Source organism: Hyperoodon ampullatus, assembly GCF_949752795.1.
Source record: "Hyperoodon ampullatus genome assembly, chromosome: 19".
In the NCBI taxonomy this organism is placed as follows: Eukaryota; Metazoa; Chordata; class Mammalia; order Artiodactyla; family Ziphiidae; genus Hyperoodon; species Hyperoodon ampullatus.
Window position 1 is genome coordinate 33,118,421 of NC_136932.1, and position 71,653 is coordinate 33,190,073.

Consider the following 71,653-nt stretch of genomic DNA (forward strand, 5'->3'; position numbering starts at 1 on the left):
GTTCAGATTCTGCCCCGTGTCTGGGAGATGGTCACTGACCAGCCTGGGGTCAGGGAGCTGGTCTTGCACGCTTGACCCTCTGGGTCCCAAGGTCACAGTCTTCCTCCAGGCCTCCACCAGCACTTCGCTCCCTCCTTTTCAGCTGACATTATTTCAGGGGTGTCTTCTGAGCGCTCACAGCTGGGACTTGTGCAGGGTATAAAGATGCTTTCTCCCCAGTTGTGGATGGTCAGGCCCATATGGCCTGGGTCTGCCTGCAGGGCAGCGATTCCAGCGGCCTCTCTTTGCGCTCTTGGTGCTTCCATGAGGGGTCTGGAGCCTTCAGGCTGAGCAAGAGATGGCCCCGGGGGTCCCTCCTCCTCTCTCTGGTCAGAGTGCGGGCCCTTGGCTGTCGTATTGGAATGGATTAGTGTGTGTGTGTCTTTGTGCCTGTGTGTCTTTGTGTCTGTGTGTGTCTTTGTGTCTGTATGTGTGTGACTGTGAGTATCTGTGTATGTGCCTGTGTGTTTACATGTTTGTGTGTGTGTTTCTTTGTGTGTCTTTGTGCCTGTGTATTTGTGTCTGTATTTCTGTGTGCCTCTATGCGCTTGTGTGTGTATGTGTATGTCTCTGTGTGTGTATGTGTGTCTCTGTGTATGTGTATGCATGTGTTTGTGTGTGTACATCTGTATTTCTGTGTGCATGCCTGTGTGTACATGTTTGTGTGCATCTTTGTGTGCGTGTGTGCATGTGTGTGTGCGCCTGTGTGTGCATCCCTGTATGGGTGTGTGCCCACCCTCCCACTTTCGAGCCCCTCCGAGGCTGTGCATTCTTTTTTTTTTTTTTTTTTTTTTTTTGCGGTACGCGTGCCTCTCACTGCTGCGGCCCTTCCCGCTGCAGAGCACAGGCTCTGGACGCGCAGGCCCAGCGGCCATGGCTCACGGGCCTAGCCGCTCCACGGCATGTGGGATCTTCCCGGACTGGGGCACGAACCCGTGTCCCCTGCATCGGCAGGCGGGCTCCCAACCACTGCGCCACCAGGGAAGCCCCGAGGCTGTGCATTCTGTCCTTCCCGCCCGGAGGCTGTCAGTGGGCGCCAGGCTGCTGGGCCTTGGGGCGTGAGGAAGGAGTGGCAGCTGGTACAGGCTGCTCCCTGGGGAGTTTTGGCAGAGAAAAGGAGGAAAATAGAAGTCAGGGAAGCTTGGGGTCAAGAGAAGAATTCTCTAGGGGAGGGGAGACTTGGGGATGTTTGAAAGCAGAAAGGGAGGGACATTTGGAAAATGCTGGTGATGAGAGCAGGGAGTAGGGCCAATGGGCGGGGCGTGCGGAGGGGACGGACCGTGGAAAGTGGACGTCAGCACAGCTGCTCTCCGTCCCGGGCTGGTCACCAAGCACCCAGATTGCTCACACGCCCAGCCGCTGTGCTGGTGCTGTTGGGAATGAGCCCTGACCAGCAAAAGGGGCAGGTAGAAGGTGCCAAGCACCAAGCCCAGGCCAGGAGCTGCTCTCTGCCTTTAACAGGCTCAGCATCTCATGCGACAAAGATGTATCAGCCTCTCACACCTGAAGGCTTGCCTGGCATATGGATCTTCACCCCTCCCCTCCCCACCTCCACCCCTCCCCCTCCCCACCTCCATCCCCACCCCTCCCCTCCCCACCCCATCCCACCCCTCCCCCTCCCCCTCCATCCCCACCCCTCCCCCATCCCCCTCCCCTCCCCACCTCCATCCTCACCCCATCCTCACCTCTGTACCCCTCCCCCACCCCACCCCATCCCCATCTCCATCCCCACCCCAGTCCCCACCCCCATCCCCATCCCTGTCTCCATCCCCATCCACATCCCCATCCCCATGCCCATCCACATCCTCACTTCACTAGAGAAAAATGAGGCCAAGAGAGGTTGGTAACTTGCCCAAAGTTACACAGCTGGTAAATGACAGAACCAGGACTGGAGCCCAGCGCCATCTGACTCCAGTGTTCAAGCTCTGGATGCCTCTGTAGCATTGGGTTCCTGGTTCCTGGTCCCTGGTTCCCCTCTGACCTCTGGCTCTGTTGCCTGCTTGATCTTCTAATATTGCTTTGCCTGCTCCTGAGTTGGCCCTTCACTGCTGAAACCTCAGCCAGCCTGTGTGCCAGTTCAGATTTTCCCACCAGCTAGTGGCTCCTGTTTCTTCCCCAGGACCTCATGCGGGAAGACAGGGGGGTGCTGATGACAAGGCATTTCCAGTTGGATCGGGCCAGTGTCATGCGTCATGGCCCCTGGTAAATGAGTGGTGGGGAGTGGGCTGCAGAGAGAGAAAATGGGGAGCCGAACCCAGAGCTCACAGGGCTTGGCGCTGTGGGGAATGTGCCGGTAAATCAAGGAGAAAGGAAGGACGGGTTGCCAAGTGGCGGGGAGCACGTGGTTGAAACCAGACATCAGGAATGTGTAGCAGGTCAGGCCGGCTGCCTGGCAAATACTTGGCCCACTTTGATTTTCAATTTTCATTGTTTATTTCTAGCATAAATGTTTATTTCACCTTTGTAATTCTCAAGGTTTTTAGGAACATGGGAAAGAATGACTTTGTTCTGGTTTTTGACACTTAGTTTTGGCTGTGGAGAGACAAGACCTAATTAGCTAATTACAGCCTAAAAGTCACTGGCTGGTGGCCAGGGCTTCTCTGAGGGGGAGGCTGCCTACAGGACGTCTCCAGGCTCTGCGTTCTTCTCCAGCCGCCCCGGCTCACCGAGACCCTGACCCTCCCCGACCCCGTGGCCCTCTGGTTTTTCGACCACACCTGATCCTTTCTTTCTTCATCCCACACCCTTCTTCCCAAGTCTCCTCTCTGATGCTAAAGAGACTCCCTCCCCCACATCCAGACCCACCCCAGACTGGTGGCCCTACCACCAGTGGCGGGGTTGTGGGTGACACCCAGTTAGCCTCCACAATCCTCCGTTTCCCCTTTCCCTTCCAACTTTTGCTCCAGTCCTGCCCACCCTCCCTACTCCTTTTTCTAGCCCTGCCATCCTTATATCTTTAAAGCATTTTTTAAAAATTGAGATATATCAATACATCAAGTGCACTGAGGCATACATTTTATATCTTTGTGATTTTTCAAAAGTGGACGCCTGACAACAACCATCCACGTCAGGAAGTAGGACAGTGCTACCCCCAGGAGCTCCCCTCCAGCCCCCTCCCATCACTTCCCTCTTCTTTAATCCTTAGAGGTAACTGCTCTCTTGAATTTATGGTAATCAATTATACCCGTGCTTTACGCTGAGGAAATGTATTCCTAAACACTATTTTGCCTGCTTTTTTTAAAAAATTGAAGTATAGTTCATTTATAATGTTGTGTTAATTTCTGCTGTACAGCGAAGTGATTCAGTTATACACATATAGACATTCTTTTTCATATTCATTTTTTTTTTTGCATGTACAAAGCTGTTGGTTTATTCAGCTGGGAAGCGGAGGAAAGGCTTCTTTTGGGAATGAACAGCAAAAATGTGTCATGAACAAGGCACTTTTACACACACACACACACACACACACAGGAACATATTATCGTTACATAACGATCAACATATTTTAATTTTTAGACCCCTCTACCTCTTCCCACCTTCCCCTAAAAAAAAGAAAGAAAGAAAGAAAGAAAGAAAGAAAAAGAAAGAAAGAGGTTTTTGTAACATTTTAAAAACTAACTTCATAGGACATCTACAAAGGAACAGTTACTGATACATTCAGTTACACTAACATTATATGGTTTCAGTTCAGTAACAATTTTCCATTAACAAATAGTTTTTTCTACCTACTACAATTCCCTCCTTTTTCCTCAAGAGGAGACCACTAAGGTTCAGCAGAAACTACTCATTAGGTTATAAACATTCTTCTCTCTCCTTAAAGTTGCTATACATTTATAGAATTTGTGATTCCATTAATGCTTCCATTTTTTGATGCCACAGTGTATACAGCACTTAATTATGGAGAATAGGAAAAAGCAAAACTAAAATAAGGAAGGATATATGATATATCTTTAACAATCTGTTTTCTGATTCCCTTTAGATGCCCAGTTAACCAGGATCACACAAAGGTTCACTCTTTGTTGTAGGTGTGTGAAAAGACTTACTGGTCTCATGCATTTTATGTATGTTGATCTCTATGTTTTGACTCATCCAAATAAACACAGCAAGACTCACTTACAAGGATACATATGCTTTCTATTCAGCCAGAAAAAAAATCTACAGCTAGATGTAGAAAAACAATGATGCTAAAAAAACTCTTCAACTTCAGACTGTATTAGGCTGAGATTTTCTGTAGTAAGTTTCTTTAAAGTTAGAAGTGTTCCTGAAAAGTTTGCAATAGATGTGGAAAGTGCATGAAGTACTGCTCCAGGAAACATCATACAGATGAAATACTTTAATCCACTAGCATAAATGCTCTCTTAGTTTTTTCCCATTGGTATTTGGAATGGGTTTTATTTGCTCTTGACTAAGGTCTGGATGCCAAGATGCAGGAAATATATTCCCTACAGAACAGGTGTCTGTTTAATCCCCAGGTATGATCTTATAAACCAGGTTAGCTAGAGACAGCCTGGTGGGAGCCTATAAAATGTTTATGCTATAACTGCAGGTCCCATAATAGGTCTGGGGCAGTGTAGGCTACTACTGCACTACTGCACTCCCTCCCCCCAAAATAGGAACTCCTAAAAGGTGCCTGCCATATGTAGGTCTACCAATATAAAAACTGGGAGATAAATCCATATTCCCACCATTTTTTAAATCTAGTTATTCAATTTAATTCAACTACCTCCCTAGAAATGAATATCAGAGAAAAGTATGCTCAGAAAGGTATTACTGGGAGTAGCTAACTTATCACTTTCCACAATGGCTGTTCTGAAGGTTGGGTAACAAATAGGGTAGTGGCCTCCTTTTCCTTCCCATTAATAATTAGGTATCTAGTTAAGTCCATTAGATAGGCAGAGTAAATTGTGGGGAGAACTGAGCGTGGAGAATAGTCAACTTATCTCTTGTAATAAGGTCCCTTTTGACTAATTCTCTACTGAAGTTCTCATTTTAGGTCTTTCAAAGGGAATTCTCACAATGCACATCTTCTGTAGTTGAATTACAGGACTCTTGGGTATTACATTCAGTACTTGATCGTATTTTCGCCTATCAGGACAGGGCATAGTTTGGTGGAGAAGACGTTAGTTTCTCGACTGTGGGCTGTGGAACTGTATTCCTTTCTCAACTGGCAACACGAAAGATATGAGAAGGAACGGTGGATCTTTATAGTGATGCAGTTAGGAGTTTGTTAACTGCCTTTTGGAAGTCAGTGTAGGAGTGAGTAGTGTTGATGGGTTCAGTGCGGGTTGTTTCCTTAACTGTTTTAGTTAACCAGCCACAGCAACAACCAGAAACACACGAATTAGGAATTTGTTTTAGGTACTCAGGTATGGGAGTGACTCTACTCAATGTTCGGCTTAACTGTTTGGTGGCAAAGTGCAGTGCTCCGTTTAGAGTGGCATGATCTCTAGAAAGCCGGCTGGGACTCAGAAGGGGCTTTTGAAAAGGTGGGACTCCACAAGAGTCTAGAGGAGGCCATTCAGGAACTGGTTCCATTTTGGGTACACAATGTCTTAGTCCGGTCTCTCGAAGTATATGGACTGGTGTGCTAGCATCCAAGAGTTTAGTTTAGCATGATACAACCAGGAATTAGGATTTAAAGGTTTCCAAGTTGTAGAATATTTTAAAAGGCACTTAACCTTCCAGGCAAGACTCTCAACAGGTGTTAGATTGGGCACCACAGGGTCCTCTTCTTCAGAGGAATCCCACTCTTCCCCAGAACTCTCATTTAGGTAGTTAGCGTTTTCTTCTTCCTCACTTTCTGATTCTGATAAGGGTTCAGGAGAGGGATTTCTAGGACCTGTTAGAATAGAACAATGGTATAGGAAAAAAAGTACCAGAAAAAGTTACCAGTATAAGCCAGTAAAACTCTAACACTGGCAAACAGAAGCAGAAGATGAGAAATCCTTTCAATAGGATTCATTTGTCTGTTTCTCAGTCTGTTACACACACACAGTATGCCTGTGGCTCGCACCACTGTGCAGTTCTTCAAGATTATGTTGTATGTTCTTCACTTACAAAGAAGACAGCTTAGTTCTCAGGACCAGTTCAGTGTGTAAAAGTTAGTCACTTACCAGTGGCACAGGTCAGAGTCTCTCCTTCAAATCCTGGCTACCCAAGAAGAGAAGGGCTCCTCATCTAGGCAAGCTGATTTTCTTAGCATGGTCTCAACTGGTTGTGAAATTATGAAGAGACACTTTGTGTACTCTTTTTTGTTGGCAGGGATATTATATCTATTTGGTAATGGAAAGAAACTCAGTGGCCGCCTTCTTTGTCTGCTGGTGCAGCAACTTTTGTGCAGGGGGATGGTGGGACGAGTTGTCAAGGATCTGTCTGGTGTGCACAGATCCAGTGTTTTCCATAGGTAGTACAAATGCCCTTGGAAACTGGTGACTTAATTGTTGGACTATCTGGAAAGGTAGGCTTAACCTGTGAATGAGAAGACCAAGGAGGATCCTTTCTTCTTCCTTGCCTCATTCCCAGCTGCAAGACCTGACTAAGCCTAGCGCCACCAGCTCTGTTCCAACAGTCACTCCTCCGCAAGGCTCGCATTCCCCATATTCTTTTCCACTGTGGTTTATCACAGGATATTGAATATAGTTCTCTGTGCTATACAGTAAGACCTCGTTGTTTATCCATCCTATATATAATAGTTTGCATCTGCTAATCCCATACTCCTGATCCATCCCTCCCCACCCTGTCCTCCCCCTTGGCAACCACAGGTCTGTTCTCTATGTCTGTGAGTCTGTTTCCATTCTGTAGATAAGCTCATTTGTGTCATATTTTAGATTCCACATATAAGTGATATCATATGGTATTTGCCTTTCTCTTTCTGGCTTACTTCGCTTTGTATGATAATCTGGGTCCATCCATGTTGCTGCAAAGGACATTATTTCATTCTTTTTTATGGCTGAGTAGTATTCCATTATATATATATATATATACACACCACATTGTCTTTATCCATTCTTCTGTCGATGCACATTTAGGTTGCTTCCATGTCTTGGCTATTGTAAATAGTGCTGCAATAAACATTGGGGTGTATGTATCTTTTTGAATTAGAGTCTTCTCCAGGTTTATGCCCAGGAGTGGGATTGCTGGATCATATGTATTTTGCCTGCTTTTTGAACTGGATGTAAATGGACTTATACTACGTATACTCATTGGTGCCTGGCTTCTTTCAGTATTTTGTTTGTGAGATTCTGTCGTGTGGTTGCACACAGGTGTAGCGTATTTATTTCCATCGCTACGCAGTGTTCCATTGAATGAATGCACTGCTGTGTACTTTATCCATTTCACCCTAGATGGATATTTGGTTTATTTCCAGTTTTGGGGTATATTATAAGTAATGCAGTTATAAATCTTCTTGACTGTGTGTTTTCATGTTACACAGTTCTGAACTTGGGTGTGGAATTGCCGGGTCAAAGAGTGGGTGTATGTTTGTGTTCAGTAGATGAGGTCCAACTGTTTTCAAATTCATTCCCACTGGCAGTTATGAGCTTTTTCATTGTGCTACGTCTTCTTTCTACTTGTCAGCTTAAAAAGTTTTAGCCATTCATATGGTGGGGTATAGAGCTATCTCATTGTGGTTTTAATGTGAATTTACCAGAGGTTGAGTACCTTTTTCTTTGTTTATTTTGCCATTTGGAATATCATCTTTTGTGATATACCTAAAGTCTCTTGACCAATTTTCTATTTTTTTGTCTTTTTTTGGGGGTTGATTATAGGGATTTAAAAATTTTTTAAATACTCTGTGTATAAACCCTCTTCTGTCATATGGACTACAAAAGTCTTCTTCCACACCGAGGTTTGCCTTTTTATTTTCTTAATGGTATCTTTCAGTGAACAGAAATTCTTAACTTTAAGAAATCTTTTCCTACATTGAGGGCATGAAGATAGCTTCCCATTTTACCTTCTAGAAGTTTTATGTCTTACTTCTAACATACAGATGGACAACCCACCCGGGACTGATTTTTGGGTACTGGGAGAGGGTAGGAGTTAAATGTAATGATTTTTCCACATGATTATTCAAGTGATCTAGCAGCATTTTTGAAAATAATGTTCTTCACTGGCTGCTCTGCAGAGCCATAGAGAAGTGGGTCTTTTCTGAGCTTTCTATTCTATGCCATTTGTCTATTTATCAATTGTGTACCAGTTCTAAACTGTCCTAATTATTTTGGCTTTATAAGTTTTGAAACTCAAGCATAATGCATTCTTCAGGTTTGTCCACCTTTAAGATTACCTTCTCTATTCTTAGCTTGCCCTATGTCCATATATTCAACACATTTTAGAATCAGCTTGTGAGTTTCTGCAGATACTCTTAGATGGGTTGAGATGACATCAAATCTACAGCCCAATTTAGGAGAACTGTCATTTTTACAGTGAACATCACATATCCCTCTATTTATTTAGATGTCTAAACATGTTTTTTCAATAATGTATAATTTTCTACAGAGAGGACTTGCACATCTTTTGTTGGATTTATTCCTGGATTTGGCATTTCTGAAGCAATTGTAAACAGTATCCTTTTAGTCATTTGTTTCTGGCTGGTATATAGAAACGCAGATGATTTTGGTATGTTGTCCTTGCCTCCAACAAGCTTGCTAAACTCACTAATTCTAATAGTTTATTTGTAGATTCACCCGGGTGTCTACACGTGCAGTCAGAGTCTTCCCTCCGTGTGTGCGGGGGATTATTCTAGGACCCCTCGTGGTTATCAAAATCCATGGATGCTCAAGTTCCCTATGGTTGGCCCGGTGTCTGCGGGTTCAGCATCCATGGAGAGTGGGTGGGAGGCAACCGTACACCAGTTAAGAGCACTGGCTTTAGAGTCAGATTGAATCCTAACCTCAGCATTTGACAAATGTAGGGCTTTGAGAGGGTTGCTTGATGTTTCTGAGGCTCATTTCTCCCTCTACAGAACAGGGACACTATGTCATAGGTGTACAGCAATGAGGAATGAATGACATGGAGCATGTCCCTCTGGCGGCAGTGCTGGCACTCACGGGCCTCCCTTTCCATTTGTTACTCCAGTCCTTGTCCCCATGCCCACCTTTCCCATGAGCTCCACAGCTCTCAAAATTCTGGCTTTCACCCTGTCCTCTTATGGAATTGCCCTCAAACTTGCTCCTAGGGTCAACGTCAACAGGCTTATTTGGTCCTTGAGTTTCTTTTTTTTTGCGATACGTGGGCCTCTCACTGTTGTGACCTCTCCCGTTGCGGAGCACAGGCTCCGGATGCGCAGGCTCAGCGGCCATGGCTCACGGGCCCAGCTGCTCCGCGGCACGTGGGATCTTCCCGGACTGGGGCACAAACCCGTGTCCCCTGCATCGGCAGGCGGACTCTCAACCACTGCACCACCAGGGAAGCCCCCTTGAGTTTCTTGACGTTTCTGTGGCCTTGACATGTCCATCTCTGTGATGTCTTTTTTCTGACACCAAGTGTGTGAGGTTTTGCACACCAAACAATTCTTCCATCCTCCACCCCCAGCTGGGTGTCCTACAAGTGAATTCAATTCAGATGCTATCTACCTGGAGAGCATCACATCCCACAGGTTGAGGGCTCAGCCCCACAAAACTGCTCCCACTTCAGTTCAAGGGGCTGCCTGTACTTCTGACTAACTGGCTATAAATTTGGGGGTTCCGATCACCTCTTCCTTAGGTTTGCTCACAGAACTCGGGAAATGCTTTACTGATGTTCATCAGTTTATTGTAAAGCAGAGGTCCCCAACCCCTGGGCTGTGGACCGGTACCGGTTGGTGCCTTGTTAGGAACTGGCCCGCACATCAGGAGGTGAGCAGTGGGCGAGCGAGCAAAGCTTCATCTGCCACTCCCCACCGCTCCCCACCGCTCTCCACTGCTCCCCATCGCTCCCCACCACTCCCCATCACTTACCATCGCTTGCATTACCGCCTGAACCTTCCATCCGCCCCTGCCCCCGCCTCTGGTGGAAAAATGATCTTCCACGAAACCGGTCCCCAGTGCCAAAAAGGTTGGGGACCGCTGTTGTAAAGGATACAAGTCAGATACAGCCAAATGGAAGAGATGGGGGTGACACAGGGTTTCCATGCCCTCTCCAGGGGTGCCATCCCCAGCACATGGATTGTTCACAAACCTGGACACTCCCTGAACCCCATCGTTGAGGGATTTTTATGGTTTTCTTTATGTAGCCACCATTGATTAGCTCATTGGCCATTGGTGATTGAACTCAATCTCCAGCCCCTCTCCCTGCTCCAGGGGCTGGCGGGAGGGGGGGTACCAAAAGTCCTAACCTTCTAATGACCACCTTTCTTGCCACCAGCCCCCATCCCGAAGCTATCAAGGGCTCCCCCACTGGCAATCGTATTAGCACACAAAAGGCAATAAGCTCCAAAGGTTTTAGGATCTCTGTGCCAGGAACAGGGGACAAAGACCACATATTTTTTTATTTTACCACAGTCTCCTTGGCAGGTAATTTCTCTTGACTTCCTGAGACGGCTCCTCCAGTTCTTCTGCCTGGTCCCCTCTCAGGCTCCTCTTCACCTCTCATGACTTAAATGCTGATTTTTTTCATGGTTCCGTTCTCATGCCTCTTCTCAACTCACCCTATGAAAATGAGACATATGACAATCTTTGGCCTCATCTTTTACCAAATCTCTGTGCCTATAACCATGGCTGCCATCTTGGATTCCAGGGTCATCTGGACAACCGTCCAGTGGGCACGACTACCTGCTTTTTCTATGATGCCCCCAATAAAGATAAGCACCCTTTCCCCAAACCTGCTCTCTTTCTCTTTTGCTTGTCTCCATCACCCAAGTCAGAGGCCCGAGCATCTTCCTAGACTCCACTCTCTCCTTCATCCTTATAGTTAGTTGTGGTCACCTTCTGTCCCCTTCTGTTCATTCTCACTGCCACTAACTTGCTTCAGTTTCTCATAATTTTTCCCCCAGTTGCTAAACAGCTTATTTACTGATCTCCCTCTGCCAGTCCTGTTGGCCTCCAGTTCATTATCATAGCAAAGCCATAGGAATCTATCATGATATCCCGAGATGTTATATGTGTATAACTCTCCACGTATCAGGGACTTAACACAATAGATGTTCATTTCTCATTCCTGTAGAATTCAGTTGGGTGTTTTGTGGTCAACTGCCATGTGGTGGTCCAAGGATTCCTTCTATCTTGTGGATACAAGGTGGGGGAAATAGAGTTCTTGGCTGGGCAACTGATTCCCAGCATCCATGCCCTGAGCTGTTATCCTCCTCCTCCTCATCACCGGGAGGGACAGAAGCAGCAGCAGCTGCAGCAGCACCTATCATCAGAGTAGAAAGGAGAGGAAGTGACGGATTCAGGATACTTCTACGGGCTGAGTTAACATGACTTGATAAATTGAATCTTGAGGATGAAGGAAAGAGAAAAAAAAGACTCATTTTCTGTGAAAATGGTTTGTGGGTGGTGCCCTTAAATGAAATGGGGAAGACCAATGAAGGAGCAGGTTTTGGTGTGTGTGTGTGTGTGTGTGTGTATCAGGGCAGGGTAGCTCTGAGCAGTTTTGAACAGGGTAGTTGTGAGGCACCTATAAAACATCTGGGAAGGGTGGGGTAGGACGTCTGAGCCTGGCATTCAGGGAAGAGCCCAGGGCTGGAGACACACAGGTGGGAGCCACAGCACAGTGATGGGGTCACCCTGGGAGAGGGTGCCGACGGGGAAAGGAAGGGGAGCCCAGGACAGAGCCCCGGGCCTCTCGCTTTAAAGGTGGAGCAGGGGGACGGGATCTGACGAGGAGCCGGTGAAACTGGGAGAGAGTGGAGGGATGGGGCTGAGGGAAGAGGAAGTTTCAGGAGAGGCCGCGGGTTCCATTGCTGCCAGCAGACAAGCCAAGCACCAAATTACAGCGTAGATGATGGAGTTTGGCCGCATGGAGGTCATTTGCCAGCGGGACGAATGAAATTTTACTCTATCCGTTGGTAATTCAATGTACAGATCAGCTCAGTTAGAGAATCTGGTTGTATCCTCTCCTTGCTGCCCGTCAAGCATTGGGTGAGGTGGGAGCCCCGGGGGCAGCAGGGCCTCCAGCCCCTCAGAGTGGCCTCCAGAGGGAGCAGCTATGGCCCAGGGCTGGTGGTTGCTCCAAGTGAGAAGAAATCCCATTGTTTTCTTGCTCTTGCCTCAGCTTCAGAATAAAGTTTTAGAAACCACCCGTAAAGGGGGATCAAACTGAGGTGGAAAGAGTGTTTCTAAAACCGGAATCAGAATTTCCACTGACCCCAGAGTTTGGTGCAGCAGTTTTGAATCTAGACACACATTCACACACCATTTCTCCGACTTCCCGGAAGCAAATATTAACCTTTCGGTCTATCTCTGTTACCCAGCGGGAGGGAGGTGGCAGATGAGCACTTTCTTGTGTGCCAGCATCACCAGGCAGGCTTGTTGAACTACAGGTCCCCGGGCCCCATGCCAGAGGTTCCAATGCGCCTGGCCAGGGTGGACCAGGAACATGCATTTCTAACAAGCTTCCAGGTGCTGCTGCTGCTGGTGCTTGGACCACCCTTGGTGACCTCTGGGCTGGGTCATACACTCATTGAGAGCCGGGAAGGCATCAGTGGGAGGCATCAGTAAGTACATTTAAGTATGCCTTCTGTGGATCCCTCGGGGCTGAAGAGTGGGGTGAGGGCTGTGGTGAGGCTCAGGGACGCGCAGGGCGGCCGTCACTAGCTTTGCTGCCGCCCCTGAGCTCCCTGGCAGCCCCACCAGAGCTTCCTGCGACAAAGCAGCCGTCCTCGGACTCTGCACCACCTTCTTGAAGCCTTCCCGACTCGCAGCTTTCCTCCTTCACCTTGACTGTCAGAAACGTTAGCAGTTCAGGTGAGGCCTGCATGTTCGTGGGTGGACTTTAGGCAGAATTTTAGGCAGAGGGACGTGGTGACACAGTGCCCTCTTCCTGGGACCCCCATGTAGCCCTGGGGAAAGCCAGTCCCTCGTCTCCCCACTCCAGGGCCAGAGGAAATGGGGTGGGGCCCGGCCTGTGGCTTTTGAGAGATGGAGTCCGTCAAGGCTCCATCAAAGCCGGATGGATACCGGCGTCCACAGCCCGCCCGGCACACGCGGCTCCAGGTTGCGGGCATTGCGCCCTCGCCGTGCACACAGAGCCTCCTTTCTTCCTCGAGGAAAAGTGACTCTTTCACGGCCTGCGCAGCTGAAGGAAATGGAAAGTCCCAGAGCATCCTGAGCCCCTCTGGGTTCCACGAGGTCCCCCCTTTGCCTCTTCCAGCCTCCTCCCAAATTCACAGACGTGCAGGCCTCTGCAGGCAGGCAGGGTCCTGCCGGCAAACGGGGGTTCTGGAACTGAGGCCCAGGTTGGAGAGAGGGAAGGGAGAAGCCCCCCAGCCCGGGCTCCAGGCTGGACCACAGCCCCTCCTGGCCCGCCCGCCGTGGCAGCCCTAGCAGAGCCGCGCTGAGAAGCTGCTGATCCCTCCCCACTGGCTCTGCATTCCTGGGTGATGAGGGAGGGATTCCAGTGTTTACTCTGAACAATGTTTTCCTCTGTCTGAACCGACTGGGTGTTAAATTCTTCCAGATTTCTGGCTTCATGTCGCAACTCCAATGGGACAGAAACAGGTTTACGGCAGTTGGCAAGGGCGTGAAAGCAAGCTCGTCCGCGGCACCTTCTGCATCTAGAATTTCCATGGGCGGATGGAAAGACCGCCAGCCACCCTGTGGGCGCTGCGCCTGCCTGCGAGGGGCTGGTGGCGGCCTCGCCCCAGCTTTGCGCCCTGCCTTTTGCATTTCCCGCCCTAGAGGGCAAAGTGAGCTTTCTCTTCTGAAACGCGGCGGGAAGGGAGAACCAGCTGGGTATTGAAGGCCAGGGCTTGCTGTGTCTTCTCAGCTAAGATAAACCCAGAAGTTGGGCTCATAAGGAATTCATCTGGTAGGATGTTGGGAAACTGGCCTGCTGTGTGGGGAAGAGGTCAGCACTCGGTGGTGGGGGAGGCAGGGAACCCTTATTTTCACAGAGAAGTCTAGTGAGGTGAGGCCTAGAGAGCTGGGCTGGAAAGACCCCAACACAGCTGGTTGGGTCTCAGGACCGAGCTGGTAAGTGCCTGTGATAACCTGTGGCTATTACGGTCGTTTATTACCGAGCAGGACGACCACACAACTACACAGGGCCGTGGAGACGCTCTTCTCTTTAGTCAAGATACAAGAGACTTTCGGGAAACCAATGGGGTCAATTCAGAGGTAAAGGCACTCTTCCCTCCGAGCACAGTGACCCGTTCCTTCATTCTTCATCGACGATGACTTGCTCTCTGTGGGGTCCTGGGTGAAGCTCCTGCCTCGGGGCAGCTGCCCTTCAGCCTCTTGACCTGGAACAGCCCAAATCCACGTCAGGCAGGGGGCAGGTAGTAGCCTTGAAGCCCCCGGCATTCTCACCCTGCGCTCTCAAACCCTGGAATCCTACTCTTGAATCCCTTTTATGGTGTGTGTACGTGTGTGTGTGTGTATGTGAGTGGGTGGGTGCGTGCGTGCACACACATGCGCTCATGCACGCACAAGTAGGAGAGAAAGATGGGTGGCCATCCACCCAGGTCCAGGGCCCAAAGAGTATTTATGTAGGGGTGGATAAAATAGTTGCTTGATAGAACTTGACTTTATAATCTGGCTGCTTTCACAAAGCCATTTTGATGCCAAAGTCATTTTTCCTTGGTCTTAAAAACAAACCACTAAAAGCTCTGCTTCCTGAACCTCTCAAGAATGTGCGGGAAAAGCACCTTGGCACCATCTCTGAGCCCCCGCTTCCCAGCCTGCCCCGTCCCTCACTCCGACCCTGATCCGTCCGGCCTCGGCAGTGTGTCCACAGTATTGAGGTGGCCTTGTTGAAACTGGCTTTGTTGGAGGATGGCTTCATTTCCGTGGTGTTTGATAGCCATGAATCCTTGACGTGCATGTGTTCCCTTGTAGCAGGAATTGCACTCTCCCCCCCGAGACGGGGGCAGAGCGGAAGAGGGAACCATGCAGAGGAATTGCTCCCACGGCTGGCAGATTCCACGTCTCTGTTCAGTCTCAGGACTAGGATCCTTCCTGGAAAGTCTGATAAGGGCCTTGTACTGGTTACCTCTTGCTGTGTAACAAATTACCCCCAAACGTAGTTCCTTAAAACAGACGTGTTATCTCACAGTGTCTGTGGGTTGAGAATCTGAGTGAGACTTAACTGCGCCTGTATCTCCAGGTCTCTCCATAGGGGTGGGCGCAGTCGTGGTTTTGCCCAGGGCTGTGGTCCCATCCAAAGGGCTAACTTGGGAGGGTCCCCACCCAAGCTCACTCGTGTGGTTATTGGAGAGATTAAGTTCCTCACAGGTTGTTGAACTAAGGGCCTCAGTTCTTTGCTGGCTGTTGGCTGGAAATGCCCCTAACTTCCTTGCCTCTGGCTTCTCTGTAGGGCAGCTCATAATAGGGCAGCTGGCTTCCCTCAGATGAACAGAGACAGAGAAACAGAGACACAGAGACAGAGACAGAAAGAGAGAGAGAGAGAGAGAGAGAGCAAGCTCAAGATGGAAGCCAAGGTTTTTGTGTAACCTCATCTGCGATGTGATGTCCCATCACTTGACCACATTCTATTTGTTAAGTGAGTCGCTAGATGCAGGGGGAGGGCGTTTCAGAGGATGTGAATTCCAGGAGGGGGGATCCTTGGGGGCCATCTGGGAGGCTGCCTACCGAGGCCTGTGGGCCCAGTTGCGGTTGAGTCTGTTCAGCCCATGGGCTCTGCCACCCCACACTTATTCTGATAAGCCCGTGGCTGTGAGGGGCAGGGGGAAACGAGTTCCATGGTCACCCTTGCTCCTCCTGGGGGTAAGACACAGCATTCTAAAGACTTCTCAGGGGCCAGTGATTCTGCACTTCTAAACTGGCTACACTTACACTCCACTCTCCCCTCCCATCCCACCTCCACCCCAAGGAAAGCGAATGAGCCTCAGGCAGCATCCACAACAGCGACCCCTGCTGTGGTCTCTTCCACTCTCTGGATAAAGCTCTGCGACACTGCTACTCTCTCTGGAACTTATCTAGTTCTTGCCTTGGGTTCGAATGTTACATCATATTCTTGTTACCAACACGAGAATGTTACATCGTATTCTCGTTACCAACACGAGCCCGGGTCACACGCCCGAGAGGGAAGTTTATACCATTAGTTCAGGATTCCTGGTCTTCTCTACAAAAGCAGATGGTTAGAGAGAGCTTACTAGTCATGAAATCCTTCCACCTGAATTAATTGGATCTGAGTAACATCCCCTGAGGCAGGGTGTTTCTCACAGAGAAACGGAAGTTCGGAAGAATCAAGTAACCTGCTCAAGATTGGACAGAAGAAGTGAAGTTGGTATTTGTTGTTCTCTTTCTGGCTTACTTTGCTTAGTATGATAATCTCTAGGTCCATTCAATATTCCGTGAATGGACAACCATAATGGAAAAGAATATGAAAAAGAATATATATGTATAACTGAGTCACTTTTCTGTTCAGAAGAAATTAACACCACACTGTAAATCAACTATACTCCAGTAAAATTAAAACAAACACTCCACGTCCCCTTTAAGCTGCTTGCATACCCAGTTCTCTAGATTCTTCCCAACAGGAATCTGGCGAGACTCCTTGGCCCCGGTTTGCTCATTAAGTCATTCTAGGCCGGAGCTGCGGTGGCCCGAGAAGAGAAACGAGGCTCTGCTGGGACCAAGGGTGTCAAAGCTGAGGGTCACCCGGCGGGCACACCCAGGGATGTCACAGACTTAACATGGGGCATGTGTGTGTGTAGGTCATAGACCCCTCCTTGCCCCCGGGGCTCAGGACCGTGCACCTGAACACACGTGGCTGCAGGTGGACCCCGATGCCTCAGAGCTGCCGGCCTCAGGGGTCACCTCCAGAGGGTGTCCTTTCCGTCAGCAGATGGTATAAGCGGAGCTGATGGGAGTGGGGCGGATATGGGGGTTGAGTGAGACTTTGGGACAGAAGTGTGGCAGCAGCTGTGTTGGGCACCCCCCACCCTGAGCCCATTCTGCCCCCTCTCCCTGCTCCAGCCTCTTCGCGGATGTCACAGTCCTGCGTGTTAACGAGGGTGAGAACAGTCCAACCAGTCACCCTCACATGCGCCCGGGCCCCGGGCACTGTGCTTTACATGACACACCTCATGACAGCGTCCTTGTGGCAGGAGAGTTCCTGTCATTGACCCTATTTTACGGATGAGATCGTTGAGTCTTAGGAAGTTTAGGTATCCCGTTTCGGGTCACACAGCTGAGCAGCAGCTGCCTGTCCTGCACTCGTGCTCTTAATTCTATGCTTTACTCCAAACAATGATTTCATAGGCAGCCTTGTCCCGTTAGGAACTTTGGCTAATTCTTGTATGTCGCCTTCCGGAGATTTTGAAATACATACACAATAAGATCACAGAAACACGAAAGCAGCAAGGAGAGAGCTGGTTTTCCTGCAAGGCTGCACGAGGGCGGGTTGGCAGGGCCAGGCCTTCACTGGGAGAGAGCGTCCACCCAGCACACGCCGTGGAGGACCCGTTCCCGGATTGTAAAAGTATTCCATGCATCCCTCCGCTGTGCCAAAGACACACATTAAAGCCCTTGTTTAACTGGATTTCTGACTCAACAAAAACTCCTTTTGTCAGTACCTCAGAATTTCCTGGCATGTTACCCACACATATTTTCTATGTGGATGGCAGTTACGGGTCGCTGTGCTCTATTTGTGTATATTTGTGCCTAGAAAGATTCATTTGAAACTAGTAGCACAATATTTCTCCCTGATTTCAAAAGACCTCTTTCTCGATCTCTGGGGAACTGATCATTGCTATTTTCTCTTTTAACCATAGGCAACAGTTTCCTGTGTATTCAACTGTCCATGTTCCCTCAAACCATCCACGGTAGTTACATGATAGTATATTTTGCCAGTTTGCCTTCCTCAAACTGTTTATCCAGAAACCTTGTGAAATGAGCCACGCCAGGGACTTTCAGAAGCTTCCATGCGGGAGAAGTGGGGACCAGAGGCAATCAGAACGACGTGAGCAAGCCCAGGGAGAGAGACCCCTATACCAAGTCACGCACAATGGGATAAATGGCTCTGGTAGATGAGGCGCAGATAGGACACTTGGGAGGACAGAGGAGGAGCAGGTGTAAGCCCACCTAGGGGGCTGGTCGGCCTCCCAAAAGAAGTGTCATTGGAACAGTCCCGGAAGGAGAGACAAAGGGACTAGAGAGGGGGGCCACACGTCTAAATGCATAATCATTCTGAGGGAAGAAAAGGCCATTTCACCCACTAAGAGAAGATGGCCGACCCCCCAGTTGCCGCGTCTGGCGGTGGTGACATCTGACATGTCTGGTAGGTGCACAGGGGTTGGAGCACGTGTTGGACCAGGTGGGAAAGGAAATGGAGGTTCTGAGGAAAATCGGAGAAGGGCTTGAGTTGGAATTTGGTCCGTTCAGGCCCTGTGGACTTTCCGTGTTAGACAGGGTTTCAGTGAAGCCTGAATCCTGGCCTTGGTGGCCCCAAGCTACTGCCTTGCTGCTCTTTTCTGGGCACTTCCCATGCAGTGTCTCATTCAGTCTTCACAATAATCCTACAAAGGAGAGGGATGTCACTCCCACTTTGCCTATGGAAAAACCTAAAGCTCCAAGAGAGGGGGGGAAGTGATTTGCCCAGTTAAAGGCAGTAAGTGACAGAGCTGGGAGGTAAACCGAGGCCTTTCCATGCACCATGTCTGTTCCTCATATTTATTAGGTCATGTTCCATGTTTTGCCATCTGACCTCTTGTCGTGGCTGTTATCAAGTCAGCCAGCTCATGCTTTCCTCTGGGTCCTGTACAAGGGGAGCTGCCTGGTGTTTGGATTCCTAATAATCCTTAGAGATTCTGGGGAAATTGCTGTGGCAACTGCAGTGACATCCTTTAATTTAATGATCCAAGTGCCTGGGGACAGAGCAGTGGATGCGATGGGTGAGATCCCTGTTCTGTGGAAATTGCCTTCTAGTTGGTTCAGAGAAAATAAACAAATGAGTAAATCATGAGACATGCCGGTCAGGGGTAGAGCTACACAGAGGATTAGAATGGGAGCCAGAGTTGTGACTGCGGGCTGTTTCATGCTGTCCTGAAGTCCTCACTGAAGAATTCACACTTAGCTGCGTCCTGACTCCTAGGAAGGAAAAACCATGCGAAAATCAGGGAAAGTGCCTCCCAGGCAGGGCGAGCAGCTGGAGAAGGACCTCGACATGGGAAGCTTGGTGGTGTGTCTGAGGCGAGAAGGAGGCCCCTGTGGTCGGGGGCAGTGAAGGCTGTCAGGGTGGGCGGGGCTAGACCAAAGGGAGCTTTGTAGGTCAAGGGAAGGGATTTGCCTTGTGCCCTAAATGGGACAGGAAGCCATTGGAGTGTTGGCAGCGGGATAATCTAATCTGATTTATGTTTACAAGTGATCACTCTGTGTCCCCCGGGGAGAAGGCCTAGCAGGGAACAAGAGTAGAAGAGAAGCAGGGAGACCAGTCAGCCGGTAGGCAGCTGTTGATTCTTGGCTAAGGATGGAGAGGTCGGGAAGTCAGGTAATGGGAGAGGGTGATGGTGGGGGCAGTGGGTAGGGGGCAGGATGATGGATTGCATGTATTCAGTGAAGCAGCAAGAGGAATCAGGCAACCCTGATTTTTTTTTTTTGGCCGCACCCTGCAGCACGTGGGATCTTATTTCCCCGACCAGGGATCGAACCCGCACCCCTTGTGTTGGAAGTGTGGAATCTTACCACTGGACCCCAGGGGAGTCCCAACCCCAATTTTTGAACTGGGCAATTCGGTGAATGGTGGTGCCTCTCTCTGAGATGGAAAAGACCAGAGAGGAATGTTTTTGCGGTACACGGGCCTCTCACTGCCGCGGCCTCTCCTGTTGCGGAGCACAGGCTCCGGACGTGCAGGCCCAGAGGCCACGGCCCACGGGCCCAGCCGCTCTGCGGCATGTGGGATCTTCCCGGACCGGGGCACGAACCCGCGTCCCCTGCATCGGCAGGAGGACTCTCAACCACTGCGCCACCAGGGAAGCCCGAGAGTTCCTTTTGAGCCATGAAAACGTTGAGATCCTATTAGACACACCAGTGAAAATGTAAAGACAGCAGCTAGGACGTTTAGGTGTGGACTTTGGGGAGGGGGTCAGGCTGGAGTGAAGACTCGGCAGATAGATGAGATGCCAAGCCACAGAACCGATGGATGTCACCTTGCACCTGAATTTGGGGTGAAAGAGGAAGGAGGAGTTGAGTTTCTACTCTGAGCATCGGGAAGGATGCTGATGCTATTGACAGAAACAGGGTGTGGAGACAGAGGAGGCGTCTGTGGACCTGTTGGGTGGTAACCGCTACTGACTTTGGTCTTGAACAACTTTGAATTTGATGGAAATACAAGTGCTTAGAGGAAGTTGTTTAATAAGCAGTTAGAGACAAGGGTCTAGTCTCAGGGAAGAGATGGGTCCCAGGAGCATGTTCTGGTTCATTGTCAAGGTCCCTGTGGATGTGAGGATACAGAGTGATAAGGCTCAGGTGGAAAGATTAATTTTGACCAAATTCAAAAGAAAATGAATCATCATTCAGGATGCCAACAGCTTAATTTATAATGGGACCTGTACCTGTGAGTTAGTTGGGTTATTGATTTTTAGAAGATTGCTGAGAGCACAAGAGCAAAAGGGGCCCCTTTAATCAACTCAGATAGCCAACGAGCCCCCCTTGTGTTCGATCACTTCTCAGAGAACCAGCCCTGCCTTCCCAAGTCCCTGCTCCCCCGCACAGCGTGGAGGAAACGTGCAAACTGTGGAAGGATCTGTCCCACACGTCCTTGCTTTCTTAATAGAAAATATGGGACACAATTCGACAACTTCTTGATGACTCAGGGACCTCACTGAGGACCTCTGTGCTTTTTATTGGCTGTGGTCGTGCTGGGACAGCCTCGTCACGGCGGGGGGCTGGGGCGGGGAGTTGAGGCTGGTGGCCCTTCACTAAGTGGCCTGCGCTCCTTGTGCTTTTATAGGAACTTGGTTTCCTTTTCGAAGTTCTTTCATTCCCTCCCTGATCGCACGGTGTCTGGACCATCGGCTGGAGTATTTCATCCCTCCTGGTTGGGAGAGGCTCCTATGCTTGGAGCCCTAGGGACCCACCCCTTGAAAGCTTAGACAGTATTTTTCATTGATCCCATTGCTGTTTCCCTGCTAGCACATCCAGTCTTAACAAAGCATCACACAGCACAGGAACTCAATATTTTGTAATAACGTGTGTGTGTGTGTGTGTGTGTGTGTGTACATACATACATACACATGAGTATACACATATACACATACATGTATACACACAGACATATATACATGCATGTATGCATATACATGTATACATATTTACACACATATACATATATGTATATACACGTACACATATACACATACATATATATTCTGTTATATATATAAAACTGTTATATTCAGTTGTATGCATATATACATATATATAAAACGGAATCACTTTGTTGTATACCTGAAACTAGCACAACATTGTAATTCAACTATACTTCAATTAAAGGAAAAACCTAAATATCTGTGCAAAAATAAAAACCCCCAAAACAAAGCCTCACAGAGCATAGCGTGCTTCTTGGGCGATATCCCTGTGCACAGCTGGTCTTGGCCTCAGGGAGCTGATTCTCTCTAACTTCTTCACTGACCTTCTGTGACGGTGGCATCTGGGGCTTTAGCTGTGGTTCTCCTGCCTGAAGTCAGCTTCACTTTGCCAGTTGCCCACAGACTCTGTTTTAGCTTCTGGCCTCATCAGTGTGGAATGTGCTGCAGTAAACGATGGGCCTTGGAGCTGGTAGGAACCCCAGAGACCGTGGTGGCAAATATCCTGCCGCTCAGGGAGGATAGGGGATCAGGGAGGACACTACCCACCTCCCAGGACTGAGAGGGGAGGGGCTCTGGTGGTACCGAGAACTCTGGGGGACCAGAAACCTTCAGTGGCCAACATTTTCTGAGCACCTTGCGACGCACAGGTTTATAAAAGCAGAAGGGCACCAGGGAGCGCTTCATCTTTCACAGTCACTGCTCAGCACTCATAGCGGCTAAAGTTAAAAACACGAACGGAGGAATGATTAATAATATGATTAATAATGGTTCATTCATTTGATGGATGACTAAGCAGAGGAATCTCTGAGACCACAAGGGTAGATAGTTTAATGTTAGAGCAAAAATGGTGGATTCAAAGACGAAAGTACGTTTCGTGCCCATAACCATGTTAGAGCTAGGTGAGGGCACAGAGGTCAGAGTCGTGTGATGGTAATGGGATTGTGAGATTAAAACATAACATTTCCAAACTTTCTCTAATGCTGATTTATAATGCCCGTTATGGGAAGACATGCAAATAGGGACTTCCTTAGTGGGCCAGTGGTTAGGACTTTGCTCCTCCACTGCAGGGGCCTGGGTGCCATCCCTGGCTGGGGAACTAAGATCCCGAAAACCTCTCGGCCAAAAAAAAAAGAAAAGAAATACAGCAAAATGCAGCTGACCGTCATTGACACGACATATGCCTTGAGTTGCTTTTCTGGGAAAGGGGATGATTTGCTCTATTTCCTGCTCACAATCTGCTAGTGAACGGGGGGCTGGTGACGTGGGAAGAAGTGTGGGACTCCAGTTATTGAACAGGGTCGTCTTTGCACAGCTTTGATTTCAGCCTCCTTCACTCCATCTTCCAACTTTAACGGTGCCGCGTATCTATCTACGCAGCTTTCCTTCCTTTGCTTCATCCCCAAACGTCGCATCTTCCTTTTGTTTCATTTCCATTTTGTAAGCTGTTTTAGGACTGAAATCATTGCTGAGTATGAATGAAGAGCTTCAGGGCAAGGTACAGCCAAAGTCAAACCCTTAATTTTCACAAGGGTGGTTTATCTCGATTGTGGTTCAGCCGCGGACAACTCACCCCAGACAGTTGGGAGTTTGATTTCATTGCAATTTGTGTTTACGGGTGACTCAAGAGTTGGGTGCTAAGTGTGATGCCTGGGATTGTCTCACATCCTGGCATGAACTGGAATAAAGCCTGACACTGAGGCCAAGCTGTCAGTGTGTTGATGGGATAATTGAACCCTGCAGAAGGCAGCCACTTTAGTACTTTGCTTCTAGGCAGAGTCTCAAATGAAAGTCACTTCTTTTTTTTTTTTAACACGATAAAGGATTTTAATATGTTTAAAGCAAAGTTTAAAAAAATAATCAGGTGGAACAAGGCCTTATGAAAAATTCCCCAATTATGAAAAATAAGTACAGGTTAACAGGCAGAAAAATCAAATTAATACAAGGATAAAAAATAATATTTTGCTCCTAATTATTACCTGCAATATTGTTTTGTAAAAGAAAGCATTGTTTCTAGGATTTGCTTGAGATTTCTTTTATATTTTTTCTTAAAGATATTTTAAATGTAAGTAATACATGCCATGTTAAAGATTCACACTTTTCATTAAGGGATAAAATGAAATTTGAATTCCCTCCTTCGCTCTCTGGTCCCCTGATCCCTGACCTGACGGTAACCAGTGTTAGCAGTTAGCAAGTCACCTTCTTCAAAGCAAACACTGGCCCGGGTTGCTAGTGCTTTGAGCATCATAAAAGGGGGTGGCGGGGCCCACTGGTTGCGGCCAGCCCTGGGAGATGCCTGTCTGTTTCCCTCATTGTTCCAGAGAAGCAGGACTTCCTCTTTCTGACTGATTACACATTGTGAAGCCACACATTTTCATGGTCCCTTTACTCCTGAGCCAGCTGTCCGGCAGAGACAGGGTCTCCGAGCACAAACTGCTTGAAGCCTTTCATGTCTGGTTTCCTGAGTACGAAAATGCAGGGCTAGTTCTTGCTGCCTGTTTTTTCATCTCTTTCCTAGCGGTCTAACCTATCAGTGTACCCGGCTGCCCCAAAACGGCCACGGAAGGAAAAGGCTGAAAAGCTCTCCTCTGATCAGGCCTGTTGGGCTTGTTTTGGAAATTACATTAAAAAATTTGAAACTTGATCTCTAGACACTTACGGCCATGGGTGCTTTTAGCCTAACGGGTCTTTGTATTACATCTTAAAGTGGGAATTTTTTTTTTTTATAAATTTATTTATTTAATTTATTTTTGGCTCTGTTGGGTCTTCATTTCTGTGCGAGGGCTTTCTCTAGTTGCGGCAAGCGGGGGCCACTCTTCATCGCGGTGCGCGGGCCTCTCACTGTCGCGGCCTCTCTTCTTGCGGAGTACAGGTTCCAGACGCGCAGGCTCAGTAGTTGTGGCTCACAGGCCCAGTTGCTCCGCGGCATGTGGGACCTTCCCGGACCAGGGCTCGAACCCGTGTCCCCTGCATTGGCAGGCAGATTCTCAACCACTGCGCCACCAGGGAAGCCCTGAAGTGGGAATTTTAATATTTATAATTGAACATTCCTCAGATAAATATAAAATTCAGATTCGTAGTTTTACCCAGTGCCCAGTGCTTCTTCCTGTAACGCGTTTGTCAAGCGTTTATTCAGCCAACTCAGCATCACGGTTCCTATGCAGAATCCATGCCGCTTGGAAACAGCCTGTGTGATCCTCACACAGAGAAGAAGAATGTGGGCTCCAAGCAGAGACACAGTTCACTTGGAATTTGAGACCCTTGAGGCCTGCCGTCCACCACGCGCCCTGCCCCCGGTCCTTCAAGACTCAGCAGGATCATCTTCTCTTCTTGAACCTGTTTCTTGCCATCCCTCCCCACCCAGGCTGAGTTAGGAAGCTTGTGGTCTGTCTCCTCACTGAGCAGGGAGCCCCTTGAACCAAGGCTCGGTCTTCTTCTGCTTTGGGCCTGGTACGTGCAGGCACTGGACACCCATCTGCAGAGTGGCCGAGGGGACTTGTTCTGGTCTGTACAGGAATTTCTCTGCTTTTGTTTCTGATGACTCAGATGGCATGGATTAGTCTTGTTTGATCTGTTATCAGCATGGGAAACGAACGTGCCTTGTGGACCCTTGACACTGAGAAGGGTAGACCCCCCAAGGCAAGAGGTGAGCATGGAGCATCCACAACGGGTGCTGGGTGAGCGCGGGACCCGCACCTCTTAGAAGTGCGGTGTTTGGAGCTCGGCGTAGATTTGCGGAACGCCTGCGTGCATGAGTGAACTGATGTTGCGTGGCCGTGGGTACTTGAACTCTGTTTCCGCTTTTGTGTCCCTCAAAGTCCGTGCATAATCACTAGAGAATATGGAGGGTACAGAAGGGCTCTCGAGAAGCGGCATGTCCCCTCCCTCCCGCCACAACGGTGAATCGGTGGTGCCAGGTCTGTGTTAGAAGACCGTCCCATCTCATGAGACTCCCATCTCCCACCGCCCCCCACCATGGTGTGCTTGGAGATCGTTGCCCCCCCCACCAGGAAGAGGCGTGGTCTGTATCAGCTACCAAAGCTGCCCGTCATGTGCAACTTGGCTTTTTAACAGAGCTCAGTAATGGGCTTGTTCCCCCCTCCCTGGAGTGTATGTGTTTGCGGAAGAGAAGGTGGCCAGCACGTTGTCCCATAGTGAGGGGTGAGGGGACACCAACTTGCCTCTCCCCATCCCACTTCCCTCCGTGTTAACAGCTCTGGAATTCTCAGGGCTCCCTAGCATCAAATCATATCTCGTGGAGGCCCCCTGGAGCCCATCAGTTCCATGGTCTTGGGGGGACGGGGCAGGGTGAAGAGGTGGAGAGAGTCGTGATGGGGGTGGCGCTCACGGGAGGTCTGTGGGGGACACTGGGCTTCCCCCGGTCTCAAGTGCGGGGAGGGGGTCAAAGCATACACTCGGCCTGTAAGATGGGGGCGCCGCGCGGGATGAAGATCAGCACAGACACCCCACGTGGCACCAAGTTGATTCATGCCCAGCTCTTAGAGATAAGCCTCCCAAGGCACTTCTGGCCTAAGTGGAAGCTTCCTCTTCACCCCAAATAAATGAGTAGTAGCCCGAGGGCAGATAAGGAAAGAGTGGGCAGGGGAGGAAACAGGAGGTTGAGGAGGGTAACACGCAGAGGTGAAAAGAAACTCTGCATCAGCTTCCTGTTGGGGAAAATGTGGTTCTCCCTCGGGGGCCAGACAAGCTCCCCGGATGGTTCAGGGAGAAAAGTGAGAGGAGACGCAAGCACGACAAGATGCCTGCAGGTTAGAGCAGAGCAGAGAGGACAGAGGGAAGTGGGTCTGGTTTCCAGGCAGTGCTGGGCCCTCGCATTGGCTTGGCTCTTCTGGGTATGGGCACCTTCGTGAGGCCAACCTTCTGAGGCTGATTCTGCAGGAAGTGAGTCATTAAAGACCCAGCTATACCCTGAGCAAGTTTGTCCCTCTGTCCACTTATGGCAGAACATTCTCTGATGCTCAGGGTTCCAAAACAAGGGCTGGCGAGGACATCGCTTCAGAGCTCTCTCAACCATTTCCCTGGTTACTAGTTCCCTGAGATGCCCTTCCCAGTGAGAGAATGAATGAATGATTCCCTGGTCACATGAGGTTAGGGGATGCTGCATCCCAGTCTCCCTTTGGAGAGTTACAGAACAGGTTAGCCTATCACAGGGTCTGAAATTCCTGCACTAAAGGAATTTAACACGTCATCTTTCAAGCCAACTGGACTGCGGACGGGCTTGCTGTATTTCTATTGCAAAACCACACAGACTATGTGGACGGGTCCCCCTGGATTAAACAGTATATGCAGCCCTTAGAGGGTGGTCTTTGCCATGGACCTTCCCCCTCCTTTAAGTAACACCTCTTAACATCTTGAGAGATGCCTGCATTCTCTGGGGGCACAGCTCAGGAGACACTGGAGTAAGATACTGTCCTGCCCATCAGGGGTGTGCAAACGGCACTACTTTCACAGCATTTTGGGGGGGAAACAGTCTGAGTGGGGTGGACTTGTGCCCACTCATCCAATCAGTCCTGCCTGGAACCCACAAAATCCTTTTGCAGGATGGTTTTCCAAGATAAGGATGCAGCTTGTGGCCACAGATAGAGCGTGAATTAGGTCTGCACCAAAGCACCATCCTCAGCCCCAGTGTTCTTAGCTCAGCACTTTAAAGACACTGGTTCTTTGGTCTTAGTGATTCCCGTATTGGCAGGTGGTGGTGGGAATGCTCCAGGGTCCTTTAAAATGTTTAAAGGCCACTGATATGCAGTCCCGAACATACCTAACAAAGAATCCTTGAATATACGTCTGAATTGAATGTGTAAATTCTTAAATCTGTGTCTCAGAACTTAAAAAGGACTGAAGTGACCTCCTGGACCTGTCTCCTATCTCTGAAGTACTTAAAACCCTATAAATCTTCAGTGTTTTTTGGGGGTTTAGACTCTACGATATTGGTTCCCAAACCTTGCTGCACATTAGTATCCAGCTTTTAATTCCGCCGCCTGTGTTGTATCCTATTCCAATTAGATCACAATGTGGTGGGGTGGGGGCAGGGCGGAGCCAGGTATTTGCATTTTTTTAAAGATCCCCAGTAATGCCAACATGCAACGAAACTGGGGGCACTGATGTAGAAGCACTTTATTTTTATTATAACACTTTATTATAACGACCACGCCTCTGTGAGAGAAGCAGGACAGGAGCTCGTCCTCATCTCGTAAGTGAGATAGCAAAGGTCGTACGGAGTGAAGAGACATGATCCAGGTCACAGATCAGGTTCCAGACAGGTGTCATTCCTTACTTGGGCCAAACCCGGCCAATCAGACTAGATTCTGGGGATGTTGGGATATGAGACCGGGGGGTGGTTGGGAGGAACTGGGCTTGAAAACCCAGAGGATTGAACACGGGCCTTCGTGCCTGAAGGAGAAACAAGAAAACCCCTTCAGTGTCATGCCTCCTGCCCCGGCAATGCTGCCTCTGTCTGGGGACCGCTGGTCTGCGTTTCATTTCTAGGGACACAGAATGGACCCTGCGTGCCAGAGTCGGAGGAAATTATCAGAGCCCACAGCTTGTCTTCAGACTAAACGTCGACTATTTCTCTCCTTTGATTTTTTATTTTTTTTATCAAGTTATTTATTTTATGTATTTACTTTTGGCTGTGTTGGGTCTTTGTCGCTGTGTGTGGGCTTTCTCTAGTTGTGGTGAGCGGGGGCTACTCTTTGTTGTGGTGCGTGGGCTTCTCACTGTGGTGGCTTCTCTTGTTGTGGAGCACAGGATCTAGGCACACGGGCTTCAGTAGTTGCGGCGTGTGGGCTCAGTAGTTGTGGCTCACGGGCTCTAGAGTGCAGGCTCAGTAGTTGTGGTGCACAGGCTTAGTGGCGCTGCGGCATGTGGGATCTTCCCGGACTAGGGCTCCAACCCATGTCCCCTGCATTGGCAGGTGGATTCTTAACCACTGCACCACCAGGGAAGCCCCTTTCCTTTGATTTTTAAACAAGTCCTCCCCGTGAGTTTTGAGGCTGTCTTGGACATTCCCACCCTTGATTTTACAGTATCCTAGTCTCTGCATCGGCAGGCGTGAGAACACCTACCAGTCTGTGGAATTGTCCTGTCAGCCATGGAGGCTGTTATGGGGGCAGCAGGATGGGGCAAGGGGCTCTGAGGGGGATGCTGTTGAAACAAACGATTCCCTAGTAACTGGGCTTCTTTGAAGCTTCAGGGCTCATAAACTAGAGGCTTAGAAGCAAGGATGAATGATCCCACATCCCCCAGATATCGCCGGCTCAGAGCATTTTTCCACCGTCTGACATGATTGATTAATCCTATTGTATGTATGGGGAGAAGTACTCACATTTCTTTCTTTTTTTAAAAAAATACACTTATTTTTATTGTATAATTCAATGTTTTTTTGTTTGTTTGTTTTTGTTTTGTTTTGTTTTTGCTGCACCGCATGACTTGTGGGATCTCAGTTCTCTGACCAGGGATTGAACCCGGGCCATGGCAGTGAAAGCGCCGAATCCTAACCACTAGGCCGCCAGGGGACTCCTGGTACTCATGTTTCTAATAGCCCTACAAATGTGGAGGATAAGCCAGGAATTCCCTTTGGTTGGAGGTGGGCAAGCAAGGACGGTGACCCCTTGGATGACATACTCTGTGTTGCTGGGGACTTGGAATGGATGGCCTGACATTCTGAGATTCTAGGTCTTAGAAGGAGACATAAGATGCTTCAACTTCCATTTTATCATTATTATTATTACATGAAACTCTCTCTAGCTTAGAGGACTATTTGAGCATTATTTCTTCCCTAGCTTCAGAAAAATAATATTGTGAATTCTCCTAAGAACGTATTGTCATGAAAGATTGCCACTAAGGCTTAGCAGTAAGGAGTCCGTGAGGCCTGGATCCTACTAAGTTTGACAAAAACTCATTTTGTTTTTTTTTTAAGAGTTTGAATGAATCTTTAGGATGCTATGCTTCGTGAGGTATATTATAATAAAACACTGACATTGGGAGTGATTTACTTATAAATGCAGTGGCGTTGAAGGTGACCCCTGTCAAGAGCTCGCTCCCTTGCCTTCCACAGTGGTTCCTCGATGAGGAGGGAAAAGGGGTGGAAAGTCTGGCAGTCGCTCATCTGAGGGTCGTGTTTCCCACCTGCACAAGCTGGTCCTCGTGTATGTTGCAGCCAAAAGAAAGATTTAGAGCTTATTCAGCCTCACCCAGGGCCACTCACAGTAGGTGCTCAAACCAGCAGCGGCGCCTGGGAGTGACTTAGAAATGCAAGTTCTCCAGTCCCCAGAGCAGCTCTGCGGAGGCTGCATCCTTGGGGCGGGACCCCGCGGCCGTGTTTTCCCAGGCTCTCCCGGGGTTTAGTGCTCACAGAGGTGGAGTGGCGTGGCCCTGGACCGATGGTTCTCAAAGTGGGGGCTCCTGGCCACAGCTCCCCACCTCACCCGTGACCTTGTTAGAAGCCGCTCGATCTCTTAGTCCTTGGACGTTGGCAGGAGGCAGTGGACACACTCCCTGGGACTTTCCACTGTTCACGGATGAACCTGTCAAGTAATCCATTCTCCGATAAGCACAGAGTCTTAACCACTGGACTGTCAGGAGAGTCCATGTCTCCCAACTTTGGATTTGATTTTATTCCCACTGAATACAGGGGATGGAAGGGCTATCATGCATGATGGGGAGAAATCCAGCATGTAGTTCCAATACCCTCTGAGCCTTGGGGAGAAATCCAGCATGTAGTTCCAATACCCTCTGAGCCTTGAAGAATGGAATCATTGGCCTCGAGTGCCTCTAAATTGCCCGTATTTCTCTTTGCCGGTAGAACTGACAGAAAACATCGGGCTTCCCGTGGATCTGATTGAGAAACATGACCCGTGGCCCGCCTATGTCGCGTACACTTCCCCGCTGGTGAAAAGACTGATTGAGAAAAGCAAAGCCAGAGACATGGAACGCTTGCAAACGGCTGGGGAGAGCCGGCCGACATGCAGGCAGAGCAAGCCTCCCAGCGTCATCCAGCTGAAAAGGAGAAAGTCCTCCAAGTCCTCAGGCAACATGACGTTCCAGGATGTGAGGTCAGAGACCACGCTCTTGGGGTGGGGCCCTTTCTCCATGTCGGCCGTGGGTCCCCCCGTGGTTCCAGAGCACACCCACTTCCACGCGGATGCTAGGGCAAGTCCCACCGCCGACTACAACAAGATCATCTTCCCCCAGAAGCCGAGGATGAGGATGCTTCCATACCGATCACTGCTGGCCAGCGAGGAGAAACACCCCGACGTTTAACAGGGAGTCCCTGCAGCCGCCCCCCAAGCTTGTACAGCAGTTAAGGGCCATTTGCCACATATTTCGTGACGGCCTTTGCGTTGGGACTTGCCCCTGCTCGGGCAGAGGTCGGCTGAGATCAACCAGATGGAATGTGGGCCATGGAGGGGGTGAGGGCACCCCATCTGGCAGTGCAGTCATGTGCAGGTGGGAAGCCCCAGGCTCTAGATCCTGCCAGAGACGCTTAGGGCCCAGCTGGGGGTGAATCAGTCCTAGTCCAGGCAGGAGACAGCAATCACACCAGAGATCCTTTGATAGAAAGAATTTCTAGCCAGGTAGCTGCAAAGTCAGGAAGAGGGCACAGAGATGTGGACGGAGGGGGCGCCCGCAGGAAGCAGGCTGGGGGGACAAAGAGAAGATGTGAGCTCACTAAGAGTTAGACACTTGCAGAAGGGGCAGGTGGGCTGCATCTCAGTTCCCGGACGCTGGTGTCCTGAGCTCGCAGGAGACCCCTTTGGGGGTGGCAGCCCCGCCTCTGAGGAGGCGGAGCTGTTTGGCTGACGGACACCCCGAAGTTGGTTCTGAGAGTGTTGGGAAAACCAAAATGGGACTCAAATATTTGTTTCTGGAAGGAATTGACACCGTCCGAGTGAATGAGAATTGCTGGGGGAAACAGAAAGGGACAGGAAACCAACAAAGGTAAACAAGAAGCAAATCAGGAGCGAGTTCCTTCTTCTTCCTCCAGCCTCCGGACTCCCTCTGGCTCTTTTCTGATGGGCAGAGCCTCACGTGATTTGCAGGATCCCAAGCCCTGCATCTCAAAGCAGAGTGCAAAAGGATGGGCTTGGAGGCAAGGGAAGATGAGCTCACTACCTGCCCGGTGGGGTTCTGGGCGATCCCACCTTGCTGCCTTGGCACCTGGACCTGGTATTGGGATATTTGTTCCTTGGAGGGTTTACAAAGTGGCAGTGCCGACCCGGGCGTCCCCTGCTGAGATATGGAGGATTTCTCTCCCCTGTAGTTCTTTAAGACTTGTGGAGCTCAGTTGGCTGGGGGAGAGGTTCCCGGCTGGACCCCAGCTATGCTTTGTCAGACGCAGCTGGCATTGGTCCACCCATGCTCTGAGCTGTTCCCACTTGGCCTCAAAGCAAACGATGCTGTACTCAGTCTGGATGCAGAAGACTTTGTTTTTAAACAGAAAGAGGATCTAGTTATGACAGGCAGACCACACGGTTTCGGGCTTGGGGCTTGTCTGCTGAGCATGGCCTCACTGGTAGCATCTCTCTTCTTCGCCCTCACCTGAGTTTCTCTGCTTATATTTGTGAAGCAGTTCATACTCACCCTGTTTCCCTCACGGAGACACAGAAGATGGAATGTGCTCGTTGCTGGAAGAGGCTGAATTTGCCCTACGAGCGCGTTCGCTGCATCCAGGAGTCTTGCAGAAACGTTTGGGCTCCACGCTGGCTGCTGTGAGCTGTGTAGGAGCTGCACGAATTAGGAGCTCCAGACCCATTCCTGGGTTCCCAGCTCTTGGCCAGAATGAATTTTTGCAAAAAGAATAGGTGATTTCCAGTGAATCTGAATGACTGTATTTGGGTCCACGGAACATTTATAGACATGGAGGCTGGTGATAAATCCCCAACAAGAATTCTTCTCTCTTCTCTCCTTTTATGGGGGTTTATAGCCAGGGTATATTTGGGAAGCTATGGATTATAGATCCTCATTGTGTTAGTGTTTGCAGGGATTTGGGGTGATTTCTTTCAATTCCTTTGAAGGCATAGTAGTTACAGAGTTTTTTGGTGTTTTGTTGTTTCTGTTTTTTTTAAATCTAGGTGTTTGATAGTTGTTACACGCATATACTCTCTAAGTTAAAATGGTTGTTTTATAGATAGTATTGTTTAGATTAGTTTAATTCTCAGCCTGTTACAACCACACAAGCAGAGGCCAAGGACATACGCACTCTGTGCTGTGATGAAAATGGCTTGTGTCTGTGACTGCGGTCCAGACGCATTGTCTCCTGAGGCCATTTTTGAGAGAGAAACAGTCTAATTCCTTGGAAAGGAGGGAGTCCCTTCAAGGCCAAGTTGGGTTCGCAGGTCCCTGGGGGGGTGACTGTGTAAACAAGGCTTCAGTGCTGGTGGGTGTGGGCCGGGTGCTTGGTGGTGGCCTGGGAACCCTCCACCTGGCAAGGGAGGCGGGGGTGGGGGCGGGGGGAAGACCTAAACCCAGGGGCCTAGGGGAGCCATGGACTTGATTGACAGCAGATCCTCCTCTTCCTTTCGTGGGCCGGAGGACCTTACTGTAGGAGGCGCGACTGCCCCACAGTCCCCTTAATCTTTTCTTAGGACATGGATAAAAGCTGGATACCCCGAGGTAGGGATTTTGACCCCTGGGATTTGGTGGGGGTCCTGGGAGGTGGAGGAGAAGTCCCACGTAGCCCAGGGACCCCAACCAGGGACTGGCTCCGTGTCCCTGGAGACGGAGACCCGCAGCAGAGTCCCAGCCCCGTAGCCTCGCTCCGCGTGTCAGCAGAGGCGGTAAAAAAAGATCGTAAAAGTGCTTTGTGAGATGTGGGCTGGCCAGGGTGCCCGTCAGGACGGAGCGGCTCTTTTCAGCTTTAGCTGAGTCGTTCGTTCCTAGAAGCTTCTTGGAAGCCCCTCCCTTCTGGAGTGACGGCCAGGGGCGGCAGGTTATCGGGGCCACAGATAAGACAGGATGCGAGCCGGAGGGGGGAAGTAAACAGGGGCCTGGGGTTTACTGTGAGCTGATGTCGTCAGAGCCGGGACTGAAGCTCAGGCCTGGGTTTGTGTTTGTCAAATACTCAGGAAACCCTCCCTCTTCCTCCTTCACTAACCCCTCCCCACCCGCATCTCTTCCCAGGGACCCAGTGCCTCAGCCAGCTACCTGGGCACTTGAAAATCACACTGCAGTGCCCTAAACCAGTGGGCCGTGTGCATGAGGGATCCTCTGGGGCAGTAGGGGTGGGGGTGAGGGCAGGCAGGGCTGGCAGGGGATGCGGGAACACCCCAGCTTTAGGTGGAGCCCGCTGCCACCCCATATTCTGTGCCTTGGTCCTGACCATGATCCGGTATCCATATGGGACAGGGCGGGATAAACAGTGTCATGAAAATGACCTTGGGCTTAGTGCTGAGACCCCCATCTCTTCTCCCAGGCTCTCTGTTCCAGGGCAAATAAAAATTCCCACTCCACCTGAGGCCTTTCTAGGACGTTTCTACTGCTGGGGGCCCGGCAGAGCTCGTGGCACCAATCCATTTCCTCTTCAGATCTAACTGTTCAGCCACCCAGGACCCTCCAATGCTTTTGGTAGACAAGGCAGGTGAGAAGCACAACGCTTCCGGCAAGTCAGCATGGTTTCTGCGGACCGCCAGTTGGGAGGGGTTTGTGGAGAGAGGAGTTGGTTCCAGAGAAAGTGGCGGCTAGAAGGAAGCTCGCCCCGCCTGCCACGCGTGCGCCAGCACCCGTGCGCACACTTTTGTGTGTTGCAGCGCGTCTACGTCCATTCACTGTCCAGGGGCTTCTGTCTGCTTTCCTAGCTGACCCTGAAGGAAGTGAGCCCCTCTGGGACTGGAACCCAGGCCCTCAAGCCCAAGTCCAGGCTGCCTCCCCTGTACCCGGGTCCCCTCCCCCTCCTCCCCCTCTTTCCCCTCCTCGTCCCCCTCTTTCCCCTCCTCCTCCCCCTCTTTCCCCCCCTCGTCCCCCTCTTTCCCCTCCTCGTCCCCCTCTTTCCCCCCCTCGTCCCCCTCTTTCCCCTCCTCCTCCCCCTCTTTCCCCTCCTCGTCCCCCTCTTTCCCCTCCTCCTCCATTTCATCACCGGCAGTCCTGCTGGCGCGTCCTCAAGAGGGCAGGTGTGTCCGGCCTGTGGCTGCTGACCCTCAGGTTCAGCCATGACTCCATCTGTCAGGCAGTGGCTTCACTAGAAGCCCGTGTGTGACCCATCAACCAGAGCTAACTCACCGTCTGCCGCTGGACCAGCAGAGCTAGGAAGGAGGGTCTGGAAGTGCCGTGAGATCTGGACAAGGTCATCCCTGCTCACGGTCATCTTCCCAGAGCTCGGCCCACAGCCTGGCACACGGTTGGGGCTCAATTACTTACTGAGCGAATGATTTACAACACGAGGTCCTGACACCCGAAACAGAATGCATGGCGAAGCGGTGGTTTCTTTTGTAATATCCAGAGGCTGGAGAAGCCACTTGGCCGAGTTGTGTAGAAACTTTGAGGCAAGCAGCAGGTACCTTTGCTGTAAAGTTCCTTCTGGTCCTGATAGTGTGATTCGAACAAAGGACCCAGTTGGTACCTTGGACGTGCCCTTCCTTGTAGGACGTGGGAGGGATAGGGGAGCAGGACACATGGTCTCCTAAAATTTAACATCTAGTTATTCTGTCCTTTTAAACGACCAACCCATGCCTGTCTGATGGAATTCCAAGTTAATTTTACATATTTCCTCCGGGCTTTATCAGAAGGGAAAAAATTTCATAGACCTAACAGTTTCTCCCTTTCCCACGTTTGCAGCCATGCTGATCGAGGGCACCCGACAAACATGCGCTGGGTGCTGGCTTGTGCCATGTACCCTGCTGGGGGCCCAGCCGTGAGCAGTGCAGACACTCAGGCTTCCGTCTGGTGGTGCAGACACTGGACAATCACTTTATCCCATCGCAGTTGCGAGGGGTGTTACAGAGAAGCACAGGATTCTGTGAGAGTGTTCTTGCTTTGAGCTCCTGATGTGCCCTCCCCAGGCTCATGAGGAAGGGATTAGAGAAGGAAGCAGGCTTAGTGTCAGGACAGCTGCTCATGAAAAGGGGTGAGGTCATGGCGAAATTTTGGCCAAACTGAAGTTTAGTGACCTGCTGAATTTTTTGAACTTTGCAAAGCTGCCTTCAGTGTATGCTTGCCCGGCTGTCTTGTTTGTTTCTGTAGCACCATGGAGTTGTCCCCTGGCTGGGCCGAGGTTCAGGGCATGGCCTCTCCCTCCCGGCCCCACGGAGCAACACAGAGGCGGCGCCCACATCTGCACGCTGCTCACCCCAGGCCACTCACTTCCTGCCTTTTTGGCTGGAGGGCTGGCGAGGCAGCTTCAAGGCAGGCCTCTAGGCCCTGTGTTTCCCTGACGATACCCCGGGCGGGAACCAGGCCCAAGCCCTCAGCATCTGGCCTCTGGCCCACTGAGCCTCACCTCAACTTCCCCAGGTCTCGGAGCAAAGAGACCAGTTCTGGCCTTCCATGCTTTCTACCAGCATTTCCGGGTTTGTGGAGGTCCCTCAGTAGACCGGGGCAAAGGGTGCGTTTCAACCCAGGGGAAGGCAGGGTCCCTGCTCTTTCTGCCCTTGTCTGCAGAGCCTCTCCCTCCTTCTTTTTCCCCCTCCTTCCTTTCCACTTGAATTTCATTGTTATTATTATTATTTTTTTGCCATTGCAAAATTAAATGACGCTTGTTTTAAGTGACTCGGGCTCCTTGCGGTAGAAGTGAACTGAGATGGCCCAGGCTCCACAAACTTTAGGAGAAGCAGGTCCCTTTAATGCTCGGATCCTGGGTCTGAGCCTCCCTCCAGAGGCCCATGGGGAGTGCCCCGATGCTCTCTGGGAAGCTCTGAGGAATGCTTGCGTAGCTCACAAAACCGCCCCTCGGGGCCCCTGTCACCCTGGCCATCGTCTCACTCCAGAGCAGTTGCCCCAAGGTCCCAGGTCACTGCTGTCCCACTTCTCCCCAGCCCAGCCATTGGGTCCCCCTGTGGTTTCTCAAAGCACGGCTCTCCCAGGTTGTCGCATCAGCAAGTCTACCCTGAAGGCCTGGGGGTGGCAGAAGCACAACAGAGTAAACAGGCAGGTGGCGTTTGCATCCACACCCCCGTTCCGGGATGATCCCCGTCTCTCGTGCTCCAGGACACTTGGGTTTTTCGAAACATCTCCAAGCCCACCCCGTTCCCTTCTATCGATTCCATCTTCACGTGTAATGAATTAAAGAGCAGCATCCTTTACGAAAGGCAGGGTGAAAAGTGCTGGAGGGACAAACCATCGCCAGGGCTTTAAAAAGGCAAAATGGGCTCTGTGGCAGCTGGTCCACATCCCCTCCCCTGCCCACATCCCAGGCACCAGTCACTCTCCACCTGGAGTTTTCTCCTGATGCCCTGCCGCAGACGGACAGGGCGTTAAGGTCCCTGGAGCTGCCCTCAGTATGGCCAACAGGAGGTGGAGGACAAATAGCCCAGCTTCCTCACCCCTAAGTTGGGTGGATAAGTGAGCAAGTCCCACGCTGTCTCTGAGTCCCCAGCGGGACAGAGCCTCAGGTACCCGAGTAGCCACGCACTCAAGGATGCCCTGAGCATCGGCCTCCTTTCCTCCTCTGCCCTGCTTTTCCACTCCTCTGCTGTGCCTCCCGGGTTCCTGTCGCCAGCAGACTCCTTGTTCTTGAATCCTCATCTCAGAGTCTGCTTTTGGGGAACGCAACCCAAGACATCATGCAGGCAATCCCTGGATTATCCAGCCACCCGGGAATAAAGGAGTCCCTTTCCAGGGGAAGTTCCTTATTTTGTGTTTCACTCAGGGCAAAAGGGCTCTTTAAAAAACGGAAAAAGCAACGCGCCTGTACATGGTCAAGAAACCAAAAAGATGTCCGTGGAATATGATGAAAAACAATTCTCTGTTCCCACCTCCCTGCCTGCCTCCCCCTGTCCCTCTCCCGAGAGGTGACCACCCCTAACCAGTAGATGTGTGTCCCTTTGGAAATGTTATCCTCTGAAAACCTGAAGTCACATCACGTCATATCCCCTCGTAGTAAGAAGCCAGAGTCCTTCAAACAGCCAGCAAGCTCTTCTAGTCTCTTCTCTGGACCTCTTCTCCACGTTCTCCTTCACCCTGGCAGCTCCAGCCTCCTGGACCCCATCCCGCCAGCCATCAGGCTCCCTTCTCAGGCTTCTGTACCTGCCACCCTCCTGCCTGGAAGGCTCCTTCCCATCCACGTGCATAGCTCTCTCCCTCACGTCCTAAGAGTCTTGGCTCAAGTACCCCCCTTCTCGGTAGAGCTTTTCTCTGAGAAGCTTATTTAAAGCTGCAGCCCATTCCCTGCACTCCTCACACGTCTCTTCGGTTTTCTCCGTATCACTTTCCACCTGCTGGACCACCCCACCATCTACTTATTGCTTGTCGCAGTAGGATATCAGCTCAGGAAAGCAGGGGGTCTGTCTCTTTTGTTCACCACTGTGTCCCCAGCGCTTGGAACAGTTCCTGGTACAAGGTAGCTGCTTGGGAAAGCTTTGTTGAGTGAATGTACACACACGTCATATGATACACATTGTCCTACCTGGTGCTTTTCCCATGTAGCCATATTGGAGGTTGTTTCTCTTGGAACACATAGGATCACTGCATCCTTTTAAGCAGCTGCAGGGTGTAAGGTCCTGTGAGTGTCGGTCATGAACTTAGCTATTTAGCCGGCCTTCCCTTGATGGACGTTTGGGTGGTTTCTGGTCTTTAGCCAGAAACAGAGCTGATGTGTCCCACGTCTCTGCTTACACGGGGACACATCAGCACACCAGGAGTTCCTGGGGTGTGGTAGCCACTTTTCATTCTCATCTGGACAGAAACTACCAAATTGCCTTCGGAAAAGGCCACATCTATTCACATCCCCCCACAGTGGTGAGAAGGCCTGTTTCCCCCCATCCTAATCAATACGTGTGTTAGCAAACTTTTTGATCTTTGCCAACCTAATCAGTAAAAATTTTACAGATTTTCATCTGTTTCTTCTTTCTTCTTTGCATTTGTTTATATGCCATTTCTATTTTTTCCTCTCTCTCTCTCTCTCTGTGAACCACTTGTTCATATGTTTTCCTAATTTAAAAAAATTGGTTTGTTGGTCTTTAACCTGAGGTTCACAAGTCCTATTTTTATCTTAAGCCCTTCAGTCCTTTGTTCATAACCCATCTTTCAAATATTTTCCTACCTTTTCATTTGTATTTTGATGTCATTTTAGTATTTTTGGTATGGATAAAATTTAAATACTTATACAGTCAACCTCATCAATATTTTTATTTATGGCTTCTGAATTTTGTCTTAATTAGAAAAGCTTTTTCCTCTCCCAAGAGTACATGAAAAAATTACCTCATGTTCCTTTTTGTACTTTTACAGCTTTTCTGTTTCTTAAATATGTATTTTTACCTTTAGTTGATTTTAGTATAAAGACATGAAGGAGGATTCAGTTGAACTTGTCCCCTCTGGGTTGGCCAGTTTTTCCAACAACATTTATTGAATAATCCATCTTTCCCTCAGTGATTGGGAATTTCCCTTTCTTACACCTTAAATCGTTCTATGTTTTCCAATCTCTTTGAGGACTTTCTATTTCAGCTTGTTGATCTGTCTGTCTATGTGCCAGAATCAAACTGTTTTCATTACTGCAGCTTTAAAAATCTCTTTTACTGTCTGATAAGAGTGTAAGCCCCGAGGGCATTTCTGAAATATTTTTCTGGTGGCCACTGAGCCTTTTGGTGAGAATGAAAGTGATTTTCAGGTAGTAAAATTGCCCTCTTGTCTCTTGGGTGACCAGACTGGTGAGTGGAAGGCAGGCTCCTTGATCCTTTTAACTGATAAGCCCCGTTTCCTGGTAAAAGGTCCAACTCCATAACAAGGTGACAGCAATAATAAAAGCTACCTGTATCCCTTCACTTCCTGGAGGTGATAACGTGCCTGCCGCCTGAGGTGCTGAGGGTGTGCTGGGACTGGGGAACCTCCCTCAGATGTGACGGGAAGCCTCCGAACTTGAACTTGCCAGTCAGTCTGAGGGCACGCCCTTTCCACTTAGAAAAATGATACCAAAATAGAAGGAAAACGCAAAGCAGAAAGAAATTCCTCCCTTGTCACCCTTGGAATATGACTGGTGCCGAAGCTTCTGTCAAACGTTCCAGGAAACCGAAAGCCTGGAGCACGGGGCCAAGGCCGTGAGGCCGACGCAGGGCCAGAGCCGGGCAGAGCGGCCTTCCTCCGCCCGGGCTGCTTGAGTCGCTGGTCCCCGGTTCAGTGGGAGCTTGGTATGAAGTCAATGTTTGCAGTGGGTGAGGCGTGGGAAGCAAAACCAGATACATAGACATTTTTTCCTTCCCGGCTTCTTTCTCTTAGAATATTCCTGGTTGCCAGGAACAGGCCTCCATTGTACACGCCCGCTCTGGACAGCTTGGCCGGGAGGCCGTCGGCCGCCCCAGGAGAGAGTGTGCGGGACCCCGGGGAACAGCTGCAAGAGCCCCCAGACCTCCCTGCAAGCATCTGTCCTGAACAATCGCCCAAACCTCAGGAGATGCCCAGAGCTTGGCACTCGCAGGCCCAGAGGGTAGATCCCACCTGAGTCTCCCACCCAGGCCGATGGGCACCACACACACTGGGCTCACCCCTTTCTCGAGGACCACGTGGACGTGTGTCTGAGATGGAGAGGGCGGGAGGGGATAATGGGGCTGGGGGGAGGAGGCGAAGGAGCTACGAGTACAGGTCAGGTGAGGCGGGCCCCCTGCCTCCAGGCCAGTGCCCCACACAACCGCCCCCCAACTTCAGTGAGGGCCCGGCTCAACTGACAGTTGTGAGAGACTTATTATAGGCCTTGGCTCATGGCGTGATGGAGGCCACGAAGGCCCACGGTCGGCTCTCCGCAAGCTGAAGAATCAGGAAAGCCTGTGGTCTAAATGAATCCGAGCTAAAGGCCTGGGAGTTTGGGAACCGATGGTGTAAGGGCTAGTCCGAGTCCAAAAGCCCAAGAAGCAGGAGCATCAGTGCCAGAGGGCAGGGGAAGATGCGTGTCTCAGCTCAAGCAGAGAGAGAGAGAATTTGCCCTTTCTCTACCTTTTTGTTCTATTCAGGCCCTCAGCCCATTGCATGAAGCCCACCTGCACAGGGGAGGGTGATCTTTATTCAGTCTATGGATTCAAATGCTAATCTCCTCCAGAAACACCCTCACTGACACCCAGAAATAATGTTTTACCAGCTATCTGGGCATCCCTTAGCCCAGCCCAACTGATATATAAAACTATCACAGTTCATCCCCAGGGAGGTCTGGTAAAATGGGAGTTGGAGTCAAAAGATAAACGCGTGGCATCCTCTTCTCAATAGATCAGCTGACTGTGCAGTGCTCTTAGCTCTCACCACACACGTGCTCACCGAGTCAGGCTCCTGCCCGCTACCTGACGGGCATCGGCGGCACACGGCTGTCGAAAAGAGTAACTGAGGGACTTCCCTGGCAGTCCAGTGGTTAGGACTCCACGCTTTCACTGCCGAGGGCCTGGCTTCGATCCGTGGTTGGGGAACTAAGATCCCACAAGCCACGTGGCACGGCCGAAAAAAAAAAAAAGTAACTGAGATGATGTACATAGTAAGAAGGACAGTTACAGTTGTGTCTGTTTACTATGAGTGTCCTACGTGCCAGGCATGCTCTAAGTCATTTGTGTGACTTCAATCCTCACAAAGCCCGAGAGGAAGGTATTTTTAATTGTTCCTATTTTTGTATATAAATCACAGTGAAGTGCTAGGATTCAGTGAGCCTAAAGAAATGCCTAGCTCCTAGAAAAATCTCAGTAAATGTGGTGGCTGGAGCAGCTGCTCGTGCAGGCTCATAAGAGCCAACTGTGCGTGTCTCTTTCCAATGCCAAGTACAGCTGGCATGTTGCCAACTCCACCACATTACGGTGGCAGCTTGAAATCGACCACGGTGGGAGTATTTACACCACAGAAATCAGCAGACACTACAAATCAGGACCCCTTTTCCTTTTTTTTTTTCCTGAAGAGCCCACTTCACCACCATGACTACTAAGATTATACTCCTATTGACCTAGAAATCATCTCAGACTTGGCCCCTACTAAAATCAATACACCCTCCCAGAGGGGACCCTCCCAGATGTCTTAAATGGAGGAAACATCTTCACTGTACTGCTAATAAAGTTCAATCAGAGAAGAGTTTTACTCCTGTGGGCTTCAACCATGGGAGCAGGAGAACACCTGAGAGGGGTCTGTGCTCAGGGACAAGTGGTTTGGGGAACCTCCAGGTACAGGTGGGAAAGCCAGGGGTAATCTGTCACCGCCAGGTAAGGGGGTGTTACGGTGCCTGCCACAGTAGTTTTCTGAATACGGCCTTGAAAACAAAGATGCTGCCTGGTAGCCCACACCTCTGCAGGAACTGGGGAAAGTCACTTGGAAAACCTGTTCTTTTCTGTAAAGTAAGGGGATTTGATCTAGAAAGAGTTCTAGAAACCATCTAGCCCGTCACTGCCACATGCAAACACTATGTTCACAGAAAGCTCTGAAGACTGCAAATCATCGCCCAAGTGCAATTACCGTGATTTTCATGATGACACGTCTCCGTATTTTAGCATAAACCCAAGGGTGCGTTGTAAGGAATAAAGCCGACTTGATGTTTGGATGCGATGGCTCACGAGAAGAAAGAGACAGATCGTGTGCACATCTTAGCAAGCAATCAAACCGTCACCAAGGACCCTGGGGTGATTGACCCTGTGCTGCTGCCCGCCCCCCCCGCCGGTTTGCAGTGACTTGTTATCGTTTCCCTGGCCACACGCCCCCCCCCCCCCCCATAGATTATGAGGTTATTTGAGGACAGGGCTCAAACTGTATTCATTTCTTCATTGAACAAACATTCGTTGAAACCTATGATGTGCTTCAAAGGGGATTAAAGGGGGATGAGACAAAATTATTCTGTTAGGGGCTCACTGGGAGAGGACGACAGAGAGAAAATCGGTGGGAAGTAACAGGAGAGAGGATGCCGTGGGGTCCTGGCTGGGCAGGTGTAATACGAAAGTGCCATGGAAGTTGAGAAAAGGCGGGGTTAGTAGGGGGTGGCTTTGGGGGGGATGGAAGATGCACTGGATTGGGGGGACTTGGGACTGACGGTGGCAGTGATGTGACTTTACAGGAGAGACAGAGCCCCTGTGCTCACAGGAACTCTGATGCACTTGGAATAGTGAAGGGGACCCCCCGGGCCACAGCAGAAACGAAAGATGTGAGATTAGAGCTCTCCAAAGCTAAGACTGGGATTGACACATAGACACTATTATATATAAACTAGATACCTAATAGGGACCTGCTGTATAGCACAGGGAGCTCTACTCAATACTCTGTAATCACCTATATGGGAAAAGAATCTAAAAAAGAGGGGATCTATGTAGATGTATAACTGATTCACTTTGCTGTACACCCAAAACTAACCCAACATTGTAAATCAACTCTACTCCAATAAAATTTTTAAAAAAAGAACTCTCCAAAGCCAGGCGAGCAGCACATCCAAGTAGGGCCCAGGGCACTACGGGCTGAGCTGAGCTGACGGCCAGGCCAGGCGGAGCTCAGGTCACCGCAGGGCCTGTGGCCGAGCGGGAGGGACAGATGCAGGGGTACCATGTGCTTGCCCCGACCCTCTGGCTGGGCCGGCTGCCTTGAGAGGCACATGCCGTACCCTGAGGATCTGGGTGCCTCCAGAAGGACCGCTGGCAGCTGGCCGCTCGGTTGCACCACTTTGGGATGTAACCCGAGGCCCCGGCATCCCGGAGCCTGGGGCCCTGGGCAAGCCGAGCAAGCCAGACACACAGCGAACATCATTCCTCAGCCTCACATGCCCCAAGCAGGATGTAGGCTCTATAGACTAGGCATCTCTGAGTGGGTGCCCAGGTAGTCCCAGCCCCTGCCAGGTGGGAGTGAGCACCCTGTCCTGAGGGCAATCAAAAAATGGCGATCCGTGAGGCTGTACTGGAGGGGCTTCCTGCATCAGACCAGTGCAGAGGTTAATGGAGATGGTGCTTGCTTTGAACGCTGAAATTCTATCCTTCTGTGCAAGGGCATTCGCCACAGCTGGAGGTATTTATAGACCCAGAGTCTATTAATTCCCGCAATGGGAGTGCAGGCGAGGTTGCCAGGAGCTCAGAAAGCCTCGCTGCGTTTCCAGACGGGCCCTGTCCCACCTCGGTGCCCTGGGACCAGAGTACAGCACCTTACACAGGACATTTCATCATCTGTGCGTGGGGCCCCTCCCCCGACCACACAACAGGGACCCTTGTTCCCTACCCCTCGGGACCCCCAGCTCGGAGCGCAGGGCTTCTCGGACAGGAGGCCCCACTAAGGACTGGGAACAGAATTAAAGTGAGCCCAGCACAGGCAGCCACCCATATCTCTCCTTCCAGCTGCTCTGCTTGCTGCAGCCCAGGCCCACACGTGAGAACTTTAACTCAGGAAGATGGCCCCAGAACCTGCTTCTCAGGCAGTGCACCTTTGAGGCAGGACCATGCAGCTCATGGGAAGGGGCGCAGCCCTGCGAGCTCAGCCCTTCCTTTCCCAGAAGGGGCTTCCACGGAGGCGATCAGATCTATAGAACATCTCGGCGTCCATGGCTTCTTTGGGGAAGAAGAGCTGGTCCTCTCAGCTGGCTTAACTTTGAAGCATTGATGTGGTACATACAGGACCGGCCAAGAGCATCCCAGCCAAAGACTGTCTCCATCCAAATATTTCTTGTTTTTGACAGCTGGAGCATCTTCCTTAGGGACAGATCTCCTCTCGAGTTAGAGTTTGTTTCCTGTTGTGTTGAAGATGCCCTTTCTCATTCAGAATGAATTACAGACACAGGTGTCGACTCCACGTAGCAAATGTGATTCAGAAAAGAGAGATCATAGGTATGTTGAATATGTATATATATATTAAAAAATTTTTTTTTATTTTATTGAAGTGTAGTTGATTTACAGTGTTGTGTTAATTTCTTCTGTACAGCAAAGTGACTCAGTTATACATACATGTGCATTCTTTTTCACATTCTTTTCCATTATGCTTTGTCACAGGATATTGAATATAGTTCCCTGTGCTCTACAGTAGGACCTTGTCGTTGAATATTTATATTTTGAATGATTTTATATGCATGGAGAATTTGTTAGCTAAATCAGTGGCATATATATACATATGTATATATAATATATATTTTAATGTATGAAATAATGCAGTGTAATATTGTAAATAATATATATTGATATTATATATAAAACAATATATGTTTATCTACTTTTTGTAATCACAGAGACCTTTGAAGTCATGCTGGGGTGAAGTCAAGGCAGGTGAAAGCTGGGTGGCCGGCCTGGAGGCCGGGAGGGGGCTGGGGCAGAGGGCGTGGGAGGGGCTCTGGAGGCTGGTCGGGCTCTTCCCCCACTTCCCTGCAGGAGGCTTAGCACACCCTCGGAGCTCAGCAGGCAAACCAGTAGTTTTAAGAAGGCCTACAATTAGCAATCCTCTAACACATGATTTAAAACCTTTCCCAAATGTAAATTGCTCTCTTCAGGAACCACAGTCCCCAGTGTCACGCCAGGGGTTGGGGTTTTAGTGCAAATCTTTGGTTCCCCCTCTGTAGAAACCCATCATGTCTCTCTAAGCAGCACCCCCTGCCTCGCCCCACCATCCAGCCCCTCCTCCCATCTTGTCTCAGGCCCCTTTCCTCCCTGTGCCCTTTGGCCAGTTGTCCACCCTAACCCCAGCCTTCACCCAAGTGATGCTGGGTGGCCCAATGTGCCCTTCGCTCCCCAGTCCCTCCAGCCGCAGACCCCCAGCTGGCATCTAGGGCAGAGGACCGAGGCGTTGAGGCGCAGACCTGTCCTCAAGAGGGCCCAGGAACCCCCGCAGCAATGAGGCCAAGTGTGTCCCAGGGCGGTGGCCAGGGCTGTCCATCCAGCCCCCAGAAGGCCCCCCCAGGGACGAAGCTGTAATCGGCGGGCATCGTAATGTGCGATCAACTTCAGCCTCACCCGGGCGGGATCTGAGCCCACCCGCGAGGTTCTCCCCTCTCCTCAGTCCCCACCCCCGCATTGACCAGGGAACCGGCAGCACAGGAAGAAACTCAGGACCCGGCTGAGGACCGGGAAGGGTGAGGTCACCACGCCAGGGTTCCAAGGAATTGACACTGAGGACAGGGAGGATGGGACAGCTTGGGGATGTGTAGCTGCAGGGTGAGCACGGCCGTGGAGCTGTCAGCAGGTGTCAGAGCCCACCCCCAAATCTGTATGTCCAAGTCCTAACCCCTGGTCCCTCGGGATGTGACCTTGTTTGGAAATCGGGTCTTTACAGAAGTAGTCAAGTTACAATAAGGTCATTAGGGTGGGCCCTGATCCAGTAAGACTGGTGCCCTTGTAATAGGGGAACTTGGGGCACAGAGGCAGACACAGAGGCTGAAGGCGCCCATTACAAGCCAGGAGGCGCCCGGGGAGCAGACCCTTCCCTCCCAGCACTCGGAGGGAAGCAACTCTGATGCCACCTTGATCTTGGATTCCAGCCCCCAGAACAGTGAGACGGCAAGTTTCTGCTGTCGAAGCTGCCGGGTCCGCAGCACTTTGTGACAACAGCCCTCGGAAACCAGTTCGGTGGGTGCGTGGCTCGTGCTACGGTGGTGGGACCCTGGGGCGTGGGGACCTGACTCCAGCTGTCCGGGCTGCTCGGCAGAGATGGGCTGCTTCCCGATGCTTCTCGGGGCTCCGCCTCATCTTCTCAGCCGCCTGGATTCCCACCCTAGCAGGACAAGGTGACTCCCAATCTGACAACAGACACATCCCAAAGAGACACACCCTTGAGCCCCAGACCTTGATGAGTAAAGTGACTCTTTACTGCAGGTTTCCTTGATGGGGAGCCAGTGTGTGTTGTGTCCACGTTTCCTGCAATTGCTGCTGTTGAGCCTTCTCTCCGCTTCCCACAAATCTCTTCTCTTTCCTCCCAGTTATTTTTTTAAATTAATTAATTAATTTATGTTTAGCTGCGTTGGGTCTTCGTTGCTGCCCGCGGGCTTTCTCTAGTTGCGGCCATCAGGGACTACTCTTGATTGCGGTGCGCAGGCTTCTCATGGCGGAGGCTTCTCTTGTTGCGGAGCACGGGCTCTAGGCGTGTGGACTTCAGTAGTTGTGGCACGTGGGCTCAGTAGTTGTGGCGCACGGGCTTAGTTGCTCCGCGGCATGTGGGATCTTCCCGGACCAGGGCTCGGACCTGTGTCCTTTGCATTGGCAGGTGGATTCTTAACCACTGCAGCACCAGGGAAGCCCTCCTCCCAGCTTTTTCTTTAAAAAACCCCAGATGCACTGCTTCTACCCTCTTCCCCCTCCCTTCTCTGCTCAAACTCTCAACTTCCTTCCCCTATGGGGTATTGCCCCACTTTTTTGTTAGACTTTTTCTTACGTAGATCAATTTAACTTCTCTTAACTTTTTCCTAATCTATTCTCCAGCCTCAGCCTTTGACCCATCAGAGCAACCAAGGCAGGGCCAGGAACCAGCCTGAGCAGACGAGAGGAGATCCCGCCCTCATGGTCCGGGAGCAGGTTAATACAAATACGAACCTTAATATTTATGTGATGAATAGTGCTGATAGTTGGATGATTGCTGAGGTTCTTCGTGGGAAGCTGCTTGTGCTACTGCTCCCAGGACACCTATTAAGGTGTATTTTGAGTGTGAAGCCCATCCTTCCAATCAGAGACTAGGATACAAAGCTAAGCTTGATACAGCTGATCTAAACAATACACATACATTTATGTTAATTACTGGATATGGTATAGGTAACAGGATTCGTATCGTTAAGGCTAGTGCGAGGGCTAAGCTTGGTGCAGTAATAAATACAGATACTGACGATGTTAATGGTTGGAAAGGCTCCTTGATAAATAATTATGTATATAATAGACGTAGGGGATAAATAGGAAAATCACAAAATTTACATTTCTCTTTGTCCAGGCTTAACCTGTTTGTTCAGAGGTGCCCATAATCTCAGCCAGAACTCTGAATTCCCCAAACCACACACGTAAACCAATTTAAATGGCTACCAAATCTACTACCAACGCCAATGTTTCCTTTAAAACATATTTATTCTTTGATTTCACATGTAATGCATATTTACTCTAGGAAAAGTATACAGAGAAGCGAAAAGAAAAGAAAATTCTACTACCCGGTGATCACTCTGAGCGTTTTTGTGCGTATCCTTTCAGATGTGTTTTACTGAAACATACACATGAATATCTCTCTATCTGTGCGTACATGTTTACAAAGGTGTACTACTGAAGTGTTTATGAAGGCGGCTCGAAGGGCGTGCTACTTTGTCAGCCCCTCGTCCATCGTCTCCCTGTCGAGAGGCTGTTGACACCATCACTCTCAGTGGCTGCTTTGGTCACCGTGGAGGCATCTCAGACAAGTCATCCTCTGGGTGAGGAGGAGGGTGTGGGAGGGGAGGACAGGAGGGGGAATCGGGGTCGGTGGCATTGCCGCAGTCCCGTACACAGGTGCTCAGGAAAGGACTGTTGACGGATTAAAACATCAGAGAAAGACTTTTCAAAGAGTACTCTGTGAACTCAGGCTTGTAGGGTCATCTCAGTTTCAAGTGCTACATGCAACCACCAGCTGCCAGAACTTGCTAATGAGAGCCTCCACACACCCCAGGGGTCCCTTGAGGGGTGTTGGGGTGAAAGCGTCAGGCTTGTTTTATGGACACAGGATATTCAGTAAATCTGGACAGACTTGAGGAACCACCCACATTTGAGGGAACTTTTTAAACCAAACTTTCTGGGATTTTTGCATCACCACACAAAAATTTCCCATGATTTAGACAACCGAGAGGGAAAACAATACTGTTTTTCATGAAAAGTTGAATCTCTTGGCTCAGGGAGCAGGGGCCAGGGAACCATCATAAACGGAGCAGAATCATGCAGATGTGCCCACCTGCCTTTGCCAAGGTCAGATGCAAGACCACCCAAAGTGCTGCCTGGCACAGTGTCCGTGTGATGGCCAGCCGTGGTGGAGGCCAGGAGCGGGACGGCAGAGGCACTGTGTATCTTAATCAATGCCCCGGTGGCTGAAAATGAATGCTGAGACATCTGGCGTTTTTAATAAACATTCCAGGCCGTCCAGGGGCTCCTGGCCAGCCTGGGTGGATTTCAGAGGAAAGAAATAATTATCTTCTGGGATGCCCCCATTCCCAAAGATGGACCCTTGGTATCGTGTGTTCTTTGATGATTGGATAAGAAAGACACTCCAGTTGGGCAGCTCCCTCCTCCTCCGTTACCCTGAAGTCATCTCTGGGTGGCCACTAACCTCCCAGAGATGGGGTGGGGTGCAGAGACCCCCTCCCCTGCCCTGCCCCTCTCAGCGGGTTTGTTCACACCCTCCCTGTCCTAAGAAGCCCAGGCCTGCTTCAACTGCACAACTTGGGGTGGGGGGCTTATAAGGTCAACCCCTCCTTAGGTTGTACAGGAAAAACCTGGTACCTTTAGTGAGCTGGTATTAAGAACTACATCCCCAAACGCCGTTCCCGCCTCCCACGTTAAAGTAGATCCCATTTGCCTATTCAGGGTTCAGCCCTCGCCTTCCCAGCTGCTTCAAACTCCAGGCGTGCACGTTTCCACCTAGATTTTCAGTTCCCTGACCTCCACGGTTATGAACATTTTTGATCAAGGCCACCTCTGTAATAACAGGTTTAGTTCCACCTTTAGGTGGCATAAGAGATCCGGCTGGGGGTGGGACGTACTTGAGGTGAGGCCTGGCACTAGCTGGGCCTCACCTGTCCCAATGCCCACACGTTTGCCAAGCACACGCCCTGCTTGGCTTCTCTTAAAGGGTGATCGCCCAGAAGTGGGCCGTCTGGTCCCTGCTTACGTGCCCGATAGCTTATTGGTTCTCCCTCTTTGAACAGGGTGACTTGTGAGAGAAAGTCATTCATCTTTAAGTCGAAAGGCCCTGATTTGTAAAAATTTTAAACACTGTGGTAAAATACACATACATAAAATTTACCATCTTAACCACGTGTAAGTGCACAGCTCAGGGGCATTAAGTACATTCACACTGTTGTGCAACAATTCCCACCATCATCTCCAGAACTTTCTCACCTTCCCCATTTGAAACTCTGTCCCCATGAAACACTAACTCCTCAGGCCCCCGTCCCCCAGCCCCTGGCAGTCACCATTCTACCTTCTGTCTCTACGGATCTGACTACTTTAGGGACCTCACATAAGTGGAATCATACAGTATTTACCCTTTTGTGATGGGTTTATTTCACTCAGCATAATATTTTCAAGTTTCGTCCCTGTGGTAACAGGTGTCGTCATCTCCTTCCTTTCTAAGGCTGAATGATATTCCATTGCATGTGTATCTACCACATTTTGTTTATCCATCATCTGTGGATGGACACTTCAGTTGCTTCTGGGACTTCCCTGGTGGTCCAATGGTTAGGACTCGGTGCTTTCACTGCCGTGGCCCGGGTTCAATCCCTGGTCCGGGAACTAAGATCCCGCAAGCTGCGTGGCATGGCCAAAAAAGAAAAAAACTGCTTCCACCTTCTGGCTATTGTGAATGATGCTGCTATGAACATGGGTGTGCAAACATGGCTTAGGTTTTTTAAAAAATTGAACACTTGGGCTTCCCTGGTGGTGCAGTGGTTGAGCGTCCGCCTGCCGATGCAGGGGACACGGGTTTGTGCCCCAGTCTGGGAGGATCCCGCGTGCTGCGGAGCGGCTGGGCCCGTGAGCCATGGCCGCAGAGCCTGCGCGTCCGGAGCCTGTGCTCCACAACGGGAGAGGCCACAACAGTGAGAGGCCCGTGTACCACAAAAACAAACAAACAAACAAACAAACAAACAAAAAATTGAACACTTTTACTTGGAGATCATTGTAGATTCACATGCAGTGGTAAGAAATAATACAGGTGTGTATGTGTGTGTATGTGTGTATGTACTTAATTCTGTGTAATTTGATCACTTGTGGAGGTTCATACATCCACCACCAAGATCAAGGTACAGGTCTGTTCCATCGTCCCAAGGATCCCTGTGTTGACAAGGCCCTGATGTGCAGCCCTAGATTTTATGTTCCATTTCTAAAGGGTAAGAAGAAATCACATAACTCAGCCCTCACCTGGAGATGCCCTGGCTGACATCACAGGGCAGTGATGAGAAGCCTGGGTCTAGGTGACAGTTCTTCATCTGAAGTTTACGCCTCAGCCTCCAAGGTGGAGAAAGGGCCAGTGATGGGGGGGGGTGACCCCTGGTGCCCAAACACTCTCATTTCACACCCCTTGTCCTGGAATTAAATCCCAGGAAGTGATCTTGCAAATAAAATGCTGCCACTAGAACAGTGCTGTCCAGTAGGAATAAAATACAGGCCACCTGTGTAATTTAAAAATTTAAAGTAATCACATCCAAAGTAAAAAGACACACAGGAACTTAATTATAACAGTACAGTGTATTTAATCCAATATATGCAAAATATGCTCATTTCAACATGGAAGCAACATACATATTTTCAGTGAGGTCTTCTACACCCTTTCTGCATACGAAGTCCTTGACCTCTGGTGTGTATTTTGCACTAACAGCATCTCAACTTGGATTAGCCACATTGCAAGGGCTCAGTGGCCATTTCAGTGTGAGTCTAAAGCAAACCCTGCAGGCAAACCCTGTAATGGCCTGTTGTCTGAGGAGCTGGCTAATTCCACCCGTCGGAGCGCCCACCTTGCTTGGCACTCAGGAGAGCCACGGCTTGGGCCAGCTGGTGGCGGGCGATACACCAGCCTCGCTCTTAGGGTTCTGTCACCTGGGAACCTGTCGTTGGTCGGCAGCCCGCCCATTAAGTGACTCCCACAGAACTTGTCCGGAGGGCCAGGGAAGAAGCGCTTGGCCGGGGATGCACGAGGACACCTTCGGACAAGGTGGAAGCAGAGCCCGTGGCGGCAGCCGCTTTTAAAGGGCCTGATGTGGAATTCCAGGCTGTTGGAAAGGAGTGGAACTCTGGAAGCTGATCTCGTTGCCTGGACCCAAGGGGCTGGGAATTCCGCGCTAGTCATCTGGGCTGACTCTTGGGCCTCCAGCACTAGGGCCAGCCGGTCCATCTCCCCAGGCCCTTCTGTCCCCGCATTCCTCCCAGGACTTGGCTGTGCCACCCACGGGCAGCCACCTCAGGAGATGGCTGGGATGCCAGTAGCCCACGGGCCTCCTGTGTCAGCTAAAAGCGCCCTGGAAATGGGTGGCTGGATAAAAAGTCCTCTGTGTGCCGTAGGCGGGGACAATGTCTACCACGGCCTACACTTTCATTATGGGGACATTTCTCGCTCTGCTTCAGGCTCCTGAGAGAAGTGCAGATTTTCTGCAGAATGTGTGGCTTAGTGGGCTTGCACGTTGACTGCTTTCCTTGGAGAGGCTGCTACTCAGAGCCTGACCCCCGCTCCCCGCCCTCCTTCCTGGCAAGTCCTAGCAGGTGCAGAGCGTGATTTGAGCTGGTGGAAGGAGAGGTGTGTAGAGATGGGGGTCTGGATACTTTGCATATCCTGGATGAAATATATTATTATGGTTCAGTTCACTTTTTATTTATTTATTTTTTGGCCACGCGGCATGCAGGATCTTAGTTTCCCGACCAGGAATCAAACCTGTGCCCCCTGCAGTGGAAGCGTGGGGTCCTAACCACTGGACCACCAGGGAAGTCCCCATTTCACTTTTTCAATGTGGCTACTTGAAAGTTTAAAACACAGCTGTGGCTGTGGAGCAGTGCCTCCCCATTGGGTGCTAGGAGTTATGAGACACTGGACCAGGGGTCATGATGTCTGAGTTCCAGCATCATCTACGGGCACTCACGAACCGGAAGATCTTAAGCAAACCCCTTCTCTGGGCCTCAGTTTCCTCATCTGTAAAATAAGAGAGTTGAATTACATAACATGTGAGCTACCTACCACTTTCCACTTCTCTGCTACCTGAATAACGTGGGTAAACCGGAAAGCGGTGCTGGTTTGCACAGCCCGTCTCTGTTCCTGCGGAAGGTCAGGGCTTATGTTCACCTTTCAGATCAAAGATTAAACAGCAGAGTGTTGGTAAAGGGTGGATGGGGCATCTCGGGCACTTTTATTTATTCATTAGCCAACGCTAGCTGAATTCTCCGAGGACTGTTCTCTCTTTGGAAACCTGACCTTCTGAGTCTCATCACAAACCCACCCAGAAGATGCAATGGGCCTGAGAAACGCCACTGGCAGCCAGCTCGCAGACGCAGGGCCCTGCTTCTCAGAAATCCATTTCGGGGCACGGAAGCAAAGGCATTAACTGTCTCTCCCAGGAATACTTCTCCAGGAATCTTTTACGAGCTGGAGGGCGGTGGCTGCCTCTGCGCTCTTGCTTATGCGTGCAAACGTTGAAATAAATATTTAAGATGAGCAGAGAGAAGAGACAGAAGAAGCCTGCGTCTCTCTCTCTCTCCGTTTTGCCATTCTCCCTGCCGAGCCCTTTTCCACCCGCTGGTCAGCACCTCCTCTCTTGCTTGTTGCTTCCTTGTCTGACACACCTTGACCTGTTTCCTTCTTCTCGGGAGCAGAGTCTAGTCTGGTGTTCGCTGTTCCCGGGCTCTGGCCCCCTCCTCCCCTCCTGCAAGATCATCCCAGCCTGGCCCACGGGGTCCCCTCTGCTGGGAAGGCCTTTCCCTCCAGCTTCGGACCCTGTAATCCTACCTGTCTTTGTGTTCTCAGCTTTCATGGCCTGGGATTCCCCCACAATAGCTACCCTTTACTGTGGGCTTCCTCTGTGCCTGCTTTTTCTTACTTCATCCTCCAGAAAACCATGCCCGGTGGGACTGTCCCTCCGGGGAGGGCAGGTGAGGGAGTTTGAACACAGCCAGTCCGCCCTGGAACCCACACGAATGACCCCCGCACTGACTCCTTCCCCGTCAGGCCTGATTTCTCTCTCCTCTGCATTCCTGAAGTCCAGTTTGCCTTTTCCTATCACAGCACCCATATGAGTCGGCTCGCAGACCAAGGGGGTTGAAACCACGGAAATATATTTCCACCCAGTTCTGGAGGCTGGAGGTCCCAGATCAAGGCGCCTCAGGGTTGGTTTTCTCTGAGGCCTCTCTCCTTGGTGTGTAGACGGCCGTCTTCTCTGTGTTCCCTGTACACGTCCCTCTGTACACATCTGTGTCCTGATCTCTTGTTAGAAGAACAGCAGTCATATTGGATGAGGGCTCATCCTCATGAGCTCATTTTAACTTAATTACCTCTTTAAAGGCTTCATCTCCAAATGCATCACTTTCATAGGTGGCAGGGGTGAGGATTTCAACATATGAATTTTGGGGGACACAGCTCAGCCTGCAGCAGCAGGGATCGGGGTCAACTCTCGACCGTAGTGATTTAGGTGACACGGAGACTGATTCAGCCCTGTGTCCTTCCCGTGCTAAATCCCGCTCAGCACTTGTGAGAAGACACTTGCACTCTTGAGCAAGTCTGGACCTTGAGAGCCGCGACAGCCCGAGGGTCACTGTGTGTGGCGGGAGGATGAGTGACGTCAGTTTTTTTTTTTTTTGCGGTACGTGGGCCTCTCACTGCTGTGGCCTCTCCCGTTGCGGAGCACAGGCTCTGGATGTGCAGGCTCAGCGGCCATGGCTCACGGGCCCAGCCGCTCCGCGGCATGTGGGATTTTCCCAGACCAGGGCACGAACCCGTGTCCCCTGCATCGGCAGGCGGACTCTCAACCACTGCGCCACCAGGGAAGCCTGTCAGTTTGCTTTTACCTGAATGTTTTGTGTGTGTCATCAAACAGATGGCCACAGTCCCCTGTTCTGCCTCCAGCTAGAAAGGGATCTCAGAAGGCCCGGGGATCCAGTGGTCTTTGAGGGAGGTCCCGGGGCTAGGGAGAGTGGTCCAGGCAAAGGGGACAGCATGCACGCAGGCCTCAGAAGTAAAGGGGACGCGGTGGGTTTGCAGGCTGCTATGATGCCTGGGATGTGCTTGTGTGTAAGCATAGGGCAGTGAGGGGCTGCAGAGTGACAGCTGACGTCCCCAGGTGTAGCTGGGGCTTAGCTTGGGGATGTTATGGAGTTTGACCCTAGGAGCTGGGTTTTTTTGGCTTCTCATTGATCAGAAGATCCAATTAGAGGCTAAGGTGAGGAGGTGGGCCACGAATGGGCAGAGGGCGGTGCTGAGAAAGCGCGAATGACCTCAGGGTAGACCCGGCCCCTTGCTCAGGTTTGTGGAGTGGAGTTTCTGCGAAGGGGCATCTTTGGTCTTGATTGTTGCCTTTTCAAGTAAGAAAGATGCAGCACCTCCTGCTGAACTGCCCCAGGGCTCCCTGTCTTGGTAAATGTCACCACACAGAGGCCCCCAGGGCTGTGGCCAGCAGGACCATCCAGAATACGATGCTGGAGGATTCAGTGATTCCCAGGGCTCAGTCACCCATGACCAGCTCCACCCACCAAAGGCAGCAGAGGCTACTCAGGTCATCAGTCGAAAACCATGTCTGTGTCTGTCCAGAGAAGTACCTTCCACAGAGGCAGCCACAGCCACCAGGGTCTATAATGTAGCTGGGAGGCCAGATACATTCAGGGCAGAAAAACTCAGCAGCGAAGTGCAAACAGCCACTTGGGACTTCTAGTTAAAGAAGGTAGAAAATGGCATCAATCACAGAAGATGGGTTGGGAAGAAAGGCAGACGAACAGAAGGATAAGGAAAATGAGAGAGGAGTTGATTGCAACCACATTTTGGAAGATAGAAGCATATGGACACACAGTCAGTAATTTAGCAGACATGGGAAGCTCGTTGCTAACCCTGGGTGAGAGAGGTGAAGCCCAGTGTCCACCCTGGAACCCTCCAAAGCCTCAGGAACGGTAACCCCACATGCCTTTAGAAGTGGACGTCAAAAGAGTGTATTCCTTGGAAAGCTGTTTAAGAAGAAGTATGATACTCCTTCCCCTGCCCCCATCCCTTTCCTCCTCTGCTCTGCACAGCAGGTGACTGCCTGGCCCACAGCCTGATAGAAAACCAGACATTCTTCATTTTGGAGATGTTTCTGGACCCGAGGACACTGAACACAATGACCCAAAACTCAAATGGCCGTTTTGGAATACTTCCTGCAGGCGGTGAGCTGGGTCTCGCAGGAGATGGTAGCCCTGAATTGATGAGGAGAAAGGAGCTTTTATGATGGGAGGGATGAGTCATGGCAAAGCACAGAGGCCAGGAAGGGCCAGTGTGGAGGAGATGGGCTCGACCAGAGCAAAGGGGGATGGTACGGGGTGGACAGGAATGGAAAGGGTGAAGCGGGCCCCCAGGGCTGTGATGATACCAAACTGGGGGCTCCTATTTGGGAAGAAAGATCCTTGCTGACTTCGTAAGCAAGACATGGGGTGATGGACCTGGGATTTCAGGAAGACTTTTCTGCAGCTGAAGGTCTAGGTTGGGGTCTGGGGAAGCTGGTGGCAGAGAACCCAAGATGCCTTTGACTGTTACCGAGGCGTAGAGGGTGCAGGCTAAGACAGGGGTGGGATGGAAGTGAGAAAAACCCTACAAACCCAAAAGGCAAAGGCTTGTCTATTCCCGTGACTCTGCTCACTGGCTCTCCTAGGACACTGCCACTCTTCATAAATGCAAAGAATTTTGGCAGGTAAGAACACTAGATTTATGAAAGCAAAGTCCCAGCCCTTTGAATTATTTGAAGGAATCCCAGCCAAAAAAAAAAAAACAAAAAAAAAGAACTTGTCTTTAGACAGAAAAAAATATTCTCCTAGATTTAAAAAATCTGTTAGCAACCTTTGTCTACCCACAGAGCGCTGGATGTACTGTCCACCCAGGGGAAGCATCCAGAAAGACAGTGAAGTCATGCTCACTGGTCATCAGGCCTGAAGCCTCCCCCAGGTGCTCTTTCCCACCCTTCCTTCCTTCTGGGCCCACCTCTCTCCTCCCTACCGCTGACCCTGTGCATCTCTGCTCTAGTAAGGTAAGCGTGATGCGCCTCGCTGGTAGTAAGTGCCCAGTCAAGCCAGCTGTTATGTTTGATCATTACAACAAAACCTCATTGACCCTCCTGACACCTCTGATGGACCAGCCTCTGAATTGCAAGGGAAATGGGACTCAGAGTTGCCGGACGTCACAGGGCTGTTTACACAAGCACAGTGGGTGGGCAAAGACTGCTATTGACCAATTTTTGGTCATCCCTCCTCTTTATTTATTTATTTTAAGAATTTATTTATTTTATTTATTTTTGGCTGCTTTGGGTCTTCATTGCTGCGCGCGGGCTTTCTCTAGTTGTGGCGCGCGGGGGCTACTCTTTGTTGCAGTGCACGGGCTTCTCATTGTGGTGGCTTCTCTTGTTGCGGAGCACCGGCTCTAGGCGCACGGGCTTCAGGAGTTGTGGCACTCGGGCTCAGTAGTTGTGGCTCGTGGGCTTAGTTGCTCTGCGGCATGTGGGATCTCCCTGGACCAGGGCTTGAACCCGTGTCCCCTGCATTGGCAGGCAGATTCTTAACCACTGCGCCACCAGGGAAGTCCTCCTTCTTTATTTAAATTCCAAGACATGGCCAGTCTTGTAGCAGAGAGGCTTCTTTTGTCCGAGTCTACAGGGCCATCGTCCTCTATAATAACACTGGAAGCTTCCTTTGTTTGCACTGTTTTCAGTCTAGAAGTGGATCTGTCACTTTTTTTTCTTCTACTGACTTTTTTTTGTGTGTGTGTAAAATATACACGATGTAAAATTTACCATCTTAACCATTTTTAATGTATGGTTCGGTGACATTAAGTACATTCACACTGTTGTGCAACCTTCGTCAGGCATTTTAGGCCTGATCTCATGCCCACATTCTTCATAAGCAGCCTGCTCTGTCTGCCTGGATGAAGAACCCTCTTCTAGCTGCAGTCTTGAACTTGGTAGAGACTTAGAAACCATGTTTCAACCTCCAGCCAGATGTAACCTTCTCTGCAGCTTCCTGACATCTGGTCTCAAGACCTCTGCTCAAACCCGCCCCCGATGGGAAGTTCATCACTTAGGAAGCCAGACCATTTCCCTCCTAGGCCACTCCTGTGCCCCCGAGCCCCGCTGGCCTCTCTGTACTGTTGCCCACTGACCCCCGCTCAGCCCACCTGAACACATTCCAAAGGCTCTTCCTGGTTCCACAGGAGAGTTAGTCAAATATCTGAAAAGTCATGCAGTAGCAGAAACCCCACAGGCTCTGTAGTCAGATCTGAGTTCCAATCTAAAATCTATTAATGGGCCCCAGGGCAAAGCAGTTCTGTTCTCTGAGCCTCAATTTTCCCTTCTGTAAAGTGGGGTTCCTACCCTCAAGTTGTTATAGGCTAAGAAATAATGCACAGAAAGCATCCAACATCATTCACAAAACATGAGAGGCTCTGGACATCATTTTTGTTTAAAGACAGAAAAGACCTCTCTGTGGGCACATCCCCAGGGCCCCTTCCTTTCCCTCACCTGATAAAATGTCTATTTATCTACAACTAGTCTTTTCCACTATCACTAGCTTTACCTCCAGTTGAGACTCCATGGTTATCCATCTGTATTTCAAAAATAGTTCTGCACTTAAGCCCAACTAAATGATTCCTAGAGTCAGTAAATTGGAGGCAATAATCATCTACCCGTCAAATGTTGCTAACACTGTGTTTTTGCACGGAATTAGAGGCTCTGGGTATTGTTTATGTAACTGTCTATGATTATTTGTGTAACAGCTTATGATTATGTAACAGCTTATGAGCCTGAGATGGAATTCAGACGTGTCTGCAGAAGAGGGATGGGGTGGACCCTGGACTGTGTGTATTCACAAGAGTCTGAGGGCATCCTGGGAGGAACCAAGTATGATAAGGGGTGAGTCTGTGTGGGTGTCACTCAAAGCCATTCCCATTACAGTACAGTATATACAGTGCAGTATATGGACATAATTCTGGGTTCAAGGAAAAGAGAGGATCTGAAAGTTAAAAAAAAAAAAGGTGTGCTTTTAAAAATGCTGATAGAAGGAAGGAAATAATAGAGCTCAGAGTGGAAATAAATGAAACAGAGGCTAAAAAAAAAATAGAAAAGATCAATGAAACTAAGAGCTGGTTCTTTGAAAAGATAAGCAAAATCAACAAACTTTTAGCTACACTAATCAAGAAAAAAAGAGGGGGCTCACATGAATAAAGCAGAGTGAAAGAGGAGACGTTACAGCTGATACCACAGAAATCATAAGAGACTACTACAAACAATTACATGCCAACAAATTAAACAAACTAGAAGAAATGGACAAATTCCTAGAAACATACACTCTTCTAAGACCGAATTGGGGAGAAATAGAAAATGGACTGATGACTAGTAAGGAGATTGAAACAGTAATAAAAAAAATCTCCCACAAACAACACCCCAGGACAGAGAGCTTCACTGGCAAATTCTACCAAACATTCAAAGAAGATTAATACATTTCTTTCTCAAACTCTTCCAAAAAGTAGAAAAGGAGGGAAAACATCCAAACATTTTACAAAGCTAGTGTTATCCTGATACCAAAACCAGACAAAAACACTACAAAAGAAGAAAATTACAGGCCAATATCCTTGATGAACATAGATGCAAAAATTGTCAACAAAATATTAGCAAACAGAATCCAGCAATACATTAAGACGGTCATGCACCACGATAAAGTGGGATTTATTCCAGAGATGGAAGGAGGGTTTGATATTTGCGCATCAGTCAATGTGATGTACCACATTCACAAAAAGCAGGATAAAAACAACACGATCATCTCAATAGAAGCAGAAAAAGCATTTGACAAAATCCAACATCCGTTTATGTTAAAAACTCTCAGCAAAGTGAGTATAGAGGGAACATACCTCAACATAATGAAGACCGTATACGACAAACCCACAGCTAACATCATACTCAACAGTGAAAAGCTGAAAGGTTTTCCTCTGAGATCAGGAACAAGACAAGGTTGCCCACTTTCACTACTTCTATTCAACATAAGTCGTAGCCACAGCAATTAGGCAAAAAAAAAAAAAAAAAAGAAAAGAAAAGAAAAGGAAAGAAAAGCCATCAAAAGTAGAAAGGAAGAAATAAAACTGTCACTATTTGCAGATGACATGATATTATATATATAAAAAACCCTAAAGACTGCCAAAAATCTGTTAGAAGTAATAAATAGTCAAGTTGCAGGATATAAAATAAATATACAGAAATCAATGATATTTCTATACACTACTAACGGATTATCAGGAAAAGAAAGAATCCATATGACCCAACTATTCCACTCCTGGGTGTTTATCCAAAGAACAGGAAAACACTAATTCGAAAAGATGTCTGCACCCCCATGTTCACTGCAGCATTATTTATAACAGCCAAGACACGGAAACAGCCTAAGTGTTTATTTGTTGGATGAATGGATTAAGAAGATGTGAGATACACACACACACACACACACACACACACACACAAACTGGAATACTATTCAGCCATAAACATAATGAAATCCTGCCATTTGCAACAACATGGATGGACCTGGAGGGTCTTATGTTAAGTGAAATAAGTCAGATGGAGAAAGACAAATACTGTATGATTTCATTCATATGTGGAATCAAAAAAACAAACAAACAAAGTAAAACAAACACGGAGGAGAAGGGGATTGGGGGCTGGGGAAAATAGGTGAAGGGGTCAACTATTTGGTGATGGATGGTGGCTAGACTTGTGGCGATCATTTTGCAGTGTACGCAGATGTTGAATTATGATTCTGTACACCTGAAACATCACCATCATCATCATCATCATCATCATCATCATCATGGAAACTGCTCACAGACACTGGGTCAGAATTTAGAGGTTGGCCAAGAGCCAGAGCACTGTAGATTACTGTGATAAACATTGCCCCGTATGTACCCATTGCTGGTGAGGACAGGAGATGTTCAAGTGAGTTCAGCGCAGAATACTGCCCTATGGGTGACCAAAGTACAGCGGGGGATATAATAAAAGAACACAGAGGGTCATAAGAGAGTAGGAAGAGACATGTGCTGGGAGGGAAGGTCAGATAAACTAGGAGTTCAGGAAATGGAAAGGTGGCTTGTGGAGGAGGTGGGGGTGTGAGCAAAGACTGGGTAGAACAAGTAGTCCTGAACAAGGGGGCAGCAGATGTTCAGAGCTGTCGTCCAATATTAATTTTCCCCACCTTCTACAACAACAGAAACTCCCAATTTTTAAAAATTTATTTTATTGAAGTATGGTTGATTTACAATGTTGTGTTAATTTCTGCTGTACAGCAGAGTGATTCAGTTATACATATATATATATATATATATATATATATATATATATATATATATATACATTCTTTTTCATATTCTTTTCCATTGTGGTTTATCATAGAATACTGAATATAGTTCCCTGTGCTCTACAGTAAGACCTTGTTGTTTATCCATTCTATATAATAGTTTGCATTTGCTAATCCCAAACTCCCAATCCATCCCTCCCCCACCCTCTCCCCCTTGGCAACCACAAGCCTAGAACTCCCAGTCTTTAATTGGGAATATGCTCATCCACAATAAAGGCATTTCCTAGCCTCCCTTGCAGCTAGCCAGATGTGTGCAGGTGACTAAGTTCAAAGAGATGTATAGAATGAAAATATATTCTTCCTATTCTTTTCTGCCTAAGAGGGACTCAATTCTCTTTTCTCCCCCAGGCAGTACAACTATTCCCTCTAGTCACTGGGGATGTTAGAAGACAGTGTGGAGAGATCAGGCAGGTCAGAGCACAGACCTGGCCCAGGTAACTCTCTTGGTTGCCCAGCCCCCAATCCCCAGTCCCCAAGGCCAGTGGTTGCCCACCTGGCACCTGTCTTGTTCTCATGGACTGATTACTGTGTGTTGGGCATCTTCCAATGAAGAAGTGCCCAGCCCCAGTCTCCCTGCTTCAGAGATGCTCTGGTGATTGAAACAGCCCATGATCTGCCATGTACTATTCTCTAAAAGCGAGACCTACTGGAAATGAGAGAGTAGGGTGGGATGGGCAACACAGGCATGGGAGTTAGGGAAGGTGGAGGTCAATATGGGTCAGCATAAAGTGGGGAGGGATGGTTGGGCAGTGTAAAATGAAGGGCCAGCATCTCCCCTGGCTCAGCCTTTCTGCTGAGGGAGATGCTCCCTCCACCCATAGCCTCTTCTCCCAGGTAAGATAATATCCAAGACAAGTAGAAGTGATGGGGTGATTTCTGTCTCAAATATATCTACCATGTACTTGTAAAGTCAAAACCATCACCCCCAAATTCAGTGGGCACTGAGCCCTGCTGTTTCCAAGACCTTAACATCTCTCAGAGCCCTACCCACCATCCCCCACTTGGAGTATCACGATGGCTGCCTGCTCTGGGCTTCACCCCTATGTGTTCTCCATACTCCTGCCAGGGAGATCGTTCTAAAGTTGGACACCATCATGGAGATGACTCTACAGCACAGATCCCTTCCATATCTCTCCAGTGCCTGCAGGTGATGGTCCAAACTGGGATACGATGCTTTCTGAGCCTTGCTTGGTCTAACCCATGCCCACCCGTGCAGCCTCACCTCTGACCACCTGCCAAAGCACTATCTGCCTCATTCCTCACATGCACCCATGCCGTCTAGAATATTTCTCACTCAACTCACATTTGCACAAAATACTTGCCCACTCTGCTCTTTTGCGGACCTCCTGCTGGTCCTTCAAGGATCTCCCATCCACCATGGTCTCCATGAAGCTTCTTCCAATTGTCTTGGAAAAACTGAGGTGGTCCTTCCTCAAGGCAACCACTGTGTTTGGCACCCCCATTACAGCAATTGCCAAGTTGTGTTTTGTTGTTTACACCTAGTGGCCAAACCCAACTTGTAATCAAAGCTATCTTCATATTCCCCGAACCTTGCACAGTGTTTAGCATTTATGAATGCCCAACAAATATTTTTAAAGGTAATTCATTTACAGAAAAAAAGGAGAGTAGTAAATAAGGAGATAGAAATGTTGGACGTGCCGCAGATAGAAGGGTAGATGTGGGGGGGGGGCGGTTTTCAATAACTGGGTAGAAATCTGAGACAGAGAAAAATACACTAAAACAGTGTTTGGATATTTTAAATAAAGGTTGGCTTGGATATACAAGGAGTAATGGTAAAATCGTTTTTTTCTCCATTCCTGAAGGTTTGGGGTCTGAGAGGTCAGAAATGTAACACTGTACTTTGCCTAAACAAAGCCTCCGTTTTGTCATCAGTGGGAGAGGAGGAAGATGCTGGGGGAGCTAACAATGGCTTTTTTTACACCCATATTTCTGGTCTCCAGCGAGTTGAGTTTGCCAGGGAGGGAAGCCCTGGGGCCAGACATCATGAATCACCTAGAGGAGCAGGGGTTACCCCAGGGGCAAAGATTATAGAGCTCCCCACCTTCAGACAGCTTTTGAATTTTATCTTGGAAATTCATTCCTTCAAATATTTAAAAATATTCCCCAGGTACCTGCTGCATGCTCGACGGGGTGGGGGGCGGGTACCAGGCATCTGGAGACTACTAAAATACGGTCCGTGCTCTTACCAGATACAGTCTAGTGGAGAGATGTGAACATCGGGTGATAATCCCAGTAGAATTCAATAAGCCACCAAAGTGCTGTGGACACAGAGACAGAAGACGAACTACATTGGTTAGATCAGGATCCAATGTATAGAATAGAAACCCTCAAAATAACAGTGGTTTCCACAGGATAGAAGTGTATTTCTCTTGCACATAAAAACTGTCCAGAAGTGGGCAATTCAGAGCTGGTATGAGGCTCTCAGGCATCAGGAAACCAGGTTTTCGTCTCCTGCTCTACCATCGTCAAAGTGTGGCTTCCTCGTCCCCTGGTCCTCCGAGGCCGATGGAACGTCCGCCAGGGCATCTGCCCTCCAGGCAGCAAAGACGAGCCCCTCGCATCTCAGGCAGCTCTTTTAAGCAGCCTTCCTTCCAGAAAGTTCCATGCAGCATTCCTGTTCCTGTCTCAGTGGTCAGACCTTAGTCTCCTGGCCATACCTAACTGTGAGGGTGGCTGGAAATCGGCTTTTTTTCCTTTTCCGATCAGCAATGTTCCCAACTACTAGTTAGGGTTCTATTACCGAGGAAGGAAGCGGGAATGGATGTTAATTCGGTTAGCCTGCAGTTTTTGCCACACTAATCTCATTTTATGGGTTCTGGGGAGTCCTTTTGGATCGTAAAATTAATGTTGCTTAAGATTCTATGTGCCTGCCTCATAAAGGAAGGAATGTGTGAGTTGTAGGTGTCAAGAGTGGGCTTTTGGAGGAGGTGGGAGGTGGCAGAGTGATGGAGATTAGAGTTAGGGATTTACAAACTGGTTTTGATGCATGAATTCTGATGCATACCCCTTCTCCCCTCTGAGACAGAGTGAAAGGCCCAGGAACATGGCAGATATGCCCCAGTCCCAGGGCAGAGCTCCCTGGGAAAGCTGAATGGGTGGTTGTAGCTTTGGTCAGGAGGCCACATGGACTCTAGGAATCTAGGGTCCATGCAGAGCGGACAGGACTGGACTTACCCAGGCTGGGATGCAGAGGGTTGGGAACAGGGAGACCCTGTGCATGGATGTACTCCACCTCCCCCATCAAACAAGACCCAGTGAATTTCACAGACTCCCCCACATCAGATCATCAACCCCAGCTCCTGTGGAAATCACAGGTTGTAAACTGGAAGTTTCAATGATTCTTTGACCTCCGGGCTGAGGCTGAAATGTGGGGACAAAGGGAAAAATATTTTCCCTTCTTGTCAGCATCGAAGTGAGTAAGAGGGTGGATGGCATGAGGTGTAGTAGAAACGGCACTCGACCAGGATCTTACGCAGGTGATTGAATTGCTCTGAACTGAGTGTCCTCCATGATGGGTGATAGTCACTTCTGCTCTCCCCGCCTTGCATTTGTTGCGATGATCTTACTGTTATTTCCAGGTTTTTTTCTTGTTTCAAATTCATAAGAGAGAGAAGCTGATGGAAAAATATAGGAACATGAAGAAAATTCATGCAATGAATATTTAAATATTCAAACAACAAATAAAGAAGTACAAACAACTGTAAAAAAATGGAAGCCCCAAGAATGAGGGCAGGAGAAACTAGAAATCACAGGGAAACACGAGGTAGATGGCTATGCCGGGGAGAACAAGGCAAGTTATGGTGTTGTTTAATAGCTAGCCTTTGTTTAATGGAGGTATGATTGACAGAAACAAATTAAAAATTTTTCTTAATTTAATTTTTTAAAATGGAAGTATAGCTGATTTACAATGTGCTAATCCCTGCTGAACAGCAAAGTGACTCAGTTATACACATATAGACACTCTTTTTTTATATTCTTTTGCATTATGGTTTATCACAGGATATTGAATATAGTTCCCTGTGCTCTACAGTAGGACCTTGTTTATCCATCCTATATATAATAGTTTGCATCTACTAATCCCACACTCCCAGTCCTTTCCTCCTCCTTCCCCCTCCCCCTTGGCAACCACAAGTCTGTTCTCTAAGTCTGTGAGTCTGTTTCTGTTTTGTAGATAGGTTCATTTGTGCCATAATTTAGATTCCACATATAAGTGATATCATATGGTATTTGTCTTTCTCTTAGTATGATAATCTCAGTTGCATCCATGTTGCTGCAAATGGCATTATTTTGTTCTTTTTTATGGCTGAGTAATGTTCCATCGCATTATGTATATGTACCACATCTTCTTTATTTAGGTTATTTCCATGTTTTGGCTATTGTGAATAGTGCTGCTGTGAACATAGGGGTGCATGTGTCTTTTTGAATTATAATTTTGTCTGGGTATGACATAAGGAATTTTTAAGTTCTTACACATACATACATACCTACATACATATAGTATATTCATGAAACAATCACCACAGTCAAGGTAATGAACATATTCACCACCCACTAAAATTTCCTTGCCCCTCCCTCTCATTTCTCCCTGCCCCTACCCTGTCCCTGGGGAACTACTGATCTACTTTTTAATCACTATAGATTTGTTTGCATTATCTGAAATATTATACAAAGGGAATCATACAGTATAGTTTGTAGTCTTTTTTCATCTGACATAACTATTTTAAGACACATCCATGTTGCTGCATGTAATAATAGTTCATTCCTTTGTATTGCTAAGTAGTATTCCGTCAGATGGATAGACCACATTTAGTTTATTCACCCACCCGTTGATGGGCATTTGGGTTGTTTTTGATTTGGGGGTATTAGAAATAAAGCTGTTATACACATTTAGGTATATGTTTTTGTATAAACATATGCTTCCATTGCTCTGGGATAAATACTTAGACACAGACTGGCTGGGCCATATGGTAAGTATATGTTTAACTTAAAAAAAAATTGTTCAGTTAGTATAGCAAATAATAGAAACATTCCCTCCATGTTACCGGGATGACAAAAAAAGCAAGGAGAAGCCAAAGACTGAGAAATATTTTTAAATATTTGCTAGCTTTATTTAAAATGAGATACCATTGTTTTATTTTTCACTACACTTTTGCTATTTATTCATTAAATAATTGCCTTTATTTTGGTTTGACTTTAATTATGAGTGAGATTTAGCATCTTTTAAGTGGACTGACCATTTGTGTTTCTTTTTCTCTGAAATGCTTGTTTGTTACTATTTGCCATTTTTCTATGGGATTGTTTGGCTTTTTGTTGTTGTTGATTTGTACGATCTGTTTAGTAATTAATATTTACATATATATTTCACATGATGTGCAGATTTTTTTTTACCAGTTTTTTTTTTTTTTTTTTTTTTTTTTTTTTTTTGCGGTACACGGGCCTCTCACTGCTGTGGCCTCTCCCGTTGCGGAGCGCAGGCTCCGGACGCGCAGGCCCAGCGGCCACGGCCCATGGGCCCAGCCGCTCCGCGGCACGCGGGATCCTCCCGGACCGGGGCACGAACCCGTGTCCCCTGCATCGGCAGGCGGGCTCCCAACCACTGCGCCACCAGGGAAGCCCTTACCAGTTTTTTATTATGTTTTGTTGACATTTTTTTCACATAGGAGTTTTACATTTTTCCAGCAGGATTGTGAAGGGTGAGACGTGGAGATAAAGATTCCAGGTACTTTCCTTTGGCACTGATGGGCCACTGGGATGAGAGGAGGGTTCTGGACATTAGGAGAAAAGATTCAGGACCATCTGAGCTTGTTCAGAAAAGATTTATGGAAAGAGAGCAGGGCTGCCATTTGAGGAGGTAAAATAAAGGAGCTGAGCCAGATGCTAGCTGGAATCTCTTCCAGTTTCAATATTATTTGCAGCTGGTGTGCATTGCCATCACCTTGCCATGCATCTGCTGCTGGGTTTCTTTCAATGGACAGAATCTGGACAACCACCCTACCCCAGCCAGCCTTGAAGTTCAGGAAGTGTCACCCCATTTTCAACTTTCCATCAGTCAGCTCTTCTGCATGTTTCCCTTTAATGGTCAAAATAGGCAGCGTGTGGGGAAGGGACAGGAAATTACACAAAACCCCTCAGATGATCCTTGCTGTCTGGGGTTGGCTGGGCGGCAGAAAGGCAAGACCTCTTCTGCTTTGGAGCCTGATGGGTTTGGCCCTGATCCTTGCTCCGTCCCTTGCCAGCGGTGTGACCTCAGGTGGGCTCCTGAAACTCCGTGGGTGTCTATTTCTTCTTCCAAAGCATTTATTTCTCTGCCTCTCTCCTGGATTATTGTGAGTCTCAGTGAACAAATATGTACCTTTCCACCTATGTTATATTATCATATAATAAAAATCCAATGATTACAAATGTGTGGTGCTTAATAAGTGCCTTGCATCTACTAGGTGCTTACTACATACTTGTTGATGAAAGGGGTACATGACGTGGGAAAGGGACTATGGAGGGTTTTCAATGGTGCAGTATTTTGGAGGCTGACCTAGTACTATGTATTAGTAGCCTTAAACATACAAACCTTTTCATCCAGCAATTCTGGTTCTAGAAATATTTTTTTCTAAGAAAATAACTAAAGGATATATAAAGATATTTGGTACCACGTTGTTCATAATAGTGAAAAGAACTGATAACATTCTACGTGCACAGTCATGGGAGGTGGGTTAAATAAAGCCTGGTTCTGTCCCAGTGGATTCATGTCTGCAAAGCCTCTGAGGAAGCATAAGGCTTGGTTTGCAGAACAGGCCTTGGTGCCGGCGATGAGGCCTGGCTCTGACGCCTGCCGGCTCTGCGGACTTTGGCGAGTTTACTTAAGCTCTCAAAGCATTAATTTTCCCCTTTGAGAGTGGTTTTAAGGATGCCAACCTCGCTGGGTCAGGAAAATCGGACAGGTGCTTGGGACGGCTGTTGGCAGGCTGCCAGGGTCCCAAATGGCAGGCATGATCAAGTCACATGAAAAGATGGAATGCAGCCAGTGAAATCAGCTAAGCTGCAAGACCGTATGATTACTGTGTGTTTGTGTGTGTGTGTGTGTGTGTGAAAAATAAATACACATATAGAGGTAGAAAAATTCTGGAAGGATATATGCAAACTCGTTGATAGCGGTTATCTCAGAGGGCGTGTTGTGGGTGCTTTTTAGTTTCATCTTTCTGTTCATTTGCGTTTTCTGTTTTCTACAATGTACTATGATCATCTCTGCAATAAAAGCACATTCAAATTGTACATATGGTGTCATTTCTGGGGTCTTTGGGAAAGGAGTTTTGTACTGTTTGGCATAGTTTGATGATCTGCCATAAAGGCAGATTACCTGATGGGCAGTTTTATGTAGTCTGAGCAAAGTTGATCTGCTAAGAGGCAGCGTCATCCTTTTTGGATGAACTTACATTATTTTCCCATCAAAGGACTTTGGCCGCTCACTCCTCGGGTGGGGCTGGGGATGCAGCATCCGAGTCACCATGGACAGTGCTGGCTGGCAGTTCAGTGACGACAATAATAACAGCTCACATTTTGTCTGCCAGGCACTGTCCCCATCATAACAACCCTATTATACTATGATACTATTATTGCCTTTATGAGGTGGATTAAAAAATGAAGGCATAGAGAGGTTAAAAAAATGCCCACAGTCTCAAGGCTACTAAGTGTTATAAGCAGGAACTACTACATTCAAAGGCACTGCCTCCCAGCTAGAGGGTCTGACAGTGAAGCATCTTGACAATCCCCCTGGGCAGCTTTGTTAGTCGATGGATCTTGTGCAATTTTCTTCATCCATAAAATGGCGATATTAACAGTGCTCCTTGGGATGAATCCACGAGCTAGTGCATAGAAAGCAGTGATCACAGGGCCCGGATGAAGTCAGACTTGACGTCCTGTGTGTGTGGCTCCGTTTCCCACTAAGCTTTATGGCAGAATCCTCTGCAACAGGGCTCCGAGGGACCACCCCCCATGAGCTAGAGCTGATGCAGCAGATTCTCGTATCTGCCATCTCTGGGCTAGCATTTCCTAGATGTTCTTACGATGTCATTTCAAACAATGAAAATGCAAGCTCTGGTTGAATACGGCTGTCTTTCCCCATTCCTGTGCTGAAGCAAACTCCTACCATAACCCTTGTGCTCTCTTGCCCTTCTCCTTCCCCAGGGACAGCTCAGATGTTAATAAGCATGGTGATCATGGTGATTTTCATTATTCTGATACCATCGATAAACCTGTTTTTTTTGGATTAAGGTGCACTGAAAATTAACAAATGAATTTGTACGGTTTGTATTTGAGATGACTATTCATAATGTTATTTGTAGTTTTTATTTTGTCTGCTCTTTCTCAACTGCCATCTTGTCCTACATTTCATCATTACACTTTATTTTTTCTTGTGATGAGATACGGTATTATTAACTCCAGTCACCATGCACAGTGAATATGCAACATTTCAGTCTGCAAATTCAACCTTGAAAAGAAGTTTGTTGATACTCTAAGGAAACAGAATTGTGATGTGGTGAGCTGTCACCTGATGGTCGTTCTTTGGCTCCACAATTCAGACTATAAGGCACATGTGTTATCTGAGATCTACCTATCTGAGATTAAATCTATCTGAGATTAAACAACCATGTAGGACCCAGTGAGTCATGCCTCCTGACTCTGGGCCAAATGGGTGTAGCCACATGTTGTGTAAATATCAGCGTCACTCCTTTTCCTATTCTTCTAGCAAGCAGAATATTAAGGTTCATAAAAAGAAAATGATATATCAAAGTCCAGTGGAAATAAGTTATTACAAAAGCGAGAGGGTGGTATGCTCAGAAATGTCTAGAAACTCACAGCTGTGTGGATTTTTGCACTTTTTGCCGGTGATTTTGCGTTTAGAATGGCTTCCAAGAATAGCGCTGAGTTCCTGTCCAGTGATCCAAAGTGCAAGTAGGCTGTGATGGTCCCTTATGGAGGAAACACACGTGTTAGGGAGGCTTTGTCGGGCACCTGTTGTAGTGCTGACGGCCGTGAGTTTAGTGAATCAACGATATATATTAAAGTGTCTTTAAACAGAAACACACATAAAACAAGGTTATGTGTCGATTGGTCGATGAAAATGTTGTCATCAAAGGCTCCCAGGAGCCTAGCCCTATATTTCCCCCAGGAGCAAAGGTTCACGATTTGCTAATTCAGTGTTCTCGGTGACTTTATAAAACAGAAATGCCGTGAATAACAAAAATCTGCTGTACTCATATTGATTATATATTGATTATCTGTAACTCAAAATAACTAAACTTCAACTGCATTAATATATTTCATCATAGTGAAGACCCTCCAGCAGGATGGGAAAGTGACTCCTCAGGTCTAACGAACTCGAGGCCCCCTCCCTTGCAGGGTTGTGAGTCGTGTAAGGATATTTATTGTGAGCCCCGGGGGGAACACAGTGACTGAGGAAGGACAGCTATTCTGAAGATGGCGATGAAGACATTGTGAATCATTTCAGGTGGGTCAGGACGGACCCGTGGGATGATTTTCAGTGTAGGCATGAAACTCACAACCTGTTCCTACCCTCCCACTAATAAAAAGTTCAAACTTCATAAGAACTAAGTTATATGCGAAAGTCCAGTGGAAATGAATCATTAGAGGGGAAACATCCAAGAAGTATTCTGTACAAGGTAAGAAGATGAATTTACCACCTAGGAAGAGCCCAAGTATGTCTTATTGTGCTTTATTATTATTTTGCAAAGGCTTTGCTCGTACTGTTTCAGGTTTGACAGCTGAGAGTTGGTTCAATTCACCTGAAATCACTGTGCATCACTCAGAGATTTGGATTTGCTCCTTTGTATGGTACTTGGCTGGAATCCAGCCTTGAGACAAACCATGGTTGATTTTCACAAAGAAGTAATGCTGCAGAATTTTATGTTTCTAGAACTATAGGAAAGCATAGATGAGGACTCCTTTCCTCTTGTTATTTGTTCAGATGAAGAAGTGAAGGCCCTCACTGAGTGAATGAGAAGCCCCAGGAAGCATAGAAGGATCTCATGCCTTCTATTCAAGGTTCTTAGGAGAGTTCATGGAGCAAATCCTATCTTCTTGGACAAAAGGAAAGCTAGGGCGTCCCCTCTAGAGTGGACACTAGGACACTAGGATGTGCCCCGTCCCTCTTGTCCACTCTGCCCAGTGGTGGTCAGCCCTTAAGGCATCTGCCCTCACTAATGTCCTGGTCGTCAAAAAGTGCATCATTAGGGACTTCCCTGGTGGTGCAGTGGTTAAGAATCTACCTGCCAATGCAGGGGACAAAGTTTCAAGCCCTGGTCCGGGAAGATCCCACATGCCGCAGAGCAACTAAACCCGTGCACCACAACTACTGAGCCTGCGCTCTAGAGCCCGCGAGCTACAACTACTGAAGCCCGCACTCCTCGAGCCGGTGCTCCACAACAAGAGAAGTCACCGCAATGAGAAGCCCGCGCACTGCAACGAAGAGTAGCCCCTGCTCGCTGCAACTACAGAAAGCCTGTGTGCAGCAATGAAGACCCAATGCTGCAAAAAAAAAAAAAAAAAAGAAAAGAAAAGAAAACAAAGTGCATCGTTAATACGGCCAGCCCCCTTCTGAGTGTACATGATTAGCTCAAAATGAGACTAGAAATATGTGGATCAGTGCAAATCCCTCCAAGTTGGAAAAATCTTTCGAAGCACATCCTCCTAATCTTGGGCAGGCTCTTCCTCTGTGCCCTTGACCTAATTGAAATAGGTCCATTTACTGCTCACTAAGTGCCGGCTTCTGTTCTATAGGACTCCCCACTGTCCATCACTGGAGAATTTCTGTGATGGAGGCAGTGTGGTCGTGGCCACTGTAGAGCCGAGGAAAGCA

The 71,653-nt window shown here is 48.8% G+C and overlaps 1 protein-coding gene and 1 pseudogene across 2 annotated transcripts; one reads left to right on the plus strand and one right to left on the minus strand.

Annotated features, from left to right (window-relative positions):
* Positions 1 to 5,241: 5,241 nt before the first annotated feature.
* Positions 5,242 to 12,930, minus strand: LOC307067933 (DDB1- and CUL4-associated factor 16-like; annotated as a pseudogene). Its single transcript has 2 exons — positions 12,804 to 12,930; positions 5,242 to 5,878 (listed from the first exon to the last, which is right to left on the minus strand). The product of its transcript is annotated as a DDB1- and CUL4-associated factor 16-like (transcript).
* A 161-nt stretch (positions 12,931 to 13,091) lies between these two features.
* CDRT4 (CMT1A duplicated region transcript 4) lies at positions 13,092 to 30,790 on the plus strand (the record flags this gene model as incomplete). Its single annotated transcript, XM_079725555.1, is given in 3 exon segments — positions 13,092 to 13,224; positions 30,264 to 30,718; positions 30,722 to 30,790. Coding segments are annotated over 3 exon segments (657 nt in total).
* Between the last annotated feature and the right edge of the window lie 40,863 nt (positions 30,791 to 71,653).